Source organism: Hyperoodon ampullatus, assembly GCF_949752795.1.
Source record: "Hyperoodon ampullatus genome assembly, chromosome: 6".
NCBI lineage: Eukaryota > Metazoa > Chordata > Mammalia > Artiodactyla > Ziphiidae > Hyperoodon > Hyperoodon ampullatus.
The window spans coordinates 14,722,882-14,794,970 of NC_136919.1; positions in this window are offsets into that span (position 1 = coordinate 14,722,882).

Sequence of the window (72,089 nt, forward strand, 5' to 3'; positions counted from 1 at the left end):
GATTCAATATTTTTACAGATAATACTCCATTAAAAGTTATTACAAGGACTTCCCTGGTGGTCCAGTGGTTAAGACTCCATGCTTCCACTGCAGGGGGCACGGGTTCCATCCCTTGTCAGGGAAGTTCTGTATGCCGCAAAGCCAAAAAAAAAAAGGTTATTACTAGATAATTGCTATAATTCCCTGTGCTATACAAATTATCCTTGCTGCCTATCTATTATATACATAGTAGCCTGAACCTCTTAATCCCATACCCCTATCTTGCCCGCCCCCCTTCACTCTCCCGGCTGATCACGACTAGTTTGTTTTCTATATCTGTGAGTATGTTTCTATTTTGTATATACATTCATTTGTTTGGTTTCATAGATTCCACATATAAGTGATATCACGCAGTTTTTTTCTGTCTGACATTTCACTAAGCATAATATTCTCTAGGTCCAGTCACGTTGCTGCAAATGGCAAGATTTCATTCCTTTTATGACTTAGTAATATTCCATTGTATAAATATAGCACATCTTCTTAATCCATATTCTTTGCCTGTCGATGGACACTTGAGTTGTTTCCATGTCTTGCCAATTGTAAATAGAGCAATAGAACATTGGGGTGAATGTATCTTTTCAAATTAGTGCTTTTGTTTTTTCAAGATATATAGATGCTCCTATGTTGGTTACATATAGGTTAACATGTATAATACTCTCTTCTTGTATTAATCACTTTATCATTATATAATGCCCTTCTTTGTCTTTTGTTATAGCCTTTGTTTTAAAGTCTGTTTTGTCTGAGATGAGTATTGCTACCCCTGCTTTCTTGTCATTTCCGTTTGCATAAAGTATCTTTTTTCATCCCCTCACTTTCAATCTATGTGTCTTTAGTTCTGAAGTGAGCCTCTTGCAGGCAGCATATAGAAGGGTCTTTTTTTTTTTTTTTTATCCAATCAGCCACGCTATATCTTTTGACTGGAGCATTTAGTCCATTGACATTTAAAGTGGTTATTGATAAGTATATACTTGTTGCCATTTTGTTATTTGTTTTCCAGTTGTTTTTGTAGTTCTTCTCTGTTCATTTCTTTTTCTTTTTGTTTCTTCCCATGTAGTTTGATGATTTTCATTAGCAATATGCTTATGTTCCTTTATTTTTAATTTTTGTGTATTTATTGTAGGTTTTTGATTCGTGGTTACCATGGGGTTCATATATGTTGACCTATAACTATAGCTACTTGTTTAAACTGGCAGTCATTTAAGTTCAAACACAGTCTAAAAGATCTACATTTTTAACTCCCCTACCCCACATTTTGTATTTTTGATGCCATATTTTATATCTTCATGTCTATCCTTTAACTGTTTATTATAGATACAATTTCTTGTATATTTTTTCTCTTTTAATCTTTGTACTGGCTTATGTAAGTGGCTGATTGTCAGTCCTTATTATATATTTGTTTTTCCTAGTGGGATTTTCCCTTTTCTATAGATTTTTATTTCTTTTTCCCTTCAAGAGGACCCTTTAACATTTCTTTTAGGGTAGGTTTATTATTGATGAACTCTTTTAGTTTTTGCTTGTCTGAGAAGCTCTTTATCTCTCTGTCTGTTCTAAATTGTAATCTTGCTGGGTTTAGTATCCTAGATTGCATGTTTTTCCCTTTCAGCACTTTGAATATATCATGCCACTCTATACTGGCCTGCAAAGTTTCTGCAGAGAAATCAGCTGAAAGTCTTATGAGGATTCCCTTGTATATGACTCTTTGTTTTTCTCTTGCTGCCTTTTGAATTCTCTTTAACTTTGCCCTTTAAATTATGGTATGTCTTAGTGTGAGTCTGTTTGGGTTCATCTTGTTTGGGACCTCTGTGTTTCCTGTACCTGGATATCTGTTTCCTTCTTTAGATTTGGGAAATTTTCAGCCATAATTTTCTCAAATACATTCAATCCCTTTCTCTCTCTCTTCTTCTGGGACCCCTATAATGCAAATGTTGGTACGCTTAATGTTATCCCAGAGATCTCTTAAACTGCTTTTATTTTTTAAATTTGTTTTTCTTTTTGCTGTTCTGTTCGCGTGAGTTCCATTATTCTATCTTCCAGATCACTTATACATTCTTCTCTATCCCTTCATCTGCCATTCATTCCTTCTAGTGTGTTTTTTATTTCAGCTATTGAATTATTCATTTCTAATTGGGTCTTTTTTATATTTCTTTATATACCTATTCTTTTCCCTAATCCAGTTAACATTTTTATTACCAATGCTTTGAATTCTTTATCTGGCAAGCTGTTTATTTTTGTTTTATTATTTATTTTTTCAGGGATTTTCTCTTGCTCTTTCAATTGAGAGCAGTTCTTCTGCCTGTTAATTTTGCTTAACTTTTTCTACCTCTATGAATATAGGTGTTGTCTATTGCAGTCTTGAAGGGGTGTTCTTCTGAGGGAGTGTCCCTGTACAGACTGCGAGTGCCTGATGCCTGCGGTGAGAGGGCTGGATGTGATGTAGATGCAAGTCACGTCTTTCCTCAGGGCGTGCTGGCAGCTATCACCTTGGTAGGGGCTGGGGCTGGAGATGGGAGGCTAGAGCTGGATTCAGGTGTGAGGTGGGACTTCCCCTGTGCTCAGTGGCCGTCATTGCCATATGGTGTGTGGGTTCTGATCCCACACCCGATGCTGATGATGAAGCAGAAGCCTTGATGGTTGGGCCTGAGTCGTCTCTCTTCCCTTTACATTTGTGTTTTTCACTCTCTCAGCATGGGGACCTTGCCCCAGAGAGGTGGAGTGCAGAAGCAGGTGGAGCCTATGTGAGCTCTAGGCTCATGTCAGCCACAGACAGAGGTCTGAGCTGTCTCTGATGTGCTGCCTGTGCAGACTCCTGCAACTGTTTTCCTTACTCCACTCAGATGCAGCCTTGGGTGCAAGTCCTCTTTGTCCTTCACAGCTGACCTTCGCCCCGAGCCTCCAGCACGCCCCCTCCAGGCAGCCGCATTGCAAGGCAGGTGGGGCCCATGTGGACTCTTGGCGTGTGTTGGGGGATGAGCTGAGTAAGCACCAACGATGGCCACCGCCGTCCCATCCAGCCTCCACCCCTGGACTGGTCGCCTCTGTGTCCCATGGTCAGTTAGTCCATCAAGTCTTCTCCCTGGTTGTGGCTGCCCCAGATCCAGTGCTGAGCTATGACGGGGAGTCAGTGTGGGCAGAGCAGTCACTCGGCTTGGGCTGCGGCTTGTGCTGCGGCTCATGCCGAGGCCGCTGAGGAACACCCAGCTGCTAGAGCAGACCTGTCTCTGCCCTGCTCGGGGGCAAGCCAGAGAGCATGCATGAGAGGACTCATGAGAGGAGTCCAGGCTTCCCACAGCCCTCCTTTAGTCCCAGTGTTTCTCTAACCATTCAAGGTGGCTTGTGTCCTCAATATAGGACCCCAGGACTGGGGGACCCAATCTGTGGCTCTCACTACTCACTCCCCAGGGAGGGTGTCTGCCCGTGTATTTTCCCTTTTCCTCTGAGTCCCCTCCCAGGGGCACAGGTCCGGATCCAATCTCTTTTCTTCTCTTCTTTCCTGGTTACGTGTGTATTTTTCTTACAGCCATGGTTGTACAGGAGCCTTTCTGCCAGTTTCCAGTTAGTTTTCAGCGAGGATTGTTCCACGTGTAGACGTATTTTTGATGTGTTCGTGATGGGAGGTGAGCTTCATGCCCTCTTACCCTGACATCTTGATCGATGGCTCTGGGCTGGTTTTGTGACTTGCTTTAACCACTAACATGCAGCAGAAGTGACAGGGCGCTGAGGCTAAGGTTAGGCCTCCTGAAGCCTCGTCTACTCCTACTTAGTCTCTTGCATAATTGGCTTTCTTTCACTCTGGCCTTGACTTGAGAACTTGCTAGAAGGATATGAAAGACGCATGGAGGTTAAGATTTACTGAAAACAGAGCCGCTCTAGCCGACAGCCAAGCCCAAACCAAAGGAATTGCCCAGCTGGGTCCAGCATAAACTGAAAACCATCAGAATTGCAGGCTAAATACCTAGTTGTTGTTTTAAATTACTAAGTTGTAGGGTGGTTTGTTATGTGCTAGAGCTAACTGGTAGAACAGTCCTCTTAGTCTCAACTCACCCCATTTCTCCCATTGGCCTCAAATGAATCCTGCCACATATCTGGACATGCAGTCTTCAATCGGCTCTTCTTTCGTAAGATTTAGCCCTTTTTTGAGGATTTTATCTTAAATTATCATATATCTAGATATCATATATATATGATATATATCATACAGATAGATAAGATATAAAGTCTATAGATATACCAAGATGTAATTAAGATATCTATCTACATCTTATCTTGTCTACTAGATGGTGAACATCTTGCAGAAGAGATTTGTGCCTGAACCACTCTCAGACTTGCTCTGTAAGCTCCAACCACTTTGCCCTTCTAACAGTTCCTGGAATACACCCTGCTATATCTTGTCTTGGGCTTTTGGCACTTACTGTTTGTGTTGAAGGAAACACTTTTCCCAAGCACCTTCCATTCTTCTCATGGCCAGCTTCTTTGCATCTTTCAAGTTTCAGTTTATAATTTTTTTTAAATTCTTTTTTGGCTGCGCCTCATGGCATGCGAGGTCTTAGTTCCCAGACTAGGGATCAAACCCGTGCCCCCTGTAGTGGAAGTGTAGAGTCTTAACCACTAAACCACCAGGGAATTCCCTCAAGTTTCAGTTAAATGTTACTTCTTCATAGAGGCCTCCCCAAGGTTACTTAAAGGGTATTAAATTGTGTCATCTTCCTCAACCTTGGTGTTTTCTATTACAGTGCTGTGTTCCCCTCACAGGATCTGACCATGGCTAATTATTTTCTGTGTTTATTAGTTTTCTTGTTAATTATCAAGTTCCTTCACTAGAATATAAACTCAACGAACACAGGGACCATGTCTGTCTTGATTTCTTCACTGTATCTCGAGTGCTCACACAGTGCTTGGGATATAGGAGATACATTGCTAATACTCATTGAATAAATGAATTCATAGTGCCTTTCTGTAACCTTGCCCATTGTAAATATTCAATGTATGTGTTCATTGGCTGGTTGATTGAATGATTTTATTCTGTCACTCCAAGCCTTACGAGGTCAATCTAACCCAGAGTAGTGCCTTTGCTTTCTGGATGAGAGGGGCCCAGTGAGGTTAATTACTTACCTAGAGTCACTGGACAGGTAGGAAGCAGTATGGTGAGAATCCAGATTTTCAGAGCTCCTCCCTGGGACTATCTAAACCACGCCACAGTGCTTTTGCAGAATAAGCTCAGTGGAAGGTTTGTACATTTAGAAAAACTAAGAAGAAGCAGTTGTGAATTACCCAAGTCTCATATAGTATAGCTCCTTGGAGATCCTTTCAAAGTGAATAGATGAGAGTGATTTTGTAATCAGCCCAGTGATTTTATATGCATACGTATCTGAATCCACCCTTAAGCCTTGACCTTCATGCCACAGGACTCTTGTCATCATGTTGGTCCAGAGAAGCTGGCTGATTTAAGCTAGCTAACTAGTCTTCCTCCCTGTCTGGCTTACCAAAATGTTTAAAGCTTTGGTTGAATTTTTACAAAGTCTAAAAGAATGCATCTGAAATTGTGAAGCTTGATTATTCTTGGAATGTTGGAGGCTAACTGAGAAATGAAGCAAACTGTTTTAGGGACAGGGTACCCTAGCCACGAATCCTAGGACAGCCGATGAGGGTGCTGTGGCCGCCCCCTGGACAAGGACATCACTCACAGGGGCTGTCAGAAAGGACGCTGGGCAGGGCACTGACAACAGTTTAATCAAACTGACACTCACCCCTCCCTCCAGGTTTAATTCTGTCCCTGGAAGTCAGATGCTTAAGCAAAGTGTTTGCTCTCTTTAAATGGGGTGATTCCAGACCAGGCAGGAAGACAGGGCAGGAGTCACAGGCTGTTCTATTTGGAGGGTTCTTAGCAGTCACCTCCTCAGAAAAAGATGTCCGCACCAGAACAAAGGAGATAGATACATGTAAAGTGCTGTTAATGTGAGAGAACCAGAGACAGGCACAGACAGTGCTCCTCGTTCTGGTGTCTGGAGCGCTGGGCTCAGAGCCAGAGAACCCATGACCTCCAGAAAGTCCACTAGTAGCCTTGTCGCTGTGGGCAGGGCAGCCCCACTGTGGGCCTTGGGTTTGGGGTTCCTAAACTGAGTAAGGGTGTGTGTGCAGTGTTGATTAAGGCTCTCAGGTTTCTTCCAACCCTGGCTTTCTTGGTGTAAATCAAGACGATAGAAACCATGTCAAGGGGAGGCTGAGAACACGAACCCCGAAAGGCAGAGAGCCCCCAAATCTGGGTTTCTATATCTGACTTCACCTCCCTCCCCTTAGAGGTTTCCAGAGACTCAGATATCCTGGAGTGAATAATTTATAAGACTTAAACATTAAAAAAAAAAAATCCAGAGTGTTCCCTGGTGGTCTAGTGGTTAGGATTCCGGGCTTTCACTGCCATGGCCTGGGCTCAATACCTGGTCCGGGAAATGAGATCCTGCAAGCCACGTGGCATGGCCCAAAAAGGAGAGAGGAAAAAAAAGAAAGAAAAAATCCAACAAGTATCCTACTAATTACCCCTTAACTTTCATGTCACTCTAGCCTCCAACCCGACTGACAGGAAGGGATGAGGAAGGACGATATTAAAATTTGGCAAAAAAATGAGAACATGATCTCTCCAAGTTTTAAACAATTTCTCTTGGAAGAACCCAGCTTCTTTCGTGTACATGCTCAGTCTTTTGGTGTGTCTCTTCCTTCCTCTCTCTCCTTCCCAAGATAATGGGAGGGTGCAGGGAAAAGCTGAATTATTCTGTGGTGGAGAGAGGGGACCTTGGGCACCAGCTGGCCTCTGGCTTTGCTGGATCAAGGGTCTTGCCCTACTTGTTTCTGGGCACTTGCCCCTGTCCTTGCTCAATCCCCAGTGATGTAACAGTTCCCACGGGGCCTCAGAATCTGCGCTGGAATTGACCGCTGACCTCAGAATGTCTGAGTAAGATGACAGATAGGTCCTCATATGCAGGCCGTTGGGAGTTGACTGCATTCATTCTACCAGGGCTGGGTTCCTGATTCCTCACGTCTTGGTATATTCAGTGAGGAAGTCAAACAGCAGCTTGGATGCCCTCAGATCCTGATCGGGATTTCATTGTGTTATGTCCTCTCCCTGATCCTTCTTTGGGCCCGGGCGGGTGGAGTCCTGATTCTCTTCTTAAGGACTTTGACCTCATCTCGACCTTTGTCTTATCCCTTCCAAATCTGTGTCCCTGGGCAAAACATTTTCCCTTCCTCCTCCTGTCTGGTGGAAATTCGAATACGGTGTAGAATATAACTTAATGTTTAGATTGGTCTGGCTAAGTTGATGCCTAATGGGAACTTGAGGAATTTAGAAATCATTTTCTTTCCAAACAAAATCTGAAGACATCTGTTTCATTGAAGAAAAAAAAAAAAAAAATCTCGGGACTTCCCTGGTGGCACAGTGGTTAAGAATCTGCCTGCCAATGCAGGGGACACAGGTTCGATCCCTCGTCTGGGAAGATCCCACATGCCGCAGAGCAACTAAGCCTCTGCGCCACAGCTACTGACCCTGCGCTCTAGAGCCCGCAAGCCACAACTACGGGAGCCCACGTGCCTAGAGCCCGTGCTCCGCTGCAGGAGAAGCCAGCGCAGTGAGAAGCCCGTGCACCACAATGAAGAATAGCCCCCGCTTACCGCAACTAGAGAAAGCCCGCGCACAGCAACGAAGACCCAATGCAGCCAAAAATAACAAAAAAAAAAAAAACCTCTAGAAGAAAAAGAAAAGAAAAAAAATCTCAGTTGATAATCTAAGTTGAGGAATAACTTCATTATTTTAGCTGGCAACTGTCCTTCCTCTGAATCTTGGCAACGTGCTGATTCCACAGCTAGGAAACGGCAGTGCGTCATGAATTGAGAAGAGTGGAAAACACGTTGCTTTGTATTCTCAAAAAATATGTAGTTTACACGAAGAATAGAGTAAAAGAAGAGGGACATGGAAGAAGGTGGTATAAAGAGCCAGCGTCTGGGACTTAGGAAATCCCAGTATCAATCCGGACCCCTGACTCTACTGGACTTTGTAGATTTTAGCAAGTCCTATAATCTTTCTGGTCCTCAATTTTCCCTGAGTCAATGAAACAGTTGGGTGAAATGATGGAAAGTTCTTTGTGTTCTCACAGCCAAGTCTGTACATGGCAGCTGGTCTTTCATGGGTTCAGCAGAGCCCATTTTTGAGGACAGGAGGCGGTGTGGTCAAGCAGTGCTGGGTTTAAATCTCAGCTCTGCCGGCTTCCTCTCTGTGCCTTGGGCAAGTAACTTAACCTCTCTGAGCCTCAGTTTTCCTATCTGTAAATTGGAGATATTAAAACTTCCTGAGTTTGTTGTGAGGCTTAAATGATATTATTGGTCTCCATCAGTATGAGGGCTGGGATGTGTCCACTTTTATCTACTGTTGTATCCTTAATGCCCATCATAGTGTCTGATGCGTAATAAATTCTCATAATATTTGTTTAATAAATGAAAGAATGAATGAATGATGTATTTAAATACATTGCATGAAGCTTAGGCATGGCGGATCTTCCCTCCTTCCTCCCTCCCTCTTCCCCTCCCTCCCTCCTTCCTTCCTTCCTTCCTTCCTTCCATGTCCCCCCTCCCCCCTTTCTCTCTCTCTCTCTCTCTCTCTGTCTGTCTCTCTTTCTCTCTCCCTTTCTTCTTTCTCTCTTTTCCCTTGTTCCCTCTCTTGGGACAAACTCTCCCTACCAACTGCAGGAAACCCTGAAGTTATGGGACTTCTGGCTGTAGACTCCAGAGGACACCATCAGGCTGACCTGAGCTGGGGGGTACTGCTGAGCACCTTGGAGAAAGAGCAGCAGAGGCTGGGCTGCACCCCTCACAGCTGGGGCTGTTGGTGCCTGTCACCTAGGCAGCGAGCTGTTCTGCAGGAAAAAACAGGCTGCAGGAGCAGAGAGCGTTAGAACCACCACCTCCAGGGCGAGAAGTTCTCAGCGTAAACAAAGCAGCATATGGTGAGTTGCGGGTGGGGATGGGTGGGTGGGGCTGGGGGGGTGGATACAGAAGGCATTACAGAGCAGGAGGAAGGAGGTAGGGCAAGAAACTCAGTGATCTCTTTGTTCAGGCTGCCCAAGCTGCAGGTCAACATCCCTTTGCACGATTTTAGACAGTTAGGGTTGCAAGGGTCCGAAATGAACCCAGAGACTGACTTGTCCATTTTACAGATCAGATGCAGAAGCTCAGCAAGGGGCTTGACCTGCTGAAATCAGAGGGATCAAATGCATCCATTCATCCATTCCTGGATGCTTGGGCAGGATTGTGGAGGCAGTAGGCCTGAAGGCAGGTGGCCAGGGCTGGCCTGGGTATCAGAAGTCAGGCACCTCAGGCTTGAGAAAGCACACATAAAGAATGGGTAAACTTAGAAAAGGACACACTTGAAATACAGAGTCTGTGGCAGGTCTCTGGTTGCTCCTAAAACTCAATACCTCTCCCCCAGCATACCTCAGAGTCTTAGAAAGCTGCAAAACCAGCCTGGCCCATCAAACTGTGGCTGCAAACAGCCCCAGATAATACAATAACAGGACCCTACCAGGGGTCCTGGGTCTGCAGTGCTGTGGTTCATTTCTCCTGCTTCTGGCATGTGTGCCCCATTTTAGAGATGGGAGAATCAGGGTGGTGGTGGTAGGTGGGGGAAGCAGGAAATTTAAAACCGAACCTAGGAGCCCAAGTACCTCAGTTATCTCTGTCTCTGACTCAATTTCCAGCAACGTGGGAGGTGTATATAGATTCACAGACTTTGAGCTCTATGAAGATAGAAATTTCTATCTTCTGCTTTATATGGTGCAATCACAAGGTCTAGAATCATATTCTAATCGTATAGTAGGTGCTCAATAAACACTTTTTTGTGGCATGAATGAATGAATGTGTCTTGGAATTAGGTAAAGCTGAGTTCTAACCTCCATTCCCAATCTCAGTAGCTGTGTGGTTTGGGCAAGTCACTTCCCCTTTCTGGATCCTCACTCTTTCATTAGGGAATGGAATCACTGATCTAGCTTGAAGAAGTGTTGAGAAGATTAAATAAAATGGACTGTGGAGGAGATTTAGCAGAATGATCCATACACAGTTCCATAACCATGGCCAATATCCTGGTGTTGTCACCATCATCCCTGTTGAGGAAACTTCTTACGGGACTAGGTGGGTGAGAGCTTCCCACTTAGGTGGGGAAGCTCATCAGGACTCAAATCCACATTGGTTAGTATTGTGTTTCCCTCACGCTTTTAAAAAAATAAGAATCAGGGCTTCCCTGGTGGCGCAGTGGTTGAGAGTCCACCTGCCGATGCAGGGGACACGGGTTCGTGCCCTGGTCCGGGAAGATCCCACAGGCCGTGGAGCGGCTGGGCCCATGAGCCATGGCCACTGAGCCTGCGTGTCCGGAGCCTGTGCTCCGCAACGGGAGAGGCCACAAGAGTGAGAGGCCCACGTACCGCAAAAAAAATAATAAGAAGAAGAATCAATCTATATTTTCTTTTCTACTTAACAGAGACACTTGGTAACACCCTGGACCTCCTTTTATCTTAGAACTTCTCACCTTTTCCTCACTGACATGTTCTGGCCACAAAAGAAGACCAAAAGGTCAATATCATTGGAGCATTCAGATCTATCCAGACTATTTCCCAGAGCTCATGGATGGGTGGTGTATGCCACAAGATGCAAAGAGCCACACAAGGAAAAGCAGTGCCTGGATGGAACCGCTGAGAACAAACACCTCGAAAGACATTCCTCCTGCCTTCTGCACTGACATGCCTACTTCTGTTGGGTTTTTGTGGAGATGGTTTTGGCTGCTGATTAAGGAAGGGTTATGCAACCTTAAAATTAGTGAAAGCTTTTTGTAGTTGATGGTACTGTGGTCTTGACTTGCACATGAATTGACAAAAGGTACTCTCTTAAGACTAAAGTGTGCCATTCATCCTGACATCAATAACATTTCCAAAGATTCAGCAAGCTAAGTAATTTCTACCTTCTCTACATTAGTCAGAACCGAAGACATCTTCTAGGAAGGTTCTAGTACTGGTTACACCACTTGCTTACCCATTCAGGCAAGAGATGATTTTCAGGTCTTGGAGGAGTCATGCATTGGACAAATCAATCTCTAACTATACAAAAATTTCAAATTTTGATCAGTGTCCTGAAGTAAAAGTACAGAGTGCTATGAAACAAAATTACCTGGGAGAAAATTTAGATGTGGGTCTCTTGGAGAGCTTCTTTGAGGAAGTGACATTTCAGTGGAGACCTAGGGATGAAGAACTAGCCATGAAAAGAACAGGGCTGGAGCATGTGCTGGGTAGCGGGGTGGATGAGTGTGAGTGTTCCAGGCTTAAGGTGAGAAAGGGCTTGCTATGTCTGAGTCCAAAAGAGGACTGGTCTTTGGAGATAAGGCCTAAGCAATTCTATATATTTACACTGCACTGACCTCATGCTTCTCTTCCTGGAAGCTTGGGTTCTGACTCACCATGAAGCCTTGGAAAGTCCTGCCCTCTTTGAGCATCACTCTCCTGTACGATGCAGTTATACTGCATGATCATGGACCAGTCTTCCTCTTTTAGGCCATGATATGTACTGGAGAAGCTTTCTTCATAATAGATGTGCCTGTGACTTTCAGCAGGTTGCTCTTAGGACCATCTTGGTATGGAGAGAAGCCACCTCCCCTTTACCAACCTCAGCTGCTGAACGAGGTTCAGGTTGTGAGTTGTCACATGTCAGTGTCAACACGGGGCTCAGCATGGCATTTGGTAGCCATGAAAAAAAGTTTGTTGATTAAATGAGAGGATGAATTATTGTATGGATGCAAAAGAAGTGCCTGAACTCTTGAGAGGAAGAGGAATCTGTCCAGAGGGGACAGGACTTTTCTTTAAGAAGATGCCAGATGTGTCATAAATCTCTGGAGGCATCTCTGGTCTGAGCAGAAGCTGACAATCAAGCCATCTGAAAGACCTATGGGTACCCGGGAATGTCAAGAGGCGGATGGTCCAGGTCGATTTGCCTCAACCATAAAATGGCCCGGAGGAGGACCTGCCAGTGGGGATGGGCTCCATCCATACAGCTAGGAGTCTACATCCTTGCTTTCTGAGACTGCACACATGTCCTGGGCTTCCTGACACGTCCCAGCTGGATCTTCACACAGATTGGATGTTGGCATTCTGGCTTGGGTTTCCCTGGCAGGCAGCATCTAATGATGGTCTCAACTTCAACATTCCGTTTCTGATTTTGCCCCCTTTGTCGGTTTCTCTTGCCAAAGAAATCTGAATTCCCTCTCTTCACTTATCCTTGAACTGCCTTGTGGACAGAAGCACTATGAAAAGAGGTTTAAGTGGGACTGGAAGTTAGAACTATGTTCAAATCACAGCTACAGTAACTTTCTGTAAGATTTTGGTCCAGTCCTGTTCAATGCTTTCGTCTCAGGCTTTCAATCTGTAAAGTGGATTAGATTGGTGGTTTTCAAAGTCTCTTTCTTTCTTTCTCTGTTCCTTTCTTCGTTCCTCCCTTCCTCCCTTCTTTCCTTTCCTTCTTTCCCCCTTCCTCCCTCCCTCCCTCCCTCTCCCTCTCTCCTTTTCTTTCTTTTTTCTTTCTTTCTTTCTTCCTTCCTTCCTTCCTTCCTTTCCTCCTTCCTTCCTTTCTTTCTTTCTTTCTTTCTTCCCTCTCTCTCTTCCTTTCCCAGTCCCACTTAAACCTCTTTCCTTTCCTTAATGTGCTTAGCATAGGGTTGATGTATGATAGTTGATTAAGAAATTCTAGTTACTATACTAACAATAATGATAAAAAAGTGCTTCTATCACATATCATCATTGGCTTCTTGGACACCAGCTACTTGTCTGTTCATAACTTCTTGAGATGGTTATCAATAATAACAGCAAAATAGTAATTAATTCATGGTAATTCTTCCTATTTATTGAGTGTTTAATTTTTGCCAGTGCTTTACATAAATCCATCATCTATCTATCTATCTATCTATCCATCCATCATCTATCTATTTATCTTCCTGTATCCCTATCTTCCACCTACCATATTCTCAACACTCCTATAAGGAAGGTACCATCATTTTTATTTTCCCAGAAAAAAAGGAGGCTTAGAAAAGTGAAGCAACTTGCTCAATGCATATCAATGCATCTAGTTAGCAGCTGACCATCAGTTGGACTTGCACCCGAGCCTGTCTAATTCTAAAACCTGTGCATTAGCCATCAGGCTACACTGTCTCCCAATGCCTACTGAGTGGTCTGGACTTCCTCCAAGCCCTTGTTCCTGGGTGAGTCCAAACCCTTGCCCATTTTTTTCCATTTTGCCATGTACTTATCTCCAAACTTTCCACTTTCCACCAGAAACAGAGGCTGAAGACACGCAGCAGGATAGAAGACTAGAGAGGTTAAGGAAATTCCCCAGTGTCTCCCAGCCACCAAGTGACAAATTCTGTCCATTAGCTCTCACTCTCTCTTTCTCTGGGTGGCAGCCACTAAGCCAACTGCCTTTTTTTTTTTTTCCAACAGCTGACAAACAGGAAGCCACATATTGGGTTCTTCAAAATGTCACACAGTCTGCACAACACTGGGGTTCAAATAGCGGTGGGCTCCTGTGACATTAACAGCATTGTTTCCCGCCTGTGGAAAGTACTGAGTCAGGGAAATGCCTGGATGTTTTCAAAGGGTGAGATAATTTGTGTGACCAACAATAACATTTACAGTTATTTAAGCTTAGATAAGGGTAATTAAATCTCATGCTTCATGGGCTAAGCTGATTGCCTGCAGGGGTCAAGGAGGCCCCCCTCCCCAGCTCAGCATCCACAGAGCGATTATCCAGGTGCATTGTGGGTCCTCACAGAGGGCCCGGGGTTTCCTCTAAGGCTGAGGCACCAGAGAAGGCTTCCATCGCAGCATCTCAGGGGAGGGTCTCAACGCTCCCCCAGTTCACTGCTTTTCTGCACAGGATAAAATTCAGTCTCCGGAGGCAGACAGTCCTGGATTTCAATTCTAACTCTGCTAGGTGCAGGGTAAACTTGCAAGTCACTTGACTTCTATTAGAATTAGTATCTTGCCTGTAAAGTGGGGGGAACACTACATCATTGGGCATTTAATAATACGAAGAACAATTAGTATTTTTGGGTGTTTTCTAGGAGCCAGACACTGTTTAAGTGCTTTTCCTTACTTAATTCTCACAACAGCAGTGCATTTCATTCTCCTTCCTTTCATCATCCCCTCGTTATCCTCCTCCTTAGGCAGATTGAGGAGATTCAGTTTCAGGAGAGGTGTGACTTGCCCAGAATCTCATTTTATTTCATTGATTGATTGGTTGAGATATAACTGACCAAAAACATTTGCAAGTTTAAGGGTTACAGTGTGTTGATTTGATTTGATACACTTAAATATTGAAAAGTGATTACCACCATAGTTATGCTAACACCTCTGTCACCGCCCATAATTATCTTTTCTTTTTTGTGGTGAGAATATTTGAGATTTAATCTCGGGCTTCCCTGGTGGCACAGTGGTTGATAGTCCGCCTGCTGATGCAGGGGACACGGGTTCGGTATCAGTCCCTGGACTGATAGGGCACTTTGGCTGCAGTGTGAAGGCTGGAGGGGGACCGGTTGGAGACAAGGTGGGGTGAGAGGCTGGGAAGGAAGATCCAAGCCTGGAATGCTGAGGGCCTGACCCAGGACAGAGATGATGAGGATGCCAAGGAAGCAGCAGAACCGAGGACTACTTCAGGGCGTGAGGACTGGATGCAGGGAGAGAAGAAATTTGGAGTGAGTGAATGCAGACCAGTGGAACTGTGTCCTCCCCTGGGGCCAGAGAAGTGGGGGATAGAGATGTAAGCAGACCACCCTCAGGAAAAACCTTGGTGTTAGTGACCCAGTAGCTGATGCCCACAGAGGTGGAAGCTGTCAGAGAGCAGCTAATTGTTTCAGGAGGATGGCGGAGTTAAAGGGTCAATTGACAAAGACGGGTTTTCCAGCCCCTTCAGGTAAAGGCAATTCAGTCCAATTTATGTCAGGTGAAAATGGACACTTAAGAGGAAAATATTTGCAGATCGGTATAAATTCAATCTTGCCCCTAAAGCCAGCCCCAAGCTGAGGAGGAGGAGGAAGAATTTTCCTTGTTCCTTTCTTCCTTCCTCCCTCCCTTCCTTCCTTCCTTCCTTCCTCTCTCCCTCCCTCCCTCCGTCCATCTCTCTCTCTCCTCTCTCTCTCTCTCTCTCTTTCTCTCTTTCTTTCTTTCTCTCTGTCTTTCTTTCATCTCAGGGCTTGGCCAGAGCATCTTCTGGGTGGAAAGGAAATTCAGTTTGCCTCTATTCTTTCACCATCTGCAAAATGGGAAGAATTAGGTGTTTCCTCCCAGTGTCAGGGGCTGTTGTGAAGACTGAATGAGTGATTGAGAAAACCCTTTGAGAAGTGAGATGCGGTATATTCATCTGATGGATATATTATTTAACTTTTGATATTACTAATAGATCTCACACAGTAAAAGAAAAAAGAATTGGTGACTTGGGTATCACATGAACCTGATTTCAAATTTTAGCTCTTCCATTTACTAACTGTGTGACTTAGGGCAATTATTTCACCTCTCTGAAACTCTACTGCCTCATTTGTAATGTGGGAATAACAGCACCTTCCTTGCAGGGCCTGTGTATCCCATGAGGACCTGTACGTAAGCAGGTCAACACAGTGTCTGGCACACAGATGGTACCAAGTGTAGACATGGGGGATGATAACTATTAACTGAGGGATAAACCTAGCTTTCTTTCATTAAAGAAGCTTCCTGAAGTATTTGCTGCTTGCCTCCTCTGAACACGGCAACCTATGGTTGGCTTCTGAGAGGTTTCTCAAGAAACATGGAATGAGTTAGTTTGGGGAATAGGAAAGCTGTCAAAGATGAGTAGAATCTGGGTAGGGGTGGAAGAGCAGAAAATCAGATGTTCTAGAACGAGAAGGCACTTGGAGAGAGGGAGCAATGATGAAGATGAGAAGGATTCATTTGGGAGGAAGGAGGACCACTTATATAGAACTTCTGGGCTGGAAAAGTCATTGAAATGATTTAGTCCAGAAGTCAGAAGGGCAAGCACACACAGGGGCCTGATGAGTGATAGACATGAGTTAAAATGGCTGGGGAGACATGAGGGAATGGTGAGGACTGCAGTCACTGGTAGAGCATGTTATACCTTAAAGCATCCACGTTCAAGTGCTACAAAACCCTGCGAAGACAGATAAAGCACACAGTCCCTTGTATCACAAGTTTGAGACCCTTGACTTAAATCCACACCTTCTCATCTTCCAGAAGGCAAGAGTGACACTCCAAGGAACAGTGACTTTCCAAGAAGTTTAGTGGCTGAGTAGAGACGTGTAGGATGAGAGAGGATGAGCTATGATAGAGTAGGGACTTCCACTCAACCAGGGAAGCTCCGGACAGACTTAGTGGAAGGAGACGCTTTCTAGAGGAGGCTGGGAGTGAAGCTTGACCAGTAGGATGGACGCTAACATGCATGAACCCTCAGAAGTCACCAGGGAATCTAAAACGTGCTTCAGCTGTATTGCTCTCATTTAAGCTTCATAGTAATCCCGTGAGGAAAAGGGATTGCTATCCCCACTGTGCAGATGAAGAAACTGAGGCTCAGAGAGGTGAAGTGACTTCCTTCTGGCCACACAGCCAGATGGGTGTAGGAGCTGAGATTTGATCTGAGTCTGCTTGGTGACCACATTCCAGTTCTCTCTTCCATCCCACTCCTGACCAATGGCTTCCTGCTTTGTACAGTCACCCTTTTTTCTTTCTTTGTGCTGTAGACCCTCATGCTCCCTGGGCAGCATCCTCTCAGTGCTATAAAAAGACTGGAGCCCGATGTGTTCTCTTGAATCTGTCCCCTGGTGGCTCCCCACCTTTGTACCTTCAGGTAGGGCATGGAGTGTGGGCCACCCACGGACACTTTTAATGAAATGGAATAAGAACTAGGCCAGCGAGTCAGATGCTGTTGGAAACCTTGCGTCACTGTCTAAAATAGCCCCAGGGCAGCATGGCCCATGAGAACCAGCACAGACCCAGGGGGTGTCTGGCATTCAGTCCTTCAGTTCCCTCCATGGCCTCTATGTTCCTGGTCCTTTTTATTTTTCTGGATTACAGTGAACTCTGAGACATCATGATGCCTGCAGAGCTGCCTGCTGGTCAGCTTCAAACATTTTAGAACTCCAGAAAGGCTTTTCTATCACCAGTCTCACGGCTTAAGATGTACCCCGTAGGATGTGTCACTGAATCCTCTGGCCCCAGCTGGCCTGTCTAGTCCCATCACCTGCCATCTCCTGCCCACTACACACACACATGCTCACACACACACACACACACACACCCCCAAACACACATACATATCCATACACACATGTGCACATATACACACAAACACAGACATGCACACCTGTACACACACATGCACACACTCATCCTCACTCATACACACAATACATACCCATCACACACCCATACATACATACACACGTGCACATATAATACATAAACACAGACACACATCCATATACACATACTCATACACACACCCATACACACACCCATATACACATAAACGCACAAAAACCCATACACACATCACTTTATGCTCTAGCAAGAGTAGATTTCTTTTTCTGTTTTTTGCATATTACACTTCAATAAGCCATCCCACTGTATATGCTATTCCTACTTCCCAGAGCAATCCACCCAGCAGACACCTCCCGGTTACTCCTGTATAGCACTTTTTCCTTTGGGAACAGACCCTCCTCAACTGCTAGGAATCTGAGGAAGCTGTCAATCACGTGACCCTGATGTGGTGACTTGGGGTATCTAAAAGAGTACCCCACTTCCCTTCCCTCGCTTTCTCCACACACACCAAGATGTGCCCCGTGATTTGGGGTCAGAGAGTCTTTTTGTTTTTTGAGTCCTGATGTAGCTGTTGAAGAAGCATCTCCTTCTTGCTCTGCAGTCACGTTAGCTTGGAGCTGCCCGGAGCTCTCGCCCAGCCTATAGAAGATCCCTGCTTGAGAATGAAGACAACCAGAGTCAAGCTGGGTTGCGAGAAAGAGAAAGAGACCTAAGGACATAATTTCCTTGGATCCAGCCATTCTGGAAGTCAGCTCTGTCCCCTAGACTTCCCAGTTATATTGGCTAATTGATTCTCCCATTTTTTAGCTTGAGGTATCTTAAGATTTTGTTGTCGTTGTTTTTGTTACTTGTTAACTCAGAATCCTGCTGTTAGAAATAATACAGTGCCAATTGTTTGACCTCTACTGTATCTTTTAATTCTCCCGACAGTCCTTTGAGGTGGATATTATGCCCATTTTGGTGATTAGAAAACGGAGGCTCAGGGAAGTGAAGACACTTGCCCAAGATCATACCTCCCCCTGTCCTCCTAACAGCCTTCATCATTTTAAAAGCTTTTTTTTCTGGAAGTGACGTGTTTCATTGGCTAAGGTGAGTCAGATCAGCTTGCCAGAGTCAAGTAGGTAGGGAAGAGCAGTACTACCATGTGCTTAGAAGTAGAAAAGCCAGAATATGTACAAATAGCCTTAAAGACCACACAGGCCACCATGACACAGTGAGCACCACAAAGGAAGGACTTTGTCTTATTCACCCCTGAAACCCCAGCATCTGGCACAGGGGCTGCTGTAAAGAGGAAGCCTTGGGAGTGTGTGTTCAATGGACCCCAGAACTTACTGTGGAGTGACCGTTATTCCCATCAATGACAAACATCTCTAGGGCAAGGATTAGCCTTATCTCTGTACCCCAGTACCTGGCACAGTGCCTGGCATTGAATAGACTCTCACTAAATATTTACCAAAGGAATTACTATGGAATTAGTGATAGGCGATCTCTGCTCACAGTGGTGGCTGTAGTTTCTTTATACCTGGTTAGGCACCATTTGAATTGCTAGGGTCAAGGCCAGAGCAGCACATTTGGAGATAGGGATGCACCAAGTTCAGATTCCAGAGAGAGAATGGATGACATATGCCAGCCTGGAGCAAAAAGAAAGTCTTGGACAAGCCTTGTAGGAAACAAACCAGATACCAGGAGACTCCAACACTGCGTTGGGCTGATGTTAGAAACAAAAGTGTGTGGTCTCCAGTTTAGAGCATAAGGAGAACATGATCAAGGGAACCAAGAATCCAAGAATATATGTGAAAACCCAAGGTTTTGGTTGTTTGTTTTTTGGTGGAGGGGCTTATCTGTAGTTTTACTTGTTCCATGTCCTTTTCCTTTTTGGTGAAACTGTGGTCTTTCAGCATAGTGAGAAAAATGGGGCTCTCGAGTTGTGTTAGCATCTGATTCTTTCCCAGATCATCAACTCCTTGAAGGCAACCACTGTATCTTACTTATTGCCAGTCCCACATCAGCATCACCCAGCACGGGATGTTACATACAGGAGTAACTGAATACATGTTAGATTGTATTGAATGTGCACATATGAAACCCCAGAGAACAGGGAGGCTATTCCCAGCCAAGTCAGAAGATACAGAGTAGCAGGTAAAACAGAGGGACCTCACTGGGCATTATTATGATTCATAAAAACTACTGAGTCGCCATTATACTCACGGAAGAAGTGAGTCTTCACAGTAGGGGTCATTAGATAAATAAGAGTCAACCTCTTCAAATACAGAGAATTGAAAGAAAGAAGGAAAGAAGGAAGGGAGGAAGAGAGGGAGGGAGGGACGGAGGGAAGGAAAGAAAAAAGGAATAAGGGAGGAAGAGAGGGAAAAAGGAAAAAAGAAAGAGGAGAAAGACCACCGTGTGGGGTGTCCCTCTAAACAGATCACATACGTCCCTGATTTTCAAGCTGACCATCTACTCCACCATTTTGTGAGCACTCAGCGTTGCCACTACAGTCATCCCATACTAGAGGGTATCATCACTCAACAGTACTCTTGGGGGACTCTGGTGTGTGCAGAACCACCAGACCCTACACTAAATGGCACCAGACCTCTTTGCTTTGTGAATGAATTGGGCTGATGTTTACCATCCTTTGGTTTGTTTAAACTGCCCTCTCTCAAAGTCAGATTGTCAGCTATTATTGGTCATTTCTCATGGGTGTTGGGGTCCTTGCCTACTACTAATCTCCTGGGGCTTCATAAACGAGGTAAATAAGTCTTTACATTCATTTGGACAAACACCCAGTGAGCACCCCTATTTTTGAGACAGTGTGCAGAATGTAATTTGGGAGTTATGAGGTATTTTCTCAGACAGCATAACATTAATGTTAAGAGTGTGAGTTGTACCTGATGCACTGGGCGCTGTTCTTGTTCTGGCTTTAGTCACTGCATGACCTCAGGCAAATTAACAGCCCTCTTTAAGATACAGTTCCCATGTCTGTAAATTGGGGATAATATAACAGACCTCTGAGTGCCTACCTCAGAGGTTTGTTTGGGGGAATTAATTGAAGGATGAATATTGTTTTATTTATAAGTAGCTTAGAGTCTGCAACGGGTGATAAAACTTGTGGATAAAACATGTATGGGAAGGTCAATTCTTGGAGGGGTTATCAAGGAAGAGGTACTGGGCTTGAGGAACCGGGAGGATGTTTGGGAAGCGCAGAGAAAGTTAATCCAGGCAGAATGAACAGGCAAGTGGTACAGAATCTGGAAATGAAGGGGCTTGTGCATGGAAAAGACGGCCCTTTCTACTGACAGAGCCAGAGGAGCTATGAGGTGGGGCAAGAAATGCAAGCTGAGACTAGCCCAGGGTTTTGCAAACTACAGCCCGGGGGCCACATTGGCTGGCTGCCTATTTTTAAACAGCCTGAGAACTAATTTTTTTTTTCATTTTTAAATAGGTGGAAAAAACAATCAAAAGAAGAATAATCTTTTGTGGTACATTATAATGATGTGAGATACAAACTCCAGGGTCCGCACATAAAGTTTTATTGGAACACAGTCATTACCTGTCATGTATGTTTTATTTCTGGCTGCTTTCTGGCTACAAAGGCAGAGTTGAGTAGTTGAGACAGAGCCTATAAGGCATGTAATGCTTAAAATATTTCCTATTTAGCCCTTTACAGAAAAAGTGTACTGGTCCCTGGTCTGAACCCTAAAGTGACTTGAATACCCAACTAAGGGATTAGACTTGAGCCCACGGGTGACAGGGAGACATGGTGGGGTGGCAGCGCCAGGAATGAAAATACCATTTTCTTCTGATGATCACAGGCTCTCCTTTCTCCCATTAAACACCCTCTGTAATGTCTTCTACATATGTGATTCCTTCCACCAAACTTCTATCTTTTGAAGAGACAAATGTGTTCTCCCTTTTCATGTTAGGATTTTTTTTTTTAAGAATATTCACAAGGGGTTTCTACCTTACATACTAAGTGCAGAGAGATATGGGTCCCACGCTAATCAGACTGGGTGCCACTCTGTAAGTCATTTTGTGCAATTTCATGTTCTCTTTCTCTGAAAGAAGGAGAATTACTTTGATAGATTAAAGCCTTTTCCTTATTGGAATGGGCGTTCTGTCTCTTTCTCTCGGAGCCCGTCCACTGTTTCTTGATGCCTCCCAGATAGGGAGGCCCTCATTTCCCGGAGTCGCTCTTGGTGAAGCAATTTCCTATCTCTGCCAGCCCTACAGGGTCTCATTTGCAGAACGAGGGGGATTCTGGCTAGGGTGGAAAATGGAAGGGGCTGGAAGGTGACCCGTTTCTTTCTGCTGTGGTTTCGTGTTGTAAAAAATATTTTCGACTCAGAGGCACATGCTCCTGCTTGCTGGTCAAAGGGGTTGCTTTTAACTCTGGCCTTTGCAAGGGCTCTAGAAGAGCCTATGGAGACTAACTGGCCTCCCACGGTGGGATAAAGTGGACCCTGGAATCAGTGGATTTAAACCTAACTAGCTACATTTGCAACCCAGCATCATACACAGACGTAATGTGAGTAAACGCCTGCTTTTAATTGCTAAGTCTTCTTTCTGAGGTTTCTGATGAACTTTGTAGTGCTTATACTTTAGTGTTTTCAAGACTCACCCGTGGAGCATGTTAAAGTGCAGATTCCTAGGCTGCGCCTCCAGAGTCTGATTTACTAAATTTGAGGTTAGAAGCATCTGTACATTTAAAAAAATTCCTGGGTGATTCTGATACTAGTGGTCCCAGAACATTCCTTGAGAAATGCTGTCTCAAGATAACATTTTGTTCTGATTATTTTTTAAAGCTGGCATGAGACATCGTAAGTGCCTGGCACATAGAAGGTGCATAATAAAGAGCAATCACTGTCACTACTGGTGTAGGTTTTGAGATGCTAGTCATTATTGCTACTTTCTCTCTCTTTTTTTTTTTTTTTTTTGCGGTACACGGGCCTCTCACTGTTGTGGCCATTCCCATTGCGGAGCACAGGCTCCGGACGCGCAGGCTCAGCGGCCATGGCTCACGGGCCCAGCCTCTCTGCGGCATGTGGGATCTTCCTGGACCGGGGCACAAACCCGTGTCCCCTGCATCAGTAGGCGGACTCTCAACCACTGCGCCACCAGGGAAGCCCTCTTTTTTTTTTGTACTTCGGATCCCTGTGGATTGCATTTATACCCTGTGCTGATTGATACAGGGCTCATGATGAACTTTTTGGTACTTCTGTTTCCTCCTCCATAGAACAGAAAGACGAATACCTAACTTCTAGAGAGTGTCTGTTGTTATGTTAACTGCTAGGAATTCTTAAGTAATTAGCTGAACTTCTATTGCTTTATTCTAGTTCCTAATTACTTTTGTATAAATGCACATATTGATACGTGAAGGCAATTTAGAGGGACCACTCTCCTAGGCGTGGACATGGGCTTTGCCTGGCAATGCTCTCTGCTAAATTAAGGGCTGTTTTGGCGACCGACACATGCAGTTTCATTCATCACTTTCTGCTACAAGAGATGAAGACTGTGCCAGGAATCAGGAAACCTGGGTCAGCCCAGACCTTACACCTGGTACTGCAACTCGTTTCCAGCAACGTGCAGCCATCGATAACACACACTTTTATTTTTCTATTTCTATCATTTTTTTCTATTCATACTGTTTATCTTTCTATTCATACTATTTCCTATTCACACTATTCAGGGTTGCAAAACTGAACTCATAAAAGAAATAATTACAGCTGGATTTAAATGTCCATCTGAGCCCTTTGTTATATTTTTCACATTAATAAAACCTGTAACTCTCACTATGACCACTTCATCCCATCTTGGCTCCCAAATGGAGAGAAATACCTCCCCCTGAATCTTTCCCAGAGAATGTACCTTATCCGAGATGTGTTCAGGGTTATGATGAAGTTCATTTTAGCCTTACAAACCCTTGGAACGTCATGTGAAATGAGTTCTTTATACTTAAAAGGCGGTCATCTAGTGCCACCATACTACTCTGTATCAAATATTGTTCTGGGCTACATCAGGGCTACAAAACTGAACAGGGCAGCATTTCTGGCTTTGAGAAAGCCTAATAGAACAGTGAGAAAGACACGTCTAAAAGAAAAAAGAAGTCTTATGGACTAAACTACAGATTTGTGCAAATCTCTTCCCTGGGGAAGGGAGTGGAGGGGAAATCTATCCACAGGTGATGCCACCTGGAATCAGACCTGAGAGGAAGAAGAGCTCCTGCGTGAACTCTGGGACTCAGGGAGAACTTAGGCGTGGGCACGTGCAAAGGCCCTGAGGCAACTCATTCACTTAGTCATTTGCTTAACCATTCAAAAAAAAAAAAAAGCAAAATGATTTTTGCAGAGACGAACTAAGTCAGGCATAACGTTCTGTGTTTGCGTGAAGGCAAATTGAATGTGTAGAGAAATAGGATGGGTCTTATTTTGGTAATAGGGAGTGTCTGCAGAAGATGAATGTGGAAAAGGGCTTTAGGGCATATTACACAGAGTTTTATAAGTCAGTAGAAGATATTCTGGGGGCAATATAGAGACCCCAAAGTGTGAAGAAAAGGGGGGACTCAATCCAAGTAATGCAAGGGGGACCGTGGAGAGGATTATGAGATGTGGAAACAGACAAATAGATCTCTGACATCCTCAGGCCTTGCCTCCACCCTGTCCTTGTCAATCAAAGACCATTCCTGAAAATACCCACTTCACCCCAGTTTTGAAGTTTTCCCTGGATTCACATCAGTCTTCTTTGGGTGTCTTTGTTATGACTGATAATTTGTACCAAATCCATTTTGGGATGTGGTTTTTCTTCCCCAACATACATCACAGGATATTTTTATAGCTTGATGAATCTAACACATCTGTGTAATCACACAGTTTCCAGAAATCCAGATGTTCCCCAGAGCACCTCTGGCTTCCATGCTCTTGCAAACATTTGCTGTAAACACCAAAGGCTGTTTGTTGGTTTTAATGTTCTAGCTCATCTATTACCCAGTGAAGGTGAAAGATTGAAGCCAGATAGTGTTGCCAGTAAATGTTTTCATCCCTAATGCATCTATTTCTACGGACTGATTAGTATGCTGTGGATGCCCACAGCCCGATGCTGCCTATGTGGCCAATCGTGTTCCACCTGCTGTGGTGCAGAGAGGGAAGGCAGACTGGGTGTGCAGAGCCCCTTCTGTTTCCTGGCCTGAGGTCCCCAGCTGAACAGAGGGCTCAGCCAGCTGAGATGGGACAGGGAGAAACAAGGGGCCAGGATCAAGCCCCGAACCACTGGGTTACTGGGGAGACTCTAAAAAAGCTAATGCATGTAAAATGTTTAACCCTACCTGGAATATGGACACATTTAAACAAAAGATGGCTATTACTATTAATGTTACAGCCATTCGTCCATAACAGAAGACGCTCACACCCTGTCTTTAAGAAACTCCGTGGTAATGGAATTTAACGTTGAAGCTGGAGAAAGAACACCTACCTGGGAGTCAAGGGCTCAGGCTGGAGTTTCCTTTGGCCTTAGGCAGCTCTTCCCCTTCTCTAGGCTTGTCCGTTTGTAAAGTAAAGAGGGTATTCCAGATGATACCTAGCGGCCCTCCTAGTTCCAATGCAATTAATTGTCTTATCCTAAGGCGTTTGTTATAATGTAAAGCAAGAAGAAGCACCTCTAACCTGAGATGCTGTTAACTGATCGTCTGAAAAGGAGAGTATGGTTGCTTTTCCTCTAGAGAACTTTAAGCAGTAAGTAGGAGATAGTTTTGGGTGAAGAGCCTTTCCCCTCTCTGTTCCTTCTGCTGGGTGTACACTTTCAACCTCCCATCTCTGTTCACTTCTATACCTTATGAGGCTTTATTTTGACCCTGCCCAATGAACCCCACCCATGGGATAAATTAGGGCCCCCTGTTATTACATTGCTCAGCATTGCAAGTTGAGACTGTATATTCTGTAATTATTTGATTAATGTTGATCTCTCCCTCTACACTGAGATCTCTCGCCCTCTGTGAAAGCTGGGACCATGTCTGTTTTGTCCATCACTATATCACCCTTGCCTGGTGATGCTCAATCTGCATTTATTGAATGAGTCTGTAAATAAATGAATGAAGTCTTGCCTGGAGGAAGAGAGATGGATTAGATAGCTGCCTTCTGAGAACTGAGAGCCTTGGAATCTTTCACAAAGTAAATATGAGGATGCAAAGTGATGAGCAAAGGCAAAAAAAAAAAAGCAGATAAGCAGAAAGGGACCACCTATCATCAAGGATGAAATTCAACTTTAGAGAGAGAATAGATGGCAAACAGAGAGAAATGGAGGTGCTATTAGATTGAAAAAAAACAAGAAGAACAAAGAAAAACAAATGCAGGGCATAATGTCTGAGTGAAGAAAGAACGGGGAGTGATTTTCTGACTAAAGCCTGAAGATCAAAGATGGCACTGAGCACATTAAATATTTCACAATGATTATCAACTTATTAAGACAGGAAGATTGATTTATTCTTATGTTCTTGGGAGAGAATTGTGAAAGGCAATAACCCATCTCGAGCACAGTAAGCTCGTCCTAATCAGAACAGATAAGGCTTAGAGGATTGAGGGAGATCCAATGATGAAAGAATGAGTCCCTTGGGTTTCTTGGGAGGCAGTGTGGTAAAGAGAGCCTGAGCAGGGGAGTCCTACAGATGTGGATGGGAGTCTGGCTTATCGCTGGGCAGCTGGGTGACCTTAGGCAAGTCCCCTTCCCCATCTTAATCCCAGTTTCCTTTTCTCTCGAAGAGGTTGACAGTTTAGGACTCATGGGCCAAATCCAGTCTGGGACTTTTTTTAAAAATAAAGTTTTATTGGAACATGTATTGTCAGTGCTTGCTTTTGTGTTCCTAGGGAGGGTAATTGCGACAAAGACCACATGGCCCTCAAAGCCAAAAATCTTTACAGTACGAGTTTTTACAGAAGAAGGCTTGTTGTAAGTATTCATTCATTCGGTGTCTGGCTTGAGAATGTGCTCAACAACTGTTGGTGAGATTTGATTAAATCAATGGATCAGTGAATAAATGCAGAAATGACATGCTATACTGGAAGGGTAAAGACAGACGTGGGGCGAAATTTCAGCTTCACTCTCTAAGAGCTGTGGCAATTACCTCCTCTCTTTCAACTTCCTTATCCTCTGTAAATTGGAGATAACAAATCTATCTTGTGTAATGGTGGCTGGTAAATGAAACATAGTTTGATTACTCTGAATACAAACATTCAATAATTTTTTGTTCAATTAAAGTCTTGGATAAAACGAAAATAACTACCATTGGTCAATCATTGCCTTGGAGGCATTAGGGTCTCAGGGCGAGTTGTTGGTGTTCTCACACCAGGGTCAGAAACCACCTCTACTAGTTCCCGACTTGGGACCGCAGTTCAGAAACAGGAAGTCTTTTAGCTGGAGCCATCACCTGAGTCTGAGCACTATGCTTGGCATATAATAAGAGCTTGATATTTGTGAGTGAATAAATGAATGCAGTTTTAGGTATCAACTCTCCATTGGGTAAAGTCATGCCTTTCAGGTCCCCTGGGGGTCGTCTCTTACTCCTAAGCTATTTCAGAAAAGTAATTTGATCCTTTCCACCCTGTTTGGGCTGGAAGGGATGCTGGAGCCATTATTCAGAGGATCCTCTGACAGAGCTTTCCCACTGGCATCTATAGTTGGCAGTTCCCAATCCTGCCTATGCACTGGAAATCCTGTTGTGCCTTCTAAACAGAGGGCTACTGTAGTAGGGTTGAAGTTTTGGAAATACTTTTTTTTTTTTTTTTTTTTTTGTGGTACACGGGTCTCTCACCGTTGTGGCCTCTCCTGTTGCGGAGCACTGGCTCCAGACGCGCAGGCTCAGCAGCCATGGCTCACGGGTCCAGCTGCTCTGCGGCATGTGGGATCTTCCCGGACCGGGGCATGAACCCGCGTCCCCTGCATCGGCAGGCGGACTCTCAACCACTGCGCCACCAGGGAAGCCCTGGAAATACCTTTTGACTGCAGTAAGGAGGGTACCCCTGGAGGAGGTGGCTGTGACCCTGTGTGGAGAATAAGGAGGCTTTTGCAATCCAAGGTCCAGGCAAGAGATCATGCTTGCACTTCCAACAACGTGTGAGTTTTTTCTATGTGCCAGACATTGGGCTTGGTTTAGGGATTCAACACAGAGTCAGACGGCCATGGCTCCTTCCATTGGAGGAGGTCAGATTTTGGCTAATGAAGACATCATTCAAGTGATGAAGTCAAGGAAGGGTACTGGAGTGGGGTCTGTAGGAGGGTTCTGTGTATTAGAGTTCTCCAGAGAAACAGAACCAATAGGACACATTTAGCTATACAGAAAGACTTATTATGAGAGATTGGCTCAGACAGTTATGGAAGCTAAGCCTCACGATTTGCTGTCTGCAAACTGGAGGCCCAGGAAAGTTGGCGGTATACTTCCAGTCCAATTCCTAAAGCCAGAGACCCAGGGAAGCCAATGGTATAACTCCCAGTTTGAGTCCAAAGGCCTGAGAACCAGGAGGACTGATGTTGGAATGCAGGATAATATGGATGTCCGGCTCAAGCAGAGAACAAATTCCCCCTTCCTCAGCCTTTTTGTTCTATTCAGGCCCTCAACAGATTGGGTGATGCCCATCTGCATTGGTGAGGGCCATCTTTACTCAATCTACCCATTCAAATGCTAATCTTCTCCAAAAACCCCATCACAGACACACCTAGAAATAACGTCTTATCAGCTATCTCAGCATCTCTTGTTCAGTCAAGTTGACACGTAAAATTAGCCATCACATCCTGTTGCTGTATGTGATTTACCCCAGAAGATTTTGTGATTGGCACCCTAACCTCATCCTTTCTTCCTAAAAGGGGAGTAAGGGAAAGTAAGTTTTACTTGACTCTGATCCATGAAGTAGAAGCTGTAATAAAACAGTAACCCTTTATTGAGTGTTTTTAAGTGCCAGACACAATGCTATGCACTTCTCATATATTTTTCTGTTTAATCCTCACAACAACCAAAGGAGTTTGGATTATGTTGTTCTCATTTTGCTGCTGATGAAACCTCATTATGGTTCAGAGATGTTAGGTAGCTTGTCGAAAGCCTCACAGCTAATAAGCAGCAGACCTGGGACTCAAACTCCAATCTAGCCAGGCTCAGAGCCCACGTGCTTTCACCTGACGCCACCCTACTCCTGTCTCTGCCGTCAGCCACCCCCGTGGGCCCCCTTTGCAGCATTAAATAGACCCGCAGGCTTTCTGATTCCACAGGGGTACTGCACTCTGATTGTTTCTCGTTAGCAGTTGTTTTGTTTTCCCTTGCTCTGTGTGCACTTGGTTACATAATACCTGAAAATATTAAATTAGTTTGCCTTTATAGGAAATTATGTTCCATTAGGGCCACTGGCATAGCTATTCCGAGACCTCCAAGAGAGTTGTGTGCTTTTTGGAAGTGTCTGACAAATCCGATTGCTCTCAGGCAAGGAGCTCTATGAAAGCCTTGTGGCTGGTTGAATAATTAGGCATTAAGTGACTTTAATAATAGACATACGAGGCCCAGAAAAGAGGGTTCCACCTTTGATCATCAGAGCTGCCTTGGGTCCCGCTTCTGGCAGAGAAAAGGAAAGGGGCAGAGGCGCTCGGTGGTCTGCAAAAACCATCCTGTGACGTCACTTCTTATCACTCGGCCTGTCACTCAGCACAGGTGGGAGACTAGCTCCAGGGCAGAGACTCTGCGAAGAAGCCTCCTCTTCGTCATGCCCTTCCTCTAGGGGGCGCTGCTGTGGTCAATGGCGCACCAGGATCCTGCTCTGCTTGAGTCATGCACCTGCTCAAATGACTTCTCAAAATGCAGGACAGGGACGTCCCTGGCGGTCCAGTGGTTGAGACTATGCACTCCCACTGCAGGGGGCAAGGGTTCAATCCTTGGTGGGGGAACTAGGATTCCACATGCCGCCTGGTGCAGCCAAAAAAAAAAAAAAAAAATGCAAGGCAAAGTCCACCTTGGCTTGACATCAAAATCCTGCTAGATTTGGCTTGCATTTACTTTTTAAGAATGCTTCTTTACATGGAGCTAGTGGCCTTCATGATTTCCTATTTGTCCCCATGTTCGCCTCCTAATGTCACCCTCTTGGCCTTGCCTGTTATTGTTCCCCCACCAGGAGGAACTTCCTTCTATCTCTGCATCCTACCTAGGGTTCAAGCCTCAGCTTCAAGACCACCTCTTCCAGGAAACTTATTTTAAATCATCTTGCCAAAGAATTCTCTCACTCTCCTTTGCATACCCATAGCGCTTTATAGCACGTAATCTAATCATCTTATTTCCTCTCAACTTGTATTAGAATTATCTTATACAAATCTTCTCTCTCTTGCTCTATGGTAAATTCTTCAAATGGGAGGAATATGTTTAGCCTCTCTGTCAAGTTTCCCTGGCTTCTCTTACAAAGCCTTGCAGGCAGTAGGCATTTGACAAATACATGCTTTACATATCCATCAGTTTGGTGATAACTAGAGAGTGAGGTCTCACGGCCATCTGTCCATCCATTCCTTCTTCCTCTAGTGGCACTTATGAACACCCTCCAACCTTTCTCCACTCTCATGTATGATATCTCTAGTATCAAAATTGTATTGAGGGCTTCCCTGGTGGCGCAGTGGTTGAGAATCTGCCTGCTAATGCAGGGGACACAGGTTCGAGCCCTGGTCTGGGAGGATCCCACATGCCGCGGAGCAACTGGGCCCGTGAGCCACAACTACTGAGCCTGCGCGTCTGGAGCCTGTGCTCCGCAACAAGAGAGGCTGCGATAGTGAGAGGCCCGCTCACCGCAATGAAGAGTGGCCCCCACTTGCCACAACTAGAGAAAGCCCTCACACAGAAACGAAGACACAACACAGCCAAAATAAATAAATTAATTAATAAACTCCTACCCCCAACATCTTCTTTAAAAAAAAAAAATTGTATTGAGGCAGGTGGGGAGATGGGTTATGGGATGTTAGGACCCGGGATACGGACATGCTTTGAGCACAAGTCTCAACACACAGATTGATAGGCAGGCCCCTTAAGATTGGATCCCTATTTCCCAAAGAGAGGGTGCATTTCAAATTTCAGATGGATTTGATATTTGGTATGGGAGGAAAGGGCACTGAAATTGCCTGATGGCTTGGATCTTACCTGCTCCATTTCCTAAGTCCACCTTCCCAGCCTCATCTCCCACCATCCCCCACCTGCCCTGTGATCTAAGCACACCCAGCCCTGCACTGATCCTGCAGCACACGATGGGAGGGCCAGGGCTGTCCTCCCTGTCTCCTATCCCCCCTCCAGGTTGGACCCAATGAATGTCAAACACAAAGATTCCGGTAGGAAATAAAACCACTTTCAGATTCACTAATGGTTCAGCTGCACTTGGAACTTCTTGCCTGAATCTGGACTGTGGAAGTCACCCACCCTGGGACAGATGGACAAGCTGCACAGCAAATACAGACCTATTGCGGTAGCAACATCCACCCCTCCTGGGCAGAGGCAGGTAGCGGGACCCCCAAGAGAGATGTATTTACTCATCCCTGGAAGACACTGTTCTTGCTCGCTCTTTCCCATGAATGGCCTTCGGACAACAGAACGAGTTGTCCTTCATTCTCCCATATCCAACTACTCCTTCACAGGGAGAGAGGAAGATAGGAGCAGAGAGGAACCCAAGATGTCCCCATCTCCTTCCAGGAGAGGACCAGAAACTCCTGCTTCTCTATAGATCGGCCATAGCAGAGCCTTGAGTGATTTCCCCTGACATATATTGTGTATCCATCTGCCATCATGCCTTTGCCCAGGCTGGTCCTTGTTCCCAAATTGTCCCTTTCTCTTATTTCCACCTGACAAGGTCATACTCAAATGCTGCCTCTCCCCAAAGTCTTCCCAGATCTGTGCATTCTTCTCAGGTGGTATTCAATAACCTCCCCTGGGCATCCTTTATCATACCCCTTACCTGCTTGTGTTCTGAAGACACGTGATGTACCTCTCTGCCCTCTCCCCATTCTTACCCCTGCTCCCTGGGCTGCAGTCTCCACAAAGGGCAGCCCCTGTAACTCCAGTGCCTACCCTAGCCTGGCTCAGGGTCTGTGCTCCTGAAGGTGGAGTGGATTCGCTCGGAGAATCAGCTGTCTGGGGGTGCAGGGCCAAGTGCTGTGATGTGTAACCCTGGGCCAAACATGCCCCTCTCCCGCTGACGAGAGCAAGGTTTTTTGTCGGCATTCCAATTCCCATATCGGAACCCTGGAGCACATGATGCTGAAGTTCTTGCTCTGGACCAGCATGTGAAGACCTCTTTCTCAGCAGCCCACCTAGGAGCTTTCCTGGTTTTTCTCACGGCTGACTCTCCTCCAGCAAAAACTCCACCCTCATCCTCCTGCAGGTTAAACAGTTCAGTGAGTGACCCCATGTCCTCCCAGGAGCACATCTGCGGCTGCAGCCTTACAGCATGAGCTTGCTACCTAGTAATGCAAGCAGTTGTGACTGTCTTTAATTGGGTGGGTGTTTTATAGCCAGGGGAGTTCAGGCTTGGGGTCTGAGAGCTCCAGGTTCTTGGAATGTTCTTGGTGTGAACAAGTGGTCCATAAAGGCTGGTTTCCTTCTCTCTTAAGCTGGAAAAGGGGTATCATTTTAACTGGTCCTCACGACAACACTGGAGAGAGTTGTTATTATTGCCATTACTAGTATTCATTTTTTTATTGCCTGGTTTAAGCTGATGAAAAGGAAAAATCTGTGCTTTAAGACAAATGAAAAAGAGAGAATGTGTATCCAGTGTTTAGGAAACCAAAGGTTATATTAGATGACATATGGGAAATGCTTAGTTCAGCTCACAGTAAGTAGATATGCAATAAATGGTAGCTATTGTTATTATCATCAGAGAGGGGGAGTGACTCACTCAAGGTCACACAGCTGGTTAATGACAGAGCTGCACCTGGACTTTTAGGCTTTGGGCCCTTTGCCTTTCTCTTGCCCTCCCCCTTCTCCCGTGGATCTGTGTGTACGACCTTCCAGATCCCTTTTAGGTCTTGGCCAGACTCATTCTGCCACTCAGCGAAAAAAAGAAAAAAACCCTCTTCTACCACGATGCAGGGGGAAAAAATTACCCTTAATTACTGGGGCTTCTCTACAATTATAGGACGTGCATTTGAACTCTGAAGGGTCCTCTCCTGAGGATAACCTTTATTTGCCTGATTGCGTCTGTTCAGTTAATTCTGGCTAATTACTATTTTCTTCCTATTAGATTCTAATTATATACAGTATTTTCATTATAAAGCGTAATGTTTCCCAGAGAACCATGTCAATTATACAGGCAATATTACCGGAGGTCTAGTTTACCTCATTAAGCCCAAGCAATGAAGCCATGCATCTGATTAAACCCGCAGTTTTCGGGGTGGACTTTAACCATATGTGAGTACCAGTGACTCTCACTTAGAACTTGCTGGGTATGGGAGAGGGCTGGAGTGCTTTGGAGGAGCCCCAGGAGGGAGGTGGAGGTCCATTTGGTCATCTTCGGGTTTCTGCCTGAAACATAAGCACTGAACCACGGTGTCCTTAGTGTTTGTGGATTTTACATTCAGTTTTGTCTATTTCTGAGAACTCTATGATTTTAGTTTGGCTGAGGCATGGATTTAATGTTGTGGTACAAAAGCAAGGTTTCCTCTCGATTCAAAGGCTTCCGGTGAGCCACCCAACGTTGCCACCTCCACCCCTCAGTATGCTAACACGGTAGCATCTTTCTTAGCTCCTGATTCACCCATCCATCCACTGTCTGACATCCCTCCTTGAATGTCAGTAGACATCTTACCCTTCACATGTTCAAAGCAGAACACATGACTTCTGCCCTCCCCGAGCCCTGAACCCAATCCTCCTGTATTGCTCCCATCTCAGTGTCAAAACCTTCCACTCAGATGCTCAAGCAAACTGCCAAGAGGTCATTCTGATTCTCTCTTCCCTTCGTCTCTCCTATCCAATCCATGAGCACATCCTGTGAACTCTAGGTCCCAACTACATCCTGGATCCCTCCTCTCCTTCCCATCTCCGCTGCTACACCCTGGTCCAGGCCATCATTATCCCTACTATATAATGGCCTTCTAATTGGTATCCTGTTTCTTTCCCCTCCCAGCTCCTGTATCCTGTCTCCTAACAGTAAATTGAGGTGATTTACAAAAAAAAAAAAAAAAAAAAAAAAAAAAAAATCAGACCATGTTACTCTCCTGCTTAAAACTCTTAGGTGTATTGCTTTTGAGTTAAAGCCAAACTTTCTACCATGTCTGTAAGACATGATTATTCTCTTTCCTACTTATTGGTTAAATATCTATTGAGGACCTACTATGTGCCAGGTACTGTCATGTACAAATGGTTCCTGTTTGTATGGGAATAAAATGGACAAAGATCACCCTGCTAAGTATCACTTTTTCACATCACGTTGATAGTACTTAGTACTTCATGTGTTCGTCTTATCCAGATGGATTGTCTAAGAGATCTGCATCCATATCTGTCCCCCACACTCCTGACCTAGGTCTGGAAGCGTCTCAAGAAATGTGAGCTACTTTGCTATGATTTAAAACTCGGGCAGGAGTTGGAAAACAAAGTTGATTAAAAAATGTACTTTTATTGGATTCTAAAGGAATTAATAAAATCCTCCCTTTGGGGATTAATAAAGCAGGATTTTTTAATATTAGCTTTATTTTCTCTACTTTATAAAAGTATTTTAATCAACATTTTAGGCTTTAAAAGATGGACTCAAGCTATGTTCTCTACTGGGGGGATGGGGATTTCATCAGCTCATTTGTAGAATGGTCACATTTTTTATATTGGCTGCCTTGTCTGAAAAAATGTTGTCAGTATTATTTCCCTAATAAAAATCTATGAAAACTGTGAAGTTCAAGCAAAAAGGGAAGTAACGATTCTTGAGCACCTTGTCATCTAGGAGTTAATTTTTTGTACCAATCATAAGCCATGATAGTATTGCTTTTGTTCAGAGAAGTTGAAGACATTGTCTAAAGTGCTTAGTGAATTAGTTGTAATAAGATTGATCCTGGGCTCTGGTGTCAAGATCCTCCATTTATTTGTTGTGTATGACCTTAAGGTCATTTATTCAACCTGTGCTTCACTTTCTCCATTTGTAAAATGAGGATAATAGCAGTTCCTAATCCCTAAGGTTGTTTTAAGAATTAAGTGAGTGAACCCACTTAGAATGGTGTTTGGCATATGCATGCTTCCTTAAATGTTGGCTGTTAATGTCTGGATCTAAACCTAGACTGGTCGTAAATACCACCAGCAGCATCACTACCATTCACTAAGGGCTCTCTATAACTCATTCTCTAATCCAACCAAGACACATGTAATGTACACATTGTTGTCTCAATTTACAGATAAGTAAGACTGAGGATCCGTCAAGTCACTTGTTTAAGGTGAAGCAGCAGGTAAGTGGCAGATCCAGAAATCACACCTAGGTTTGCTTGTCCACATAGCTCACGTTCTTCAGAGCAGTTAAAATGTTTTGCAAACTTTGAAATGTAACATATTCTACGCGTGGAAGGTGGTATAGACTGAGCTGTGTCTGCTGCACATTCCTGTGTTGAAGCCCTAATCCCCAATGTGACTGTATTTGGAGATGGGGCTTTTAAGGATGTGATTAAGTAAAGATGAGGCCGTTTGAGTGGTGTCTTTATAAGAAGAGGAAGAGACACCAGCAATGTTCACACACAGAGGAAAGGGTCAAGTGAGGACACAGTGAGAAGGTAGCCTTAGACTCAGGGTTCTGTGGGAACACGGGCTTGGCCTAGAGTGGGTGTTCTGGGACGTCTTCTCAGAGGAGACGGTGCCATGCTTGAAAGAGCAGGGACTTGGGGATAGAATCCTAGTGCCTCCAATAAAATGTTTTGTAATTTCTAGTAGGTAGCTTACCCCTACTTCTTGCCTAAATTAAGGATGCTACTTGTCATTCTGGTCTCTGGAAGTGTTGCTCCCAGGGAGTTTTATTCTGTCACCCAGCCTGGGTGAGATCTACAAAAGTTCTATGCTTCTCCTTTTTAACCCTCACTGCATTCGTGATACCTTGTTTTGATGTGATGCTAATGGAAGAGAGTCTGTCACATTACTATCATCTCATAACAAGCTTCAAGAAAGCAGGGAGTGAATTGGTTAAATTCAGCCTTATTATCCTCATATTCCAGGAGAATGCCTGGAACACTGCAGATGTGAAATAAATAACTGTTTTTCGAATGAATAGATAAATACATAAATGAACTTAAACTCCTTGAGCCTTAGTGTTATCATCTATAGACCGGGCATAATACTAGTTGTATCCTGGGGTTTGGTAAAGATTAACTGAGGTCATACACACCAAGCCCAACCTGGCTTAGTACCTGCCATGTGATAGCCCTGCAGTGTTAGTTCTTTGCTGCCTTGATGGGTAAGGACGTTTCCAGGCTGAGAAGAAGGGAAAGAGCTATGGTAGTGGAGGGAATGGCATTGTGCGAAGGCGAAGTGGAGCATGTTGTATGTGGAGGCTGATTAGGGAGGGAAGCCCCACCCTGCACTGTGAGGGTCTTATGCATTCAGTGCACAAGAAATAGAAATGTATAGGTCATAGCTGTGGCTTAAGTCACCAAGAAGTGATGAGATTACAAACATTTAGCAAATAAGACACACCCGCATTAATATGAATTCACATGATGGAGACCTGTGATGGCGGAGAAGACCTACGGGTGATGGGAATTTGCTCTGAGCCTTAACAAATTACTGAAGAGTGGGAGGAAAATCATTCCAAGTGGGAGTTAGAGCGTGGGCAAATGGCCGGAGGTTGGGAGACCTGGGGAAGTGCCAGTTTGGCTGTAGTGGAGTTTTGCTTGGGGGTTAAGAGGAGATTAGACAGCATGGAACCAGATCACTCGGGATCTCAGGTGCCAGGTTAAAATACTTGGACTTGATCTGGGTTGCACTATCAGCCAAACAGAGGCCGGAGCTCTTGAGAGCCTAAGTGTTGCGAGTATTAGAGGGTCATCATTTTTCGCCTGAAGGAGGCAGAAGGCTGGATCAGATGACCTCTCGAAGTTTCTTCCAACCACAGTGCGGTGTGGTAGTCATAAGACAGATAGAGGGAAACAAAAACCAGGCACCTTGGCCTGAATTTCTGTCCTTTATAAATCTCCTCCGCTTCCGGGCGTCATCTCTCTGTCCCACAGATTAATCTTCTCTGGCTTCCTGCAGGAACAGAAGGACCTATTGACCTCATCCTGTTCTCCAGGCTGTGAGTGAGAAATGGGGTGTTCCAACCGGCAAAGGCCTCGGTGTGGGCAGAGGGCAGCTGAGCCTGAGGCATGAGCCCCAGGCGAGAGCAAAGGAAGCAGGTGGCTGATGCTGTTCCAGAAGTGCTGTGCCCCAGGACTGTCCCAAATGTCCACACCAGACTAGGAAGTTATGGTCTTTTTGCATGAATGTCTTTGATCTAAGACTGGTAAACGTTGGAGGAGATTGCAAACTCTTATCACATCACTTCCCAATGCAAATGGTAACCTGAGTTCAAGGTGATTTTCGTGGGATCCTTCTCTCTTCGTTCTTTCTTTCATGACATTGGTGGCTCAGATGTGAGGCCCTGTGGTTGAGTAGAAGGAGCAGGTGCTTTAAACAGGAAATCCTGTTCTCTGGCCTCAGCCTGTGGGTGCTCTGTGTCTCAGTTTCCTCATCTGTGAAATGGGAATAAGAATAGTGCCCGCCTTAGACGGTTATAGTGAGTATTAAAGTTCTTAGAATCTGACCAGGCACATGGTAAGCACAGAAGAAATGATAACTCTTATCACTGATTTCATTATTTATTAGAAAAAGAGGATACAAATGCCTGTCACCCAGGGTTGCTGTGATAATCACATTCATTCATTCATTTGTTCAACGAATATACACAGAGCACCCATTAGGTGGCAAGCAGTATACTGAGCACAGGGAGATGTGTTATAGAACAAAATGACACAGTTCCTCACTCCGGAGCTGACAGACTGGTGGGGGAGACGGATATTAAACGTGCAGCACAAGCAAAAATGTACTGCTCGGTGTGGGCAGAGGGCAGCTGAGCCTGAGGCGTGAGCCCACAGGGGAGAGCAAAGGAAGCAGGTGGATGATGCTGTTCCAGAAGGGCTGTCCCCCAAGACTGTCCCAAGTGTCCACGCCAGATTAGCAAGTAATGGCCTGTCCTTCACTGTGAAGGAGAAGGGGGATGCTATGGAGAGATTAAGGGTGGGGGGGGTCCCTGCGGTAGGGTGGTCACAGAAGTTTCTCTGGGGATGCAGCTTCGGAGCTCCCGTGTGAAGGTTGGGTAAGGGTAAGTGTTCCTGGTGCTGCTGGAAACACACACCCAAAGACTTTAAGCGGAAACAGGGTGTGGCACATTGGAGGACGTGAATGAGGCAGTGACATCATCATGGATCAGATGTGACAGAGGCTGAGGTTTACTCTGAGTATAAACTGCAAAAGCAGTGGAGGTCAATGATTTTGTAAACAGTAAAATCCATGCACCTCTAAATTCCTATATTTTCCAGCATAAAATGGTAAGAGTTGGAATTCATAGCATGGAGGTGAGATGAGGAAGGACTTTTAGCCTCTTTGCTTTTACAGTTGACACTCAGCATGAAACAGTTGCCTAAACACTACAAATCCTACACGACAAAATCTGTGTGTGGTTCTAATTCCCAAAGTGGTGCTTGGAGACCTGCCATTGAATCTCGTCTTTTGGATGTGCATTTGGGGTGCATTTTGAACCCCAGTTTCCTGCTCTGCAGTAATGGGGGTGTTTCCTCTTCTTTGTTTAATGGGGTTGTTCTCTGAGAAGGTTGTTCTGGAAGCTCCAATAAATATTGGTTCCCCTTTCCTCTTCTTTCCTCTGTGGCCTAAGCCTCCCTGTCTGACGCATCTGACGGCAGTCTGCATTCGAGGGAGGCGTTAAACGTTCATGGCTGGCTTCTCATCAACGTGTCCTGCCCACCACCCAATCTTGGAGGATCTATTGGGGTCTGACCACTCTAGAAATCGCCCCTTTCTTAAAGGTGCCGCCCTGACCGCCCCCATCCAGTCCTAAAATCCATCAAATTCACACACCATTGCTGTGGAGGTTAAGTTCCTTCTTTTAATTCTGATCAAGTGAGCAAAAGGGAAAATGAGGGATCCGTCAGAACGCCTCATGAAAAATATGTATGTTCTTTAAAGGAAAACGGCATACAAATGGGATATATATTTTTTCCAAAAGGGAAGAAAAAAACACGTAGGCTTTTAAACAGAAGACTTTAAGCAGGGAGTGAGAGAGGAAAAATATGTCTCTTAAATGCATTCAGTGCCATTGCCACAAGGCTGCCAAGCTAGGATTGTTTATTAGAAGATAAGATAGTGAAAAATGTATTTTGCAGAAAGAAAATAGTAAAGTCAGGTCTGAGGCAGATAAGAAGCCAAATTTCTATTTTATGCTCAATTGAGTGACTCAGTTACATTATCTGTGAAGCAGGGGTGAAATAACACACTTCGGAAATGAGGCTTGGGTTGCGCTGGGTCTCCTCCCAGCCTTGGCCAAGCTGATCCCAGCCCAGCTGGGATGCTGCCTTCTCCGAACAGAGTATCTGCAGGCTGGGGATGAGGAGGTGAAAGGTTCTGATCTTTCTCTTCGTTTTTTTGCAGTATGCGGGCCTCTCACTGTTGTGGCCTCTCCCGTTGTGGAGCACAGGCTCCGGACACACAGGCTCAGCGGCCATGGCTCACGGGCCCAGCTGCTCCGCGGCATGTGGGCTCTTCGCGGACCGGGACACGAACCCGCATTCCCTGCATCAGCAGGCGGACTCTCAACCACTGCGCCACCAGGGAAGCCCTCGGCTCCTTCTTTTCTCCATCTTGTTATACAAGCGCTTCATTTCGGCTTCATGCCTCCTCTTCTGATGCCGAAGGTGGGAAAATAAAAACACACGTGCGTATAAGATGAAGCGATGCAAAGGCGAGCAGATGTCGGAGCTAGAAAGAGCATCGCTAGAGATTGGGGGGCTCGGGGATACAGATTCTGGCCTGTGGTCAGTCAGTACTTTATTTGGCAAGCACAAACACTTTGCTTGAATGCTTTGTAAGTGGGATGTTGTTCTCCAGTTTGCCAAAGAGTTCACTTCTCCCCTTTTTTTTTTAATAGCAGGAAAGTTTATTTATTTATTTATTTATCTTTAATTGAAGTATAGTTAATTTACAATGTGTTAGTTTCTGGTGTACAGCAAAGTAATTCAGTTATTCACATATATGTTTATATATATATATATATTTTTTTTTTAATATTCTTTTCCATTATAGTTTACTACAAGATACTGAATATAGTTCCCTGTGCTATATAGTAGGACCTTGTTTATCTGTTTTATATATAATAGTTTGTATCTGCTACTCCCAAACTGCTAATTTATCACTCCCCCAACCCCTTCCACTTTGGTAACCATAAGTTTGTTTTCTATGTCTGTGATTCTAGGTAAATAAGTTCATTTGTATTATTTTTTAGATTCCACCTATAAGTGATATCATGTGGTATTCATTTGACTATCCATATGGACAAAAGTCAGCCTTGACCCTTCTTTTGCACAACATATACAAAAGTTAATTTGAGATAGATTATAGACCTATGTGAGAAAGGTAAAACAATAGAACTTCTAGAAGAAAATATAGGGGAATATCTTCATGACTTTCAGGTAGGTAAAGAATTCTTAAACAGGACATACAAAATCAGTAACCATAAAAGAAAAGAATGAGAAACGGAACATCACTGAAATTAAAACCATTTGTTTATTGAAAGACAACAACAAGAGAGTGAAAGAAAAGCCACAGACCAGGAGAAGATATTTACAATACATATAGCTGACAAAGGGCTCATATTAGAAATATATAAAGAACGATTAATCAGTAGAAAAAGACCACCCAATTAAAAACTGGCAAAGACTTGAACAGACAAAAGACTGGCACAAAAGAGATATCACATGGCCAAAAAACATCTGAAAACTCCTAAACATCATTATCCACTAAGAAAATATAAATTAAACTAATATGAGATGTTACCCCAGGCCTAGCAAAAAGGGTACAATTAAAAGGCCTGAGAGTACTAAGTGTTGTCAAGGATATGAAGCAACTGGGACTCATACATTGCTGTCTTATACTTCCTCATCATTATATCTTTTAAGTCTTCTGATGGCAGAAGCCATGTCTGATTCAATATTCAGATACCTCCCACCTCCTCATCTGCCCTGTGTCAATAATAAGTGTTCAAGTCTTTGGAATTCACATTCCAGATGAGAAGCTATCAGCCCAGCAAAAGGTAGTGACCATGATGGAAACAATAGAGAAGATCCAAACAATCTCCCAGTGTGGGAGTACAGGGAGGTGGAGGGGTCAGGCCACCTGCCTGACTGCCTTCCCCCAGGCTAGGGTGCAGCCATTATCACACGGGCTTCCATGGCCCAGGGAAGCAGCACAGCACTGTGGGCTCCTCTGGGCTCTGGAGTATCTGGAGTATGCTGGATAGTATGCCAGTTCTGCTATGTATGGGCTGTGTGACCTTGAAGCAAATGACTCAACCTCTCTGGGCCTTGGTTTCCTCATTTACAAAACAGAGATGGTAATGGTATCTACCCTGTAGGATTTTAGTGAGGATAAGTGAGATGCTAGAAGCAAAACACCTGGCCCACAGGAAGTGCTCAGTAACTAGGCCATCCTTTTTCTTTTTTTGGCTTCATGAAGTTCTCTGCAGAGACTTTCACATGTTGTATGACAATAATCCATTTCAGGAACATTTGTGCATTTTCTTTGTATCTCCTGGAAATCTCTTTTGTTCACATTTAAACTTGACCCTCAATGAAAGTGCTGACCAGCCTTGTCCAAGACCTCTGCACTTTGTGGCCCGTGGATTTGAAGGCCCTCCTCTTGGGAAAGGTGGAGCTACGGGTACCCCTTGGAGGGGCCAGTACATCAATGGCTGTCATTGCCCCAGTGCCTGTGGCACTCGGGTATGAGGAGACAGTGGTCAGGAAGGAAGCCTCAGAAAGGCAGCCTGGAACCTCCATCATCACCGCTCCTGGGGAAGAGGCAGAGATGCTCTGGAACAGTTATGGGGCGGGCCCCTGCTGAGCATATGCTGGGACTGTTTATGCCTCGTAGATAAAAGAGCCTGGAGCAAGTGTTTACAGTCGAGGAGCCCGGCTGATGCACTGATGGACTGAGAAATTGTGCATGCATGTATGTGTGTGTGTGCAAGAGAGAGAGAGAGAGAGAAGAGGGAATTTTACCTCCTTCCTCTGCCTGGGGAGAGCTGCCAGGTGAAGTAGAAAGAACCATCCAGTGGGTTCCCATCAGGTGCCCTCTGACCCCTGCCTTGTCACTTTTCTGGTTTACCATGTAGGAGGCAAAGACACAGACACTCCCTGAGGCTACCTCAGGGGAGACAGGTTTATTGTCTGGGTGAACGTGGTACAGTAAAGAGGGATGGACACCCCCCTACTGGGGGATCCAAGAATAGGAAAAACTAGAACTCGCAGAAGCCCAAACTGGATGATGATTCAGAATCCAAAGAAGTTCTGGGACCTTTGACAGCAGGATTCCTAGATTTGATTAAACCTGCAGACTCCGTGGTCAGACTGCTGGGGTCAAAAACTGGGCTTCGGGATGTATGAGCTTGAACAAGAGAGCCAACCTCTCTAAAACCTTTCATTTCATCTGCAAGATCACAATAATCATACTGTCTCCTTTAGAATATTTTTGGGTAGGATAATGCACATAGAACGTGCATTCATCCATTCTGTACGTCGCTTACTTTGTAAAAATCCTACCGTGGCTGCTCATTGCCCTTAGAATAACATCTAAATTTTAGCCACATCCCGAAGGCAGTATGTGATCTGGACTTTGCCTTCTTTCCAATTCCCTCTACCCTTGCCCCCTGCCCTCCCCACCCCCGCTCACTGCCCACCCCCATCCTTTTCCACCTTTCTGGCTGTTTTTCTGATCCTTCAGCACACCAAGGATTTATGATTCCTTCCACCTAGAATGGAATGGTCTCCTGCCGGATCCTTACTCATCTGGGTTCTTTTTATTCTTTAAGCCTCAACTTACGTATTCCCTCTCGGAGCCCCTCCTTCCCTCTCTCTCTTAATCTAAAGAAGCCTCACTCCTTCACATGATCAAATCATCCTGTTTCACTGCTACCAATGGTCTTATTATGACTCCATATCTTCGTGTTTGTCTGTTTCTAAGTTTGCTGACTGTTTTCCTTCCTGGAAAATAAGGTTCTTAGGAAGAGGGGCCTTGCTTGCCCTGCTCCCAGTCTATCCCCAAAGCTTCGAAAAGTGCCTGGCACACAGTAGGTGCTCGATAAATATTTGTCAGAAAAACGAATAGATGAATGGATGGATGAAGAAATAAAGACGGTAGAGTGTGCCAGCAGGATAATGACAGAAAGCTGTCATTTAAGTGCCTTGTAGTCCAATGGTTTCTCACTTCCATAGTTTGTTTAGCTCAGTGGTTTGTAAGAGGGTGGCAGCCCCTCCCCCAAAAGGGCAATTTGAAAATGGGGGACATTTTGCAGACATACTGACCGGAGAACTAAGGGCGTCAGGCATCAAGAGGCAGGGCTGGCCAGGCTAAACACACTGCAAGATACAGAAGAGTCAGATTCAATAATGCACAGTCCCCTTCACCCCACTCTGCAAATAGCATTCCGCTTGAGGACCGATGGTTGAGTCTAATCATCCGATTTTATAGTGGTTGGAAGCTGGGGTCTGTAGGAATTTCAAAGTTCCTAGCCCCTCCTGTTGCAGCTGGGGCCTGTGGAAGAGACCTAGAGCTTCATCGAAGCAAACCTCAAACTGGCTCAGAAACAGTTAAACCTGGCTGAGATAGCAGCTATTTGGCTTGTGAGCTTTTCTTTTCAGTGACTAATAGGTAAGAGGGACAGGAGTGCTCCTGGCCTGTGGAGGATGCAGCATATACGACGTCTCTGAGGCCGCTTCCTGTGATTTCTGAGTATGAGCAATAGGATATTTGGAGGAGATAAAAGTGTCTGACCAGCTAATAACCACCAGACTCCAGCACCAAGATGGGAGGGAGTGGGGAGGGGCGGGGAGGGAGGGGCGGGGAGAGTGCAGCTTTCCTGGAGACAGAGAGGCACGGGGAGGGAGTCACACATGTGTGCTCGAGCACACGCAGGTCAGGCACACAAGCAATCCAGACACTCAGAGATGCAGTGTGAACACTCACACACACTCACCTAGGACACAGCCGACAGATGCTGAACACATCAGGACACACCATATTTTAACCTACAGGACACAGACTACACACATAGGTTCACACACTCACTATATATATATTCTTACCCAGAACACACCCTCCCTACATACACGGCAGGTCCACATACAACACACAGCCTTCAACACTGAGACACACCCACATGGCAAAGACATATAGAACACACCTCACACAACCATCTCATGCAATGGATGGGCACACCTATATAACACACACAACACACGCACACAACGCACTCCTACAGACAATGCTCATTCGTACATCATCTCCACAAGTAACCACAATACACAAATACATACTGACACACACAATCACATGTAATACTTAGAGATGTATACATATATATGCAGGTCCACTTAGCACAGGTATAAACACAGGCACCACACATGCACACACACACATACACACATGCATACACTCCATAAATACACACACACTATGGAGGTACACATGTAAGGCACAATACACACATGAACACATACCTCTTAGAAATATACAACCCTAAGACACAAACACCACATGAGACCTATACTGTACCTATGTGTGTATTTACCCTTTGCTAACAACTACTTTTTAAAATTAACTCTCAGACACATGCTCCAACGACAACAACCAATCAGCACAATATACAGCACTTACTTTGAAGCTGTCAGATTGAGAAAACAATCATGTACAGAAAACTAATATGTCATTTGACCCTCTCTCACTTTTGTGGGTACTAATGTTTGTGATAATCATCCTTACAAAAGGCAGAAAATCAGTCCTAGCACAGCAGAGATGGGGCTTGTTCGTCTGATCTTCTCCGGCTGCAGGATGGGGAGAGCAGGAAGAAGAGGAGGGGCCCAGGACCCCTAAGAGGCCAGGGCAACTCTGGTCTTGGGATCAGGACACCTGGGTTATGGCTCTGCAATCTGGTGCTGTCCTACTGTGCGACCTGGGACATGTTGTTTCTCATTTCTGAGCCTCAGTTTCTTCACCTATAAAATGAGTATGAACCTACCTCAAAGGGTTAAGTCAGATAAAACCTAGGGTATAATCCAAATGTGCATTGTGGACTTGACCGCTTCATATTCCTAAGAGAAGATGAACAGGCCTGTGACAAGCTAACAAAAGCATCAATTTTCAGTTTGGTCCTCCTCATTTTGTCTTTTCTCCCAAAGGAACTCCTGCATGGCATAAGTAATTAGTCTATCTGGGCATGTCCACAGAGAAAAGCTATAGCTCGTTTGTTTATCTTTATTGAGTCTTTATTAAGTGCCAAGTGATGTACCTGTATTATCTAACTTAATCCTCAAAACAACCTCTTGAAGTCGTTCTGTTATTACCCTCATTTTACAGATGAAGAAATAGAGGCACAAGTTGGTCAAGAGACTTGCCCGAGATCTCACCAGCTGATGAGTTTGGGAGCCAGGGTTCAAACCCACTCTGCTGTGATGTAGAGGGCTATCCCCCTCCACATGCCCCACCAAAGCTGGATACAAAGCTTCTGTTGAGTTGGCAGGTGAAACCAGCTTGAAGTCAGAACTGAGGATGATTCTAAGAAGCCCTCTTATGCTGGCTCACCCAGGCTATAACTTCTAGGCTCATCCAGGGTATAACTTACCTCTCACTTAACACAAAGTCTCTATTCAAGTTCATTGCACACTTTCGACCCTCTTAAGCCTCACCTCCTCCATCTATAAACCCTTACCCTTCTCGATGGTCATGAAATAGTCAACATATGCCATCAAAAGAACACTAGGCAGTAGATCTTTCTCCAGTTATGCCCATGTGCCCACTCTCCACTACCTGTGATTGGTAACTTTGGGTTGATCAATATACAGTGTTTCAATAAATGACACTGGAGGCCCAGTGTCATTTGGGCCTTAGGACTTTCTTTTAGGCATTTAATATTGCCTTTTGTATATACTACACTGCAGAGTGGCTGGTGATTGAGAAATGAGAGTTTAGAATCAGCCTCCTTGGGTTCAAATCCTGGTTCTGTTATTCTGTGTAACCTTGAATATATTCCTTTATTTTATTTTATTTTATTTTTTGCGGTATGCGGGCCTCTCACTGTTGTGGCCTCTACCGTTGCAGAGCACAGGCTCCGGACGCGCAGGCTCAGTGGCCATGGCTCACGGGCCCAGCTGCTCCGCGGCATGTGGGATCTTCCCGGACTGGGGCACGAACCCGTGTCCCCTGCATCGGCAGGCGGACTCTCAACCACTGTGCCACCAGGGAAGCCCCTCATTGTCTCTTTTTACCATTCTAACACCACCTAAGGTCAGTTGAGAATATTAGAAAATCTAAACAAACTGAAATCAAGGATTATTAAAAATAGACATAATACTTGATGCTAGAGAATGTCACTATCTTTCTCTAAGTCTTACTTTCTTTATCTGTGAAATGGGTACAGTCTAACACGATCAGACATTGTGAGGATGGAAAGGATCTGGGTCAGGATATATATAGGTCTGAGGTCATATTTCTGAGGCTGGAACTGAGAATGAGCTGGGCTTTGGACAGCATAGGAAGTTTAGAACTGTATTCTACAGATGATGGATAATAATGTACACTAGCTTATGAATTCTTTCATTCCATATTTACTCACTGGAAAGATAAAGGTAAGATAAACAAGGTCCCTGTACTTTTGGAACTGAGACTGTTTAATGTACAGCAAACATTCATCATATAATCACACAAATAAATATATAAATTGGTAGAATTTAAGAGAGGAAGGGCAATGCAGACTGGGGGTGGGGAGACGGGGAAGATTTCCTTAAAGGAGCAACAGTTGAGCTAAGAGGTGAAGGTAGGTATGTGAAGAGGTGGAGGATCATTCCAGGAAGAGCAAACGGCATCTACAAAAGTCTTCATGAGGTGACAGGGGGCATGGCCCATTCATAAAGAGGGCCAGGATGATTGGAGCCTATGGCAGAGGTAACAAGTTGAATGAGATAAGGCTGGAGAGGTGGGTGGGGTTAGGCCAGGCAGGACCTTGTAAGACACTGCAAAATTTTGGTCTTTCTTTTGAGAGCAATGGGACACATTTGGAGAGTTTTTAAGCAGGGGAATGGCAAGCTTACATTTGCTTTAAAAGGATCTCTTTTGCTGGTGAGAATGGATTGGAGCAGGGAGAGAAGGGAAGATGGAGATTGGCTAGGAGGTGACTGCAGTAGTCCAGGTGAGAGATGAATGGATAAGGTTCCACCTAGGGCCATATGGTAGGGCTGGAAAGAAGTGGGTGGATTCAGCAGACATTTAGGAGATAAAATTGTCAGGGTTGGATTAGACACTGGGGGTGGTGGTGAATGGGAGGAAGGTATGGAGGATGACTCCCAAGTTTCCTACTTGCCAGAAGGGTAGTGGCGGTGTTCATGGACACTTTAATGATAGAGAGGGATGGCATCTACCAGTCTTGTTGACATAGACTTTTCTTGTTTTGTGGTTGTCTTGCGGGATCCATCATATCTCTCCACCTGTCTATCTTTTCTTCTTTCTAGTGTCCTCTGTACTTCTGGGCTCATAGGAGGGCCTCTAGCAAGGACATAGAATTGTAGAGTAAGAGGCACCTTGGAAACCAACCATGCCAGCACCTTCACTTCACAGAGACAATGAATGGAGCAGCCACAGAGCTGGGCTTACAAACCCGCCCAACTGCTAGTCCTGGGTCCCCTTCAATTTCCTCTGATGCTATGTATCCCTTGACTAGATGATTAGAACCCTCTTGTTAAAAAACCCTCAGTACTTGTTGTATACCAATTAAAGGTCTTATTCTTTGACCAAGACTTCAGTCCTGGGATTCAAATTGGTTGTGAGGATTAACTGAGTTAAGACAGATGAAACACTTAGAAAGTTTCTGCCAAAGACGAAGCACTGCTTTTGGAATGCTCCAACTCTATATGCCCTGTAACAGAGACCCCCAGTATCCATTCACCACTCTTTGCTTTTAATAATTTCCTTCGACCACTCTTCCTGCCAAGTTCTGTAGAGCAGCAGTCCCCAACCTTTTTGGTACCAGGGACCATTTTCATGGAAGACAATTTTTCCAAGGACCAGGAGTGGGGATGGTTTCGGGATGATTCAAGCACATTCCATTTATCGTGCACTTTATTTCTAATATTATTACATCAGCTCCACCTCAGATATTCAGGCATTAGACCCTGGCGTAGAGCCCATGGCTGCCCAGCTAGACACTACCTTTCCCAGCTTCCCTTGCAGGTGTGTGATCATGTGACTCAGTTCAGGCCAATGGAGGGTGAGTGGAAGTAAGTTGAGTGCTGTTCCCATTTCTAGTAAATTCCAGGCCATTTCCTACAAGGCAAAACTGCCTTCCCTGGGCTCCATTTCCTTCTGGCTCAGAAACGGCAACATCTGGGGCAGCTTCCTTGGACTAAGGATGGAGCCTCTATGTTGAGGATAACAGCAAACCCATCGCCCTGGGTCACAAGATAACCACGTGTATCAGAGCTGCCCCTCCTCTTTAATTCCTGCTGCCCTGGGACACTCACCATCGATCACTCACGTGAGAGAGAAACAAACTCTGATCTTATTTAAGCCCCTGCATTTTGGAAGGTCTCTTTGTAACTGCAGCTTAATCTGAACCCAACCAATACAGGCCAAGGTACCTTTCCCACCTCTCTCCATGACTGCCTTTCACTTACTCTGTACTTTAGCTACTATCACACTAATGTTATTGCCACTTCTGTAGCATCAGCTTTTCCCCCTCCAGTTCTTTGCTCAGGCTGTTTCTACAACTGGAGTGGCCCTTATGAATGTCTAGAGTGTTGCTTAGTGAAAAGCATACAGACATTGAAATTGACAGGTTTGCGTTTGAAGCTGGGCTCTGGCACTTTCCAGTTTGTGACTTTAAGTCCTTTCCACTCCCTGAATCTCAGCTTCCTCATCTGCAAAATGGGTCTAGTGATACCCGTCTACCTCATGGGAATGTTTCTGATGATTAATGGGAAGTGTAAGCACAATGCCTGGTTCACAAAAAAGCTCGAGATTACTACTGCTATTGTCACCTAGCTGTCAAGTCCCAGCTTGGATGTCATTCATTCCAGAGTTTTCCAAATTTCCTTCATGATAAATTCTGGGGTGTTTTTAAACATGCAGCTTCCCCAGCTCATTCTCCAGCCCCCCTTCCCTAGAAATAGGACATGGGCTATGGTTGATGAACTTTTATTTAACATGATCCCCAAGTGATTCTTACCATCAGGGAAGTTAGGGAAACACTGACCTTGTTTGCTCAGCTGGAAGCAGCTGTCTCTTTCTCCTTTGATCTAGCTGAGAACTCTTTGTATTCTTTTTAATCCATTTCTACTTTGCATTATTATTCCTTTTGTAATGTACATGTCTTTATCTCCACTAATGATAGCCAACACTTCTAGAGCCCTCATTAGGTGCCAGACACGATGTGAAGTACTTTACATACATTATCTTACCTAATCCCCTATCCACCCTTTTATCAGCTGCTGATGAAGAAATTAATAGCAGATATTCTATATTGTGCCTTTAAAATGCACGATGCCTGAAGCTAGGCACCTCTCACACATTATTTTTTCTTTTCCACACAGCAGCGCTCTGGGACAGGAATTAGGATCCCTATTTTAAAGGAGAGGTAGCTAGGTTCAGAGAGGCAAAGCGACTTGTCTAAGGACGCTCAGCCTGGGTGGGGTGGTGGGGGAGAAAAAGTGAAGGAGCTGATCAAAGGCAGATGGAGAGAGCAGTATAAAGCTCCCAGTGTCTGCAGAGAGAACGTAACTTCTGCAAGCTGACGGCACTCATGATAACTTCATAGACGGTCGGTCCTTACCCAGAGGCAGTAACCAAAGAGAGATAATTTACTGCCTGTCTTTTTGCATCACTGGAGGTGCCGACAGCTGTGGCACCCATCTGGGCACCTGGGGAGAGGAATGGGTGAAGGGAAGGAAGCCCCTACGTACTCTTCATCAGTGTCGAATTTAGGAAAAAATTAAGAATGGCCTCTCTTGCTGGGCGTGGGTCAAGATTGACCCCCCAATAAAAGTTGTGGATGCCTTTAGGGGCCTGAATGTATTTGGAAAATCTTCATATGATTATAATGGTTTCTAGTTAACAAAGCTTTTATTAATCAAATATTTACTGATCACATAAAGAGATGAATTTTGTGCAGATTCTATTCTCAGGGAACAAGGGAGAAGAATTAACCATTACTCCCTTTTCAGTTAAAGAGAGTAAAAGAGGGCTTCCCTGGTGGCGCAGTGGTTGAGAGTCCGCCTGCCGATGCAGGGGACACGGGTTCGTGCCCCGGTCTGGGAAGATCCCACATGCCGTGGAGCGGCCAGGCCCGTGAGCCATGGCTGCTGAGCCTGCGCGTCTGGAACCTGTGCTCCACTACGGGAGAGGCCACAACAGTGAGAGGCCCGCGTACCGCAAAAAAAAAAAAAAAAAAAAAAAAGAGTAAAAGAAAAAACAAACAAAAATTTGTTTGGTCTATGGCACAAGTGCATATGAATGGCAGTTCTCTGCTCTGAACCCCGTTGTACACACTAAGACCTTGACTCTCCCTTCCACACTCTACTTCCTCTTCATTGAGTCCCCCAGCAGAGGTTTGAGCCTTCGTCTGCCCCTGACCCCTAGGGACAAGCCCTCCTTTTGAGGGAAGAAGAATGGCTGCAGGATGATTCCATACTGTAAGGAAATGCAATCAACGTATTCGGAATGTGGAATTTAGGAGCCTTGTCACTCCTGTATGAGCGAAGACAGTAATTGACCAGCAGCAAACTTCTCTTTAAACACACTTCAGGGAGTTGAGGAAGATGGCGGAAAAGTCGCGGAGATCACCTTCCTCCCCACAGATACATCAGAAATACATCTACAGGTGGAACAGCTCCTACAGAACACCTACTGAACGCTGACAGAAGACCTCAGACTTCCCCAATGGCAAGAAACTCCCCACGTACCTGGGTAGGGCAAAGCGGAGAGATTCCCGCACAGAGGATCGGTGCCGACCGGCACTCACCAGCCCGAGACGGGCGGGCGGGGCTGGGAGCTGAGGCTCGGGCTTCGGTCGGAGCGCAGAGAGAGAACTGGGGCTGGCGGCGTGAACACAGCCTGAAGTGGCTAATGCGCCACAGCTGGCCGGGAGGGAGTCTGGGAAAAAGTCTGGACCTGCTGAAGAGGCAAGAGACTTTTTCTTCCCTCTTTGTTTCCTGGTGCGTGAGGAGAGGGGATTAAGAGTGCTGCTTAAAGAAGCTCCAGAGATGGGCGCGAGCCGCGGCTATCAGCGCGGACCCCAGAGACGGGCATGAGACGCTAAGGCTGCTGCTGCTGCCACCAAGAACCGTGTGTGCCAGCACAGGTCACTATCCACACCTCCCCTTCCAGGGAGCCTGTGCAGCCCGTCACTGCCGGGGTCCAGGGATCCAGGGACAACTTCCCCGGGAGAGCGAACGGCGCACCTCGGGCTCGTGCAACGTCACACCGGCCTCTGCCGCCGCAGGCTTGCCCCGCACTCCGTACCCCTCCCTCCCCCCCGGCCTGAGTGAGCCAGAGCCCCCGACTCAGCTGCTCCTTTAACCCCGTCCTGTCTGAGCGAAGAACAGACGCCCTCAGGCGACCTATATGCAGAGGCGGGGCCAAATCCAAAGCTGAACTCCGGGAGCTGTGCGAACAAAGAAGAGAAAGGGAAATCTCTCCCAGCAGCCTCAGGAGCAGCGGATTAAATCTCCACAGACAACTTGATGTACCCTGCGTCTGTGGAATACCTGAATAGACAACGAATCATCCCAAATTGAGGAGGTGGACTTTGGGAGCAAGATATATTATTTTTTCCCCTTTTCCTCTTTTTGTGACTGTGTATGTGTATGCTTCTGTGTGAGATTTTGTCTTTATAGCTTTGCTTTCACCATTTCTCCTAGGGTTCTGTCCGTCTGTTTTCTTTTTCTTTTCTTTTTATTTTATTAAAAAAATTTTTTTTCTTAATAATTATTTTTTATTTTAATAACTTTATTTTATTTTATCCTCTTTCTTTCTTTCTTTCTTTCTTTCTTTCTATTTTTTCTGACTTTAATTCTGAGCCGTGTGGATGACGGGCTCTTGGTGCTCCAGGCAGGCATCAGGGCTGTGCCTCTGAGGTGGGAGAGTGAAATTCAGGACACTGGGCCACAAGAGATCTCCCAGCTCCATGTAATATCAAATGGCGAAAACCTCCCAGAGATCTCCATCTCCACACCAAGACCCAGCTTCACTCAATGACCAGCAAGCTACAGTGCTGGACACCCCATGCCAAACAACTAGCAAGACAGGAACACAACCCATTAGCAGAGAGGCTGCCTAAAATCATAATACCATGACAGACACCCCAAAACACACCACCAGTCGTGGACCTGCCCACCAGAAAGACAAGATTCAGCCTCACCCACTAGAAAACAGGCACGAGTCCCCTCCACCAGGAAGCCTACACAACCCACTGAACCAACCTAGGGACAGACACCAAAACCAACGGGAACTATGAACCTGCAGCCTGCAAAAAGGAGACCCCAAACACAGTAAGATAAGCAAAATGAGAAGACAGAAAAACACACAGCAGATGAAGAAGCAAGGTAAAAACCCACCAGACCTAACAAATGAAGAGGAAACAGGCAGTCTACCTGAAAAAGAATTCAGAATAATGAGAGTAAAGATGATCCAAAATCTTGGAAATAGAATAGAGAAAATGCAAGAAACATTTAACAAGGACCTAGAAGAACTAAAGAGGAAACAAGCAACAATGAAAAACACGATAAATGAAATTAAAAATACTCTAGAAGGGATCAGTAGCAGGAGAACTGAGGCAGAAGAACGGATAAGTGACCTGGAAGATAAAATAGTGGAAATAACTACTGCAGAGCAGAATAAAGAAAAAAGAATGAAAAGAACTGAGGACAGTCTCAGAGACCTCTGGGACAACCTTAAACGCACCAACATTCAAATTATAGGGGTCCCAGAAGAAGAAGAGAAAAAGAAAGGGACTGAGAAAATATTTGAAGAGATTATAGTTGAAAACTTCCCTAATATGGGAAAGGAAATAGTTAATCAAGTCCAGGAAGCACAGAGAGTCCTATACAGGATAAATCCAAGGAGAAACACGCCAAGACACATATTAATCAAACTATCAAAAATTAAATACAAAGAAAACATATTAAAGCAACAGGGAAAAACAAAAAATAACACACAAGGGAATCCCCGTAAGGTAACAGCTGATCTTTTAGCAGAAACTCAGCAAGCCAGAAGGGATTGGCAGGACATATTTAAAGTGATGAAGGAGAAAAACCTACAACCAAGATTACTCACCCAGCAAGGATCTCATTCAGATTTGATGGACAAATTAAAACCTTGACAGAAAAACAAAAGCTGAGAGAGTTCAGCACCACCAAACCAGCTTTACAAGAAATGCTAAAGGAACTCCTCTAGGCAAGAAATACAAGAGAAGGGAAAGACCTACAATAACAAACCCAAAACAATTAAGAAAATGGGAATAGGAACATACATATCAATAATTACCTTAAATGTAAATGGACTAAATGCTCCCACCAAAAGACACAGACTGGCTGAATGGATACAAAAACAAGACCCATATATATGCTGTCTACAAGAGACCCACTTCAGACCTAGAGACACATACAGACTGAAAGTGAGGGGATGGAAAAAGATATTCCATGCAAATGGAAATCAAAAGAAAACTGGAGTAGCAAGTCTCATGTCAGACAAAATACACTTCAAAATAAAGACAATTACAAGAGACAAAGAAGGACACTATATAATGATCAAGGGATCGATCCAAGAAGAAGACATAACAATTGTAAATATTTATGCACCCAACATAGGAGCACCTTAATACATAAGGCAAATACTAACAGCCATAAAAAGGGAAATCGACAGTAACACAATCATAGTAGGGGATGTTAACACCCCACTTTCACCAATGGACATATCATCCAAAATGAAAATGAATAAGGAAACAAGCTTTAAATGATACATTAAACAAAATGGACTTAATTGATATTTATAGGACATTCCATCCAAAAACAACAGAATACACATTTTTCTCAAGTGCTCATGGAACAGTCTCCAGGATAGATCATATCTTGGGTCACAAATCAAGCCTTGGTAAATTTAAGAAAACTGAAATTGTATCAAGTATCTTTTCCGACCACAACGCTATGAGACTAGATATCAATTACAGAAAAAGATCTGTAAAAAAATACAAACTCATGGAGGCTAAACAATACACTACTTAATAACCAAGTGATCACTGAAGAAATCAAAGAGGAAATCAAACAATATCTAGAAACAAATGACAATGGAGACACGATGACCCAAAATCTATGGGTTGCAGCAAAAGCAGTTCTAAGAGGGAATTTATAGTAATACAATCCTACCTAGAAACAGGAAACATCTCAAATAAACAACCTAACCTTGCACCTAAAGCAATTAGAGAAAGAAGAAAAAAACCCCCAAAGTTAGCAGAAGGAAAGAAATCATAAAGATCAGATCAGAAATAAATGAAAAAGAAATGAAGGAAACGATAGCAAAGATCAGTAAAACTAAAAGCTGGTTCTTTGAGAAGATAAACAACATTGATAAATCATTAGCCAGACTCATCAAGGAAAAAACGAGAAGACTCAAATCAATAAATTTAGAAATGAAAAAGGAGAAGTAACAACGGACACTGCAGAAATACAAAGGATCTGAGAGATTACTACAAGCAACTCTATGCCAATAAAATGGACAACCACGAAGAAATGGACAAATTCTTAGAAAAGCACACCATGCCGAAACTGAACCAGGAAGAAATAGAAAATATGAACAGACCTATCACAAGCACTGAAATTGAAACTGTGATTAAAAATCTTCCAACAAACAAAAGCCCAGGACCAGATGGCTTCACAGGCGAATTCTATCAAACATTTAGAGAAGAGCTAACACCTATCCTTCTCAAACTCTTCCAAAATATAGCAGAGGGAGGAACACTCCCAAACTCATTCTATGAGGCCACCATCACCCTGATACCAAAACCAGACAAAGATGTCACAAAGAAAGAAAACTACAGGCCAATATCACCAATGAACATAGATGCAAAAATCCTCAACAAAATACTAGCAAACAGATTCCAACAGCACATTAAAAGGATCATACACCATGATCCCGTGGGGTTTATCCCAGGATTGCAAGGATTCTTCAATATACACAAATCAATCAATGTGATACACCATATTAACAAATTGAAGGAGAAAAACCATATGATCATCTCAATAGATGCAGAGAAAGCTTTCGACAAAATTCAACACTCATTTATGATAAAAACCCTGCAGAAAGTAGGCATAGAGGGAACTTTCCTCAACATAATAAAGGCCATATATGACAAATCCACAGCCAACATCGTCCTCAATGGTGAAAAAATGAAACCATTTCCACTAAGATCAGGAACAAAACAAGGTTGCCCACTCTCACCACTATTATTCAACATAGTTTTGGAAGTTTGAGCCACAGCAATCAGGGAAGAAAAAGAAATAAAAGGACTCCAAATCAGAAAAGAAGAAGTAAAGCTGTCACTGTTTGCAAATGACATGATACTATACATAGTGAATCCTAAAGATGCTACCAGAAAACTACAAGAGCTAATCAATGAATTTGGTAAAGTAGCAGGATACAAAATTAATGCACAGAAATCTCTGGCATTCCTATATACTAATGATGAAAAATCTGAAAGTGAAATTAAGAAAACACTCCCATTTACCATTGCAACAGAAAGAATGAAATATCTAGGAATAAACCTACCTAAGGAGACAAAAGACCTGTATGCAGAAAATTATAAGACACTGATGAAAGAAATTAAAGATGATACAAATAGATGGAGAGATATACCATGTTCTTGGACTGGAAGAATCAATACTGTGAAAATGAATCTACTACCCAAAGCAATCTACAGATTCAATGCAATCCCTATCAAACTACCAATGGCATTTTTCACAGAACTAGAACAAAAAATTTCACAATTTGTATGGAAACACAAAAGACCCTGAATAGCCAAAGCAACCTTGAGAATGAAAAATGGAGCTGGAGGAATCAGGCTCCCTGACTTCAGACTATACTACAAAGCTACAGTAATCAAGACAGTATGGTACTTGTACAAAAACAGAAATATAAATCAATGGAACAGGATAGAAAGCCCAGAGATAAACCCAGGCACATATGGTCACCTTATCTTTGATAAAGGAGGCAAGAATATACAGTGGAGAAAAGACAGCCTCTTCAATAAGTGGTGCTGGGAAAACTGACAGCTACATGTAAAAGTATGAGATTAGAACACTCCCTAGCACCATACACAAAAATAAACTCAAAATGGATTAACGACCTAAATGTAAGGCCAGACACTATCATACTCTTAGAGGAAAACATAGGCAGAACACTCTATGACATAAATCACAGCCAGATCCTTTTTGACCCACCTCCTAGAGAAATGGAAGTAAAAACAAAAATAAACAAATGGGACCTAATGAAACTGAAAAGCTTTTGCACAGCAAAGGAAACCATAAACAAGATGAAAAGACAACCCTCAGAATGGGAGAAAATATTTGCAAATGAAGCAACTGACAAAGGATTAATCTCCAAGATTTACAAGCAGCTCATGCAGCTCAATAACAAAAAAACAAAAAACCCAATCCAAAAATGGGCTGAAGACCTAAATAGACATTTCTCCAAAGAAGATATAGATTGCCAACAAACACATGAAAGAATGCTCAACATCACTAATCATTAGAGAAATGCAAATCAAAACTACATTGAGGTATCACCTCACACCAGTCAGAATGGCCATCATCAGGAAATCTGCAAACAATAAATGCTGGAAAGGGTGTGGAGAAAAGGGAACCCTCTTGCACTGTTGGTGGGAATGTAAATTGATATAGCCACTATGCAGAACAGTATGGAGTTTCCTTTAAAAACTAAAAATAGAACTACCATATAACCCAGCAATCCCACTACTGGGCATATACCCTGAGAAAACCATAATTCAAAAAGAGTCATGTTCCACAATATTCATTGCGGCTCTATTTACAATAGCCAGGACATGGAAGCAACCTAAGTGTCCATTATCGGATGAATGGATAAAGAAGATGTGGCACATATATACAATGGAATATTACTCAGCCATAAAAAGAAACGAAATTGAGATATTTGTAGTGAGGTGGATGGACCTAGAGTCTGTCATACAGAGTGAAGTACGTCAGAAAGAGAAAAACAAATACCGTATGCTAACACGTATATATGGAATCTAAGAAAGAAAAAAAAAAAGGTCATGAAGAACCTAGGGGTAAGACGGGAATAAAGACACAGACCTACTAGAGAATGGACTTGAGGATATGGGGAGGGGGAAGGGTAAGCAGTGACAAAGTGAGAGAGTGGCATGGACATATATACACTACCAAATGTAAAATTGATAGCTAGTGGGAAGCAGCTGCATAGCACAGGGAGATCAGCTGGGTGGTTTGTGACCACCTAGAGGGGTGGGATAGGGAGGGTGGGAGGGAGGGAAATGCAAGAGGGAAGAGATATGGGAACATATGTATATGTATAACTGATTCACTTTGTTATAAAGCCGAAACTAACACACCATTATAAAGCAATTATACTCCAATAAAGATGTTAATAAATAAGTAAGTAAATAAATAAAACTCTTCACACCTTAAAAAATACTCATCATTTACATATGAACCAGCACTTTGGAGTTTCTGAGCACTTGGTACCCATTATCCCATTGAGCCACCCAGAAGTCTAGGGAGATGGATTAGGAGAGAGAGACTGAGAGGTTTGGTACCTTCCCCAGCGTCTCTTGGAGTCTGGGAGTTCATTGCTTCATCCGCCAGCCAAGCTGCTACTCTAATCAAATCACCCTTCAGATTTCTGTTTGCTTGACTGAAAACCCTCATTTCTCATAGGAATATTTTCCCCTGCCTTCAGTCATCTCTGATGTGGGGTAGAAATGCAGTTATATTAAAGAAGGATTCCATCAAATTCCTGAGCAGAAGCCTAGCAAGACATGAAGTGTTTCTGGTTGAGAGCTCCTCATTCTTCCGAGTTAGTGCCAAGTCCAAGAGGCTTCCTGTACCATAATCGAGGAGAAGAAATCTCCAAAAGAGTCCTCTGAGGTGACCAAGCTCCAGACTGTTCTGATAATTAGAGTTATCAGGTAGAACCACTGACTTCTCAGCAAGCAGCTCACGTTCAAGTTAAACAGATGGTGGATATGTTTGGAAATAGATCTTTCCAGGATTTTCCCCGCAACCAGATCCTAACAGCCAAGCAGACAGCTGAGTCATTATCTCATCAACTTGGCCTGCATAGACTGCCAATCTGGGAAACTCAGGATTAGGATCCAAGTCATGTCTAATAGACCAGAGGGTCAAGAAAAGTCTGGAAGATATAGGGCATCAAAGATAATGAGGTTAGCTATGTCAGGACACTTCAGACTTGGGACAGTGAGAGGGCAAGGATGTGTATTCCTACTCTGCTATGGGGATTTCACATTTTGTTCTGTTTTGTTTGCCTGATGGATGGAGAGAAATGGCAGGGTTTGCCTCAGGATCAGCTCATGAGAGCACCATGGAGATTCAGGGAGCTACCCTGTAATATCTCATCCTCTTTTGTTTTTATTTATCTATCATTATCCTGCTTCCCTCTCAAACAGATGTAGCCCAGATTTCTCCCTGACCCACTGCATTTCATAGAATAGGTTCTTCCTTGGGGTCCCAGCAGTTCTAATACCCGAACAGGATCAGTTCTCAGGAACAGATTTTGTCCAAAAAATCAGAGTAGGAAAAGCTTTTACAAATATTTGGTGTAGGCAGGGCATCCACATCTCAGAGTTACCAGGACAAAGTTTACATCTGTTGTCCTGCTATGATTATTACTAGCATCCCCTTTCACTCTTAAAAGTGTCCCAGTTAGAATCATAAATTCTGGGTCACTGTATTGATAGGGAAATGTGAGTGCAGAGAAGGTTAAGTGTCCTGCTCAAGTCACAGGGCGGGGTGGTAATGGAGCTGGGGTGGGGACCAGCTCTCCCTCCCAGACCAAGGCTGTTCCCTGCACCCTTCCTTAGGCATTCATTTATTTAAGCATCACCTCATTCCAGAGAGGATTTGAGGCAGTCACTCCCTGACAAAGTTTAATACCTTGTCATTACCATTTACCACCTTCGAATCATAGAAGTTTAGAGCTTCCCCTCATAAAACCAACTTGGAAATGTGGTAAGCTTGTATATCAGCAACATGCATTAATTCCGACCTCTCTGGGGATTTAAAAGTTTTTCCGGAGAAGTCATTCTTTATTCTGGAGTTTTACAATGACTTTGGTCAGAAGCAATAATGCTCTTAGCAGGATTCTAGCTGTTGGAAGGTGATTCAGAGGGATCTGAAACACCAGTTAGGAGCACAAGATAAGGAATTGGAATTTTCTCAGGTAAATCCCAGTCTTACCATTTATGAGGTGTGTTCCCTGGAGCAAGTTTCATTGCCTTTCTGAGCCTTGACTTTGCTGTCTGCAAAATGGGGTGTCTAATAACAGCTGGGTTCTAGGAGTTAAATATTTTGTAAGATTAGCTCTTTTAATCCTTACAACAACCCAGTGAGAGAGACACCATTAGGATCCCAAGTTTATAGACAAGCGAACCGAGGCTCAGACTGATTAAGTAACTTGCTCAAAGTCACACAGCAAGAAGGTGGCAGAGGTGGGATTAAATCCAGGTAGTTGTGTCTAGGGCCATTGATGTTCACTCTCACCCACAGGGTTATACTGAACTGGTTACTCTAAAATGACACCAGCAACAGTCATGACTAGTGTTTATTGAACACTTACTCTGCACTATGCACTCTGCTAATCACTTTATATGCACTAACCTATGTAATCCTCACACTAAATCTATGAGACATCTGTCTTCCAGTGTATGATAGGTACTCAATACCGAGAAATTCTTTTGATCTTGCCTACCTTTTCCATTTATAGGGGGAAACTGAGGCCCAGAGTGGGCAAGTGATCTAATTTCCCAAAATCATACAGTAAGGAATCAAACCTGGGACCAGAAGCCAGTTCTTAGCTCCACCAGGGTGACACTAGGGTGACAGCTGAGAGCTAGTCTCATTGGGAGATGGGTGGCAGAGGGGTCCCAGGAGGTGGTGTGGCCTCCCCTTCCAGCCTTCTTTGGCACCCATCACCCCTCCCAGGGGCCTCACCCCTCCCCCTCGTGCCCTCTCTTTCTGGCCATTCCTGCCCTTTATAGCTCCCCAGGCAGACCACACACCTCCACATCTCCAGCCTCAGTTCACTCTGTGCTCTCAGCCTGGAGTGCCATTTCTGATTTTGTTCCCATGGGGAACTCTTGTTCTTCCTTCCAGAGTCAACATATCTGCAAAACCTTTTCTGACTCATTGCTGCTCCTGCCTTCCCACCCCAGGCAGAATGAATACCTCCTTTGTACAACTCTGCGGTATCAATATCCCACTTAGAGCAAAGTGGTTAAGCCGGTTGTGAGTCTGGTTCTCTCTCACTGGATGAGACATTTAACTGCTCTGTGCCTCAGTTTTCTCATCCATGTAAAGGGGACACTAGTAGTGTCTTCCTTCTTTGGTTTTATGCGGATTGAAGGAAACACTCTGTTTAAAGTGCCTGGAACATAGTAAACGCACAAGAAGCTGGAGAGGCTGTTGCTAGTTTCCGTGTTCATCTCATCGATCAGACAGTGAACTCATTCTAGGCTAGAGAATAAACCTTTTCCCCCTTTGTCCTCAGTATTTAATATTATGCCAACCTAGCACATGGAAACTACCTGTGAAGGTGAATATGGATTTGATTTCCACCCAGAAGTGTCTGCCTCTCAACAGCTAATAGGGCTGGTACAGCATGTCTTTCCCAGAGGAACAAAATAGATAACATTCATTCATTCATATATTCATCCACTTATTCAGTACATATTCATTGAGTGTCTACTATTTGCCTGACACTCTTCTAGGCACTGTGGATACAGTGGTGGCAAACAAAACCACTGAGGTCCTGCTCTTAAGCTTATGGTCTGTTGAGAGAAAGCAGACATAAACATCCATATATCTGTTAGCCAAACCACCTCCAAAAGTTAATGACTTAAAATGACACCCATTTATTTAGCTCACAATTCTCTGGGTTGGCTGGGCAGTTCTAGTCTACGCATGCTCAGCTGACCTCTGCTGAGCTTGCTTATACATCTGTGGTCAGCTGGCTGGCTGGCTGGTAGCTGGATGATCCAGTACAGCACCACACGTGTCTGACAATTTGCAGGATGTTCCCTGGGAGTGGAGGTGACTGCTCCAAAAGTCTCTCATCCTCCAGCAGGCTAGCCTGGCTTCTAGGGATCATGTGGTCTCCAAGGCAGCAAGAAAGAGCAAGCTCCAACGTGCAGACGCTGTTTAATCTCTGTTGCATCATGTCTGCTGTTGTCCTTTGGCCAAAGAAAGTCTTATGGCCAAACTCAGCATCCATGTGGCAAGGGACTACCAGTGCCCTGAATACAGGGAGGGGAAGAATTTGCGTCCATTTTTGCAATCGTACTAATGACATCATCAGAGAAATTCCTTAGAATCTGTCACTTCTCTCTATTGCTACCACCACCTCCACTGGGGCCCAAGACGCCATCTTCTCTTGTCCGGCCCCCTCTTTCCTCCCCTACTTTGATCCAGCCTATTCCCTACTCAGTGGCCAGAGTAACTTACAAACCACAAAGCTTATTTGTCATCCTTCCTCTTAAAACCCTTCGGTAGCTCCCTTGTTCTGAGAATAAAAACCAAGAGCCTTACTGTGGCTGCAAGACCCTGCATGACCTTACCCTGCCTGCATCACCAGACGTTCTCTCTTCCCAGTCATTCTCTGGCCATCCAGGAACCCTGATGTCCTACCAGCTCTTAAAACACTGGTGCTCCCTCTGGTCCCGGGGCTTTGCTCATGCTGTTCCTTTAACCTGGAGGACTTTTCCTCCCTCCTCACTTGGCTGACTGTTATTCATCATCCTTCAGGTCCCAGAGCTGATGCCCCTTCTTGGGAAGTCTCCCTGACCCTGACTGGGTCAAGTCCTAGTTACAGGCTTTCCTAGTCCCATATGCTTTTCCTCTGGAACAGATGCTCCAGGTTATCATTATGAATGTGGGTGTTTATTTGGTCATGTCTATCTCCTTCACTAGACTTTAAGCTCCAGGAGTGACATAGTATCTGTTTTGCTTGTCCTGGAATCCCTGGCACCTAGCCCAGGACGCAACACACAGTAGGTGCTCACTTAATGGCCATTTAATGACGAACACTTAGGCACCTCACACATCGACTCTCTCATCTCTTCTCGCCTCTCCTCCATGCTTGGGTGGAATTTGTCAGCAAGAGAGCCGAGAATTTGTCCTGAATTTTAAATAACATTTGATTCCAAAATGGGGAGATTTAGCAGACAAAGCTCTTTCCTTCATCTTTTTTTTTCTCTTTTTTTAAACTAAGGCTGAGATACTGCTCACCCTCTGGGGACATTTCCACCCCCCTCAGCGCCCCCCCCACCCTGCCAAATGGGCACTGTGAACTGCGCTCTCGGAAATCTCGGAAATCTCGTGAAAAGGGCAGGGTATTGGAATTTGAGACAAAGGGAAGAAAAATGAGCTTGCTTGAAAAGTCTGCCGGCATCGTAATGAGTGAGATTATTCTGGGAAATGCAGGAGTCTGCTGTAAAGGCCCTGGTAAGAGGCAGTTTATAACCATCCTCGGGTCAGACACACAGCCCACGCACACACACACACAGACATGGCCACGCGGCCAGCCCGTGGTCAGATGCCTCACTCCAAGATTGGTAGGAAGTCTCAGCATGGCTGGGGCCTCCTCTGATGGGAGAAGGGGCAAGAAGGCTATTTCTTGAGTTGAGGTTACCTGGAGTCACCTGGTACCACCGTATTCAAGAATTGGGCTCTAGTTTTCCTGCAGCTCAAACATTTCCAATCTCTGAGCCTACCTTGTGGGAAACAGCGGGGAGCAGCTCTATGAAACCTGTGTCCACTGGACTCAGCCTGGAGACTTCGGTTTGAGTTTCAGCTCTGCTGCCAACATGCTGTGTGCTCTTGGGCATGCCTTTCTTCCTGCCTCAGTTTCTTCACCTTTAATAATACTTTTATTTTTATCTTCATATTTATTGAATACTAAACTGTATGTCAGTGTTATGGACTGAATATTTGGGTCCCACCAAAATTCACATGTTGAAGCTCTGACCCCCGGTGTAGCTGTATTTGGAGGTGGGGCCTCTAAGGAAGTCATTATGGTTAAGTGAGGTGGGAAGAATGGGGTCCTGATCTGATAGAATTAGTGTCCTTTTAAAAAGAGAGGGCAGAGTTCACTCTCTCCCTGTCATGTGAGGATAGATGGGAGAAGGTGGCCATCTGCAAGCCAGGAAGAAAATTCTCACCAGGGCCTGATCCTGCTGCTGCCCTGATATCAGACCTCCAGCTTCCAGAACCGTGGGAAATAAATTTCTGTTGCTTAAACCCTCCAGTCTATGGTATCTTGTTCCAGCAGCCTGAGCAGACCGATCCAGCCAGGAGCAAGTGCTTTGAACTGGCTTCATCCTCACGACAGTGTTAATGGTAAACATTCTTTTCATTTACAAACACAAACACTGAAGCTCAGAGAGGTTGAAATGGTTGTCCTGGGTGTCATAGCAAATAAGTGGGAGAGTGCCAAGACTCAACCCCAGGGCTGTATGTCTCCAAAGCCATGGATTGACGGGCAGGCTGTGGGTCCTCTGGTAGGGAGTCCTGACTCATCCTCACGGCTCAGCTTCCTATCCAAATTGAAGCAGAGCAATGGGGACCCTCAGGCACATGCCTGGTTCTCATTTAGACCCTGGATGGCTGCCTGGATTATTTCCACGGTCTGGAGATCATACTATCTGTGGATATTTGTCTTATCCCTATCTTACATATAAGAAAACAGAGGCTCAGAAAAGCGAAGTGAGTTTCTTCAAGGTGTCTTAGGAGAGCCATGATTCAAACCTATGTTGGTCTCACCCCAACACCTGTCCTGTATAATCCACACACTCTGCTGTAGAATTACATGAGGGTTGAGCTAGGGGTTGTCCAAGGTCCTCCCAGTGACATATATGAGACTGTGAGCACAACGGACTTAACAGTCTAGAACAAGGCTGGACTCTTGGAAATGATGTGGCATCGTCTAGACTCTAGACTAGGGTGAGGCAAGTGAGGCACTCACCCCAGGAGCAAAATTATGGGGACACCCAACAACTCAGTAATTAAGACAAGTAATGTTTAATTCAATATATTTTTTTAAAAAAACCAAAGTTATTGCAAAAACCATCCAGATGGTTGAAGACAGAATCAGACACCATACTTGTAAAACTCATCTCCCTGCCTCCCCCGGCCCTGCCCTGCACAAGAGGAAGCCTTTTACTTTGAGGTCTGGTTGCTGATCATGGACTCCTATGGTCTGCAGTGGGAGGGGGTTCCCTGCAGCTATGACCAGAGCACAGACAGCCTGGCTGCAGAGGACTGGTCTATGTCTGGGCATTGCATAGACCATCATTAGAGGGTAATGGCAAGGAATGAGAAAGCATGGAGCTTGGAGACCAAGTGTCACTCAATTTATACATTTCTTCCTAGGGAAAAATGGATGGATGGGCAAAGATGGCCAGCCTATGGATCTCCTTGGAACATTATGTAAGTGCCCCAGGCCATTAGGGGGAGCAGTACCCCAGTGGTTTTTTTATTTGTTTTTTGTTTTGTTTTGTTTTGTTTTTTGCGGTACGTGGGATTCTCACTGTTGTGGCCTCTCCCGTTGCGGACGGAGCACAGCCTCCGGCCGCGCAGGCTCAGCAGCCATGGCTCACGGGCCCAGCCACTCCGTGGCATGTGGGATCTTCCCGGACCGGGGCACAAACCCGTGTCCCGTGCATCGGCAGGCGGACTCTCAACCACTGTGCCATCAGGGAAGCCCCCCAGTGGTTTTTTTTTAACTTCTTAGGGATTTCAGTTCACCTGAGAGGGTTGTAAAAATGTTGAATTTGTTACCTAGAAAAAAAAAATACCCACACTTGACACTTGTTCATGCAAACCAAATTTGCATGAAATTCCAGAAATTCAAGGATACCCTGGACCCCAGTAATGAAATTCCAATAACCCCCACTAAAGGAGCTTTAGTGACATAGAAAGCACACTGTATTTGGACAGAGAAAATCAGAATTCACCAGTGATAATCCAAGCAAGCCTCTTTACTCCCTGAGCCTGTTTCCTCAGCTGGTAAATGGAGGTGTTAGCAATACACCTAGCTGGTAAAATGTTGTGAGGCTCAAACAAGTAAATGAAAGTGAAAGTACCTTGTAAGCTCTAAAGTGTTTTCTTCCCAGTGGGCTGTCAGTTGGAATGTCACTGTTATCTCTGCTGGTCTTTGAAAACTTGGCTGGCCAGGGAATCTACTGCCCAGGGATGCAGGGGGCGGCTTCTATTCTGATGGGTAAGGGGAGCCGGGCCTTGCTGGCTCGGAGGCCCAGGGCTTGGTCCCCCTTTGCCTGTTCTTGTCCCCCTTCACCAAGCACCCAGAGCCCCTTGGTGAGCTCTTTCATGCAAACATGCATCTCTCTCTGCAGATTAGTCACAGTAGCAGATAAAGAGGGTTGAGTGACTGAGTGAGGCCACAGATGAGCTCCCATTAGTGTAGGCTGCGTGTCTCTGGTGGAAGGGGTTGGTAAATAGTCGGACTTATCTCTCTCCTCAGCATTTAGCTGATTTCCATAATGAGCTCCATTGAACTGCAAGGCCCCAGAGGTGTCCCCAGGCTTCTGAAATGCACTGTGTTCTGTAAATCTGATTTCTGGAGAGGTGAACACTTGTGTTAACAAAGGGAAAGAACACATCGATGCCAGGCTGTAGCATCTGGGGACACTGAGGCACCTGGAGACTAGGCTGACTCTGCTGGGGACGATGTGGCTGCGGGGCTCTGCAGGGCCCCCACCCCCCAACCAGGCACAAGGTGAGAGGAGCTGAGCTGAGTGCCTGCAGGTGTTGGCCAGCCAGACGTGGGTCACAGGTCTGACAAGCCTGGACTCTGTCAACTCCTATGCTTTTTTTCAAGGGCAATTGACATAAAGAAGACAAAGTGTCCCAATTCCTCCTGCATCAAAAACTCATGTTATAGCCAACTTAACTACAGTTAAGCAGGATAGGGCCGGCTTACAAACTAAGGGCAAAGACCATGTGTCCTAGTCATTTATCCTTCCTTCCTTCCTTTCTTCCTTCCTTCCTTCCTTTCTTCTTTCTATCATTCAACAAATAACTATTTTGGGCCTACAATGTGCCAGACACCGTGATGTGTACTAAGGATAGCAGATCTGGACCCTGCTCTCACGGAATTTACAGTCTGGTGGGAGAGATGGAAATTAATAAAATCATCAAATAAACAAAGGTAAAATTGCCACTTTGAGAAGAGCTATAAAGAAGAGATATTTGATAAAGTGAGAGCCTCTAATAGGAAAGAATGGCATAATTAAGGAACACTTCCATGAAGAAGAAATGCTTGAGTTTTGAGCTCTGAAGGAGATATTTAAATGGAGAAGGAAGAGGCTTCTGGGAAGAGGCACCAGCTTGAGTAAAGACCCTGTGGCTGGAGGGAGGATGGATAGTGTATTAGTCAGATAAGGCTAGTGTTTGGTTCAGTAACAAAGAGCCCCCAAATATTAGAAGCTGAAAGTAATGAAGATTTATTTCTTACTTGTGCTACATGTCCATCATTAGTTAGCATAGGAGTTCTGTCTCAAATCATTCCCAGGTTGATGGAGCTGCCTTTATTGGGAAGTTTGCAAATTGCTGTGAAGAAGGAGGACCAGAAATACTTGGTAAGCAGTCCTGATGACTCTACAACTGATACAATGAGAGGAAATCAGGTCATTGTGACAGAGTTGCAGGAACAAGGGGAGGTGTGATGCGAGCTGATGCTGGAGAGGCAGACAGAGGTGGGATCCTGCAAATTTCACAGGTCATTATCAGGATTTGGATTATTATACTCAGAGCAATGGGCAGCTGTTGAAATTTTGTGAGCACAGAGATCATAGGAAGAGGAAACTACCAGCATTCTCATTTTACAGATGATGATGTTGATACTGATAGTAACCAATTACTGATATCCACCCTGCACCAGGCACTCATTACTTTCTCTGCAGTATCTGAGATATTTACTATCTTTATCCTTGTTTAACAAGGAGGAGACAGACCTAAAGAAGGAAAACAACTTCACTCAAAGTCACAGCTACTAAGTGGCATATGCACTTCCCAATCCATCATCTAGTCTGAGACAAAGTCAGGCATCACTAAAACATTATCTTGTTTAATCTGTAAGTTAGAGGCCCAGAGGGTAAAAAAAGGCCTGCTTTCACTAGGAAGACCAGGATCAGATTTTGTGTCCCCGAGAGTCGCTGAATGATCAAATTTTTGCACCATTAAAAATCTAAATGCAGGAGAGAGGAAGCTTCAGCTCCATTCTCTGAGGTCATGTTCAGTGCGGTTCATGCAAATGAATCAACAAACAAAGCGTTCATCAAAGAGCTGCCACTGACATTTCTGGGAGCCTTGTATCTCTCACATCTTATTTTAGTTGCTATTGATGGGGTTATTGTTCCATAACACCCTTCTGGAATACACACTTCGACATCCTGCATGATTTCTATCTCTGGCAGAAAAGTAACAACAAAGTGTGTCATAGGCGTGCAGTCTCTTTGTTAATCAACATGTTGCTTTAGGAGAGACGTCCTTCATGCTTCTTGCCCCGGTTTTCACTGCTGCCAGGGAAAAACTCGTTCAGATTCCCTGGGCTGTTGTAAAACACAAGAAGGCTGAAAGGGAAAGGAAGAAGGTCTTGGCATTTTCTTTTCTCATTACCCACTTCACCCAGTGTACTTCTAAGTCTTGCCAAATCTTTCCCAGCAGCACTCAGCCCAGGTCTCATGGCTCACAGTATCCGGTGGTACCCCAGCTACCAGCATCTCCCTCACCCATAGGTTTATTTGCCTATTTATAAATTCAGTTACTCAGTTATACACTTATTAAGTGCCTAGTATGTATCAAGCCCACTGCGAGTGCCAGGTTCCCCTTTACAAATTCCTTCTGTGTTCTGTGTGCAGAGTCATCTTCTTAAACATGCTTTCCATTATGGCTTTGCTGAGCTCAGGACCTGCAGTGACACCTTTCTGCTCTCTGGCGTTCGGGCGCCCCTGCAATTCTATCTGCCATGCCTGCAACCCTGTCTTCCGCTTAGTCTGTTCTCCACTTTTGTGCCTGCCTTGCCCTTCCCGTCTCTGCGTCTTTACTCATGAGACTACCCTCTGTCCAGTTCACCATTTAAATCTGACCAGGCCTTTGAGACCTGAGTCCATTCTTCGTTTTCTTCATAAAACTCTTTCTACCCACCAGACCCGCTCTCCTTCCTGTGACCCCTGATGGCGATGATTTTTGCTTATCACCAGAGATTCAGTTACTTTCTCCTGGAGTGTTAGTCTGATTTATGAACTAGAGGGAAGCACTGTGAGGTGGAAAACTAGACTCTACACTTTTTTTTTATTTCATTCATTCGTGGTGTAGTGGAAAGAACTCTGCTTTCAGAGCTTGAGAATGTGGGTAGTATTTGGCTTTTAAAATTTACTAGCTGGGGAAAACTGGGTAAGTTCTCAGAGTCTGGTTTCTTCTTCTGGAAAACCAAAATAGTAATACTCATCTCAAAGCCTGTGGGACTGCACATGAGTTGGTTAAAAGAATCTGGAACATAGTAGGTGTTTATTTCGTGTCAGCTACTCTGGAATACATCTTTACTATGAGCGTTTACTATGTGCCAGGTTCTGTGTGGCGTTGGCTTCCAATGTTGCCATCAGGAAACCTATGGTCACCTGGGGATGATGACACAGGCAAAAAGAAGATTAAATGAGATGTTGAATGGAAAATGCTTAGCACAGTACATGTATCCATTGCGGACTCAGTCAGGGGCATTATGATCTACTGATGTGCATTTATTCCTGTATATCATTGAACATAAAGCATGTGTGAGAAAGTATGGCCTGATGATGAGTCATAAATGGTTGCTTTTTAATCATATCATGGTATTGAGTTGGAGCTGATTTTGAAATGTAAAGCCTGTTACTGCATATTTGCAGCTTTGTGCTGTTAATGGACAGAAATGGTGTGGGTGAGAGAACAGGTTGCTGAATAAAAATACAATGCCTCCTAGGAGCAGGTTTTAGATGACAAAGGAATTGAGGGTTACTGACAGGAAGTGCCTGTGGGGATGAGGGAGCTGGCACCTTGTGCCCTAAGACTATGTTTGTGGAGAGTTTTTCTCTCTGGGGCATCTTCCAATCAGAATGGGCTTCCAGAGGCAAAGCATTTGAGTGTTCCATAGAATGGGCACCAGAGTCCTGGGTGAAGCCATGCAGTTCCCAGTGACCCACAACTACCCACTGATCACCAGGAGAAAACTGAAGCAGTAGACGGACCCAGCTGAGTAATCTTCACTTCTGTGAATTTCAATTTCTCATCTGTAGCATTGGGGCAAACTCATCCACCCAAATTGTTACACAACTCAAAGAAAGCTGAGTAAGTGAAATGGTTTTGTAGACTATTGAGATTATGGATAAGCTAGCTGTTATTATTTTTTTTAAAGGGATGGGGGGAAATAGTTGAAATCATATATCTGATAAGAATTTAATGTTCGGAATATATAAAGAACTCCTAAAACTCAACAACAAAAAGACAAAAGAAAGTTTTAAAGAGGCAAAGAACTTGAACAGACCTTTCTCTACAGAAGATACACAAGTGGCCAATAAGCACATAAAAAGATGCTTAACTTTAGTAGTCATTGGGAAAATGCAAATCAAAACCACAATGAGGCATCACTTTTTATCTACTCAGATAGCTATAATGAACAAACAAACAAAGAAAACCCCAGAAAATAACAAGTGTTGATGAGCATGTGGAGAAATTGGAACACTTACACTTTGCTGGTGAGAATGTAAATTATGCAGCCACTGTGGAAAAAGGTTTGGCAGTTCCTTAAAAAACTACACAGAGAATTGCCATATGATCTGGCAATTCCACTCCTAGGTATACACTCAAGAGAAGTGAAAACATATGTTCACACCAAAACCTGTACGCTAATATCTACAGCAGCATTATTCATAATAGCCAAAACAGGGAAACAACCCAAATGTCCAACAAAGGGTCAATGAATAAACAAAATATGGTTTACACATGTACTATTATTCAGCCGTAAATAGGAATAAAATCTGATAATTGCTACAACATGTATGAACCTTGAAAACATTATGCTAAGTGAAAGAAGCCAGATAGAAAATGATGAATACTGTCTGATTTCACTTCCATGAAATATCTAATATCTACACACAGTAAACACTCAATAAATGGCAGTTATCATTATCATGATCCTCACTATTACTATGTAAAATAATTTACAGTGATCGTCCTAGACTAATAACCATTGAAGTAGGCAGAGCAGATATTAATGATTAGTGAAATGGAAAATTAATGAATTTTAAAGATTAATCAGGACCTGTTATGTTCAAGACAGGAGGAGACACTGTAAAGTTTAAAAAGGAGTGATCCTGCCCGGGGCTGGAGGGGAGAGGAACTGAAGAGTGACTGCTTAATGGGTACGGGTTTCCTTTTGGGGAGATGAAAAAGTTTGGCAACTAGGGCTTCTCTGGTGGTGCAGTGGTTGAGAGTCCGCCTGCCAATGCAGGGGACACGGGTTCGTGCCCCGGTCCGGGAAGATCCCACATGCCGCAGAGCGGCTGGGCCCGTGAGCCATGGCCGCTGAACCTGTGCGTCCGGAGCCTGTGCTCCGCAACAGGAGAGGCCACAACAGTGAGAGGCCCACGTACCGCAAAAAAAAAAAAAAGTTCTGCAACTAGATGGTAGTGATGGTCGCATAACATTGTGATTGTACTTAACGCCACTGAACTGCACACTTTAAAATGGTTAAAATATTAAATTTTCTGTTAAATTTAACTTAAAATATTAAATTTCCTGTTTTGCCACAGTTAACAACACCAATAAGGGATCAGGCAGGTTCCATGTTCTCAAGGAGCTCACAAAGGCAGAGGAAGCAATCCACACCAAGGCTGTGAGATTTCAGAAGAGGGATGGACCATTAGTTCCTCGTTGTGTCTGAAGGAAAGAGGCTCAGGGACTCTGAATAAGCTGCCAGGACTAACAGCGGGTGAGGGAAGGGACTGGAGCTGGGACCAGCATCTCTTAGGCTCGGGCGGCTCCTCTTGCCCACGTGAAAGTGAGTTCTAAGAGACGAGCAACTCCACAAGGAAAAGTGCAAGCCTGCCTGCTTTCCCGGCTCTGCCGTGGTCCCCGATTTGCATGGAATTGATGGTGTGTATGTGCCTGGAGAGGGAGGTGGTGATGGGTTGCTTGGGTGCAATTGTATATTTTAAAGTTTGTGGAAAGTATACCATGAGCTTTTCTCCCCACCCTCATTTAATATTCCACAAACACTCACCACGTAAACAACATGTCTCTTCTCAACCCTTATTATCATTCCCAGAACCACTTGCAGGCTTTCAGAAACCCATTATTATAATTACAATCAAGAATCTTAGGACAGAGCCATTTGCGCCAAAAATACATTTACACTTGGAATTGTTTGCCGAGGAATGAGAGTGAGAGATGTCATTTTACAGCTCTGGAAACTACTGGCAGGAACTCCTCCGCCATTCAATTTTTTTTCCTCCATTTAATTTCTTAATTTAAATTTTTGTTGTCAAATTCCTAATATTTGCTTTTGTCTCTTTGTTTTTTTTTTTTAACCCCCCTTGGGTCTTAATTTTCCAAGGCCTGAAGAACACACTTGCTATCTTCATCCTCTTGGCTTTACAATAAGGGACAGCCACAGGCAAAGGCAAAAGGGGCTGATTCCAAAAGTATCAGTGGGGTCTCCCAGAACCCCATCACCCACCAGAAATAACTGCCTACACCCCTGATTCTTTTATAGTAGAACAAAGGCTTTCATTCCATAATTAGAGATAAATTGATGTAGAATTACTTTAATTTGGTTCCCATTTATTTAGGTTTTTTTTTTTTTTTTTTGGTCTGTAGGCATATATAGATGAATCACACATAGCTCTTGTCCTCAAAAAGAGCATGGTTCATTATGGGACACAGACTGTGAATAAATATTCGTGATGGGAGGTAGGATATAATGAGAACCGCAGAAAATGGAAAAAACAAACAAAAAAAATCATGTGTTGTGGAATGAGAGGACAGGATGAGTTCTGAGTCTAGATTTGATGGAAAAGAGAACAAAGAAGT